This window comes from Saccopteryx bilineata, chromosome 1 (genome assembly GCF_036850765.1).
Source record: "Saccopteryx bilineata isolate mSacBil1 chromosome 1, mSacBil1_pri_phased_curated, whole genome shotgun sequence".
Taxonomy (NCBI): domain Eukaryota; kingdom Metazoa; phylum Chordata; class Mammalia; order Chiroptera; family Emballonuridae; genus Saccopteryx; species Saccopteryx bilineata.
Genome location: NC_089490.1, coordinates 128718813 through 128789198, shown reverse-complemented (window position 1 = coordinate 128789198; position 70386 = coordinate 128718813). Strand labels below are relative to the sequence as shown.

The 70386-nt window shown below is 45.8% G+C and overlaps 3 protein-coding genes across 3 annotated transcripts in view; all 3 read left to right on the top strand.

Moving 5' to 3' along the window:
• Positions 1-10828, top strand: part of KRT77 (keratin 77) — a 13551-nt gene extending 2723 nt beyond the window's left edge. The window contains 9 exon segments of the mRNA XM_066265769.1: positions 2879-3093; positions 4255-4315; positions 4817-4912; positions 5844-6008; positions 7884-8009; positions 8125-8345; positions 8784-8818; positions 9233-9359; positions 9361-10828. Of these exon segments, the coding sequence (XP_066121866.1) occupies positions 2879-3093; positions 4255-4315; positions 4817-4912; positions 5844-6008; positions 7884-8009; positions 8125-8345; positions 8784-8818; positions 9233-9359; positions 9361-9538 (1224 nt within the window). The 3' untranslated portion in view covers positions 9539-10828.
• Positions 10829-19861: 9033 nt separating this feature from the next.
• On the top strand, positions 19862-25254 carry KRT1 (keratin 1). Its single transcript, XM_066265780.1, has 9 exons — positions 19862-20451; positions 21558-21772; positions 22092-22152; positions 22560-22655; positions 22816-22980; positions 23115-23240; positions 23565-23785; positions 24260-24294; positions 24379-25254. The coding sequence occupies exons 1-9, from the start codon at positions 19924-19926 to the stop codon at positions 24762-24764; spliced, it is 1833 nt and encodes a 610-aa protein (XP_066121877.1). The 5' UTR covers positions 19862-19923; the 3' UTR covers positions 24765-25254.
• A 19891-nt stretch (positions 25255-45145) lies between these two features.
• KRT2 (keratin 2) lies at positions 45146-52260 on the top strand. Its single transcript, XM_066265591.1, has 9 exons — positions 45146-45760; positions 46716-46930; positions 47281-47341; positions 48159-48254; positions 48877-49041; positions 49343-49468; positions 50300-50520; positions 51648-51682; positions 51782-52260. Exons 1-9 carry the CDS (start codon positions 45146-45148, stop codon positions 52258-52260), a joined length of 2013 nt encoding a protein of 670 aa, XP_066121688.1.
• The last annotated feature ends 18126 nt before the right edge of the window (positions 52261-70386 follow it).

Sequence of the window (70386 nt, the reverse complement as noted above, 5' to 3'; positions counted from 1 at the left end):
GTGAGTTAGCCTCCTCCCTCAACTCCTTCAGGTCTTAGCTCAAATACCACTGTCTTAATGAGGCCTTCCCTGATCTTCCTACTTAAAGTAGCACGTTTATCCCAGCATTCAATCCACCATCTTTGTGTTACTTGCCTCCATGGCTCCTAAAGTCATTTAACACACTGTATATTTCACATTTCTTTTTTTATTTTCCGTGACAGAGACAGAGAGAGGGACAGATAGGGACAGAAAGATAGGAAGGGAGAGAGATGAGAAGCATCAATTCTTCGTTGCAGCATCTTAGTTGTTCATTGATTGCTTTCTCATATGTGCCTTGACCAGGGGTTACAGCAGACCGAGTGACCCCTTGCTTAAGTCAGTGACACTGGGCTCAAGTTGGTGAGCTTTGCTCAAACCAGATAAGCCTGCACTCAAGCTGGTGACCTCGGGGTTTTGAACCTGGGTCCTATGCATTCCAGTCCGATGGTCTATCCACTATGCCACCGCCTGGTCAGGCTCATATTTCTTTACAGTTGTCTCTCTGAATAGAATGTAAACTCCTGGGAAGCAGGGATTTTGTCTGTTACATTAATTATTGAATCTCCAGCATACAGAATAGTACCTGGCTTATGTTAATTGCACAATAAATCTGTGTTGAATGAAAAATTGAGTCAGCTATTCATTCCTGTGTCAAGCTTGACACTAAGTTGACACTAAGAGTGTAGGGATGGAGATAGTCTTTTTTTTTTTTTTTTTTTTTTAGAACCAATGACAAAGGAAAAGGACCTCAAGGAAAAAAGAAGAGGGTCCAGTTCTTCCCATAAGGACACTGGCCTGACTTTATTCTGCTGATTTTGAATCGCCTATGCCAGGCAATTCCAAAGCCCTTGGCATTTCACTAGTCTATGATACTTATAAACTCTCTTCTCTGTAGGCACCATGAGTCTCAGCAACTGTGTCCCCTGGAGAAAAAAGCAAGCATGGGCCTGCCTTCCTGGGGCTCACCTCTATCAGAGAGGGACCTGCTGAAACAACATTAAGAGACTGCAAATTATGATAAATGTCATAGGGGAAAAAATAGGGGCCGACACCAGAAAGGGTGTGACACTTTAGTTGAGATCTAAGGGTAAATAGGAGTTAGCCAGGCAAAGAGTTGGAGAGATCTGGGTTGCTAGAGGCTCTAGGATGTCTCTGTGGCATGAACCAGACGGAGGTAGAGGGGCACGAGAGTCAAGTGGGGTGTACTTTTTCCAGTAAGTAGGTTAGCTCAGCGTGGTGCTAAATTTTATTGGTGTTTTCTGAACTTCCCCTGAATATTGCTAGTGGGGGACATAGCCCAGGAGTGTCTGGGGGAGCACGGGAAAAATACGCAATGGCTTTCAATGATTTTTCTAGTTACAGTAAATCCCATTAAAATTGCCTGGCATTCCCTGAAGCCAGCCTCTGCCTCTGCAGTTTGGGTGGCCTAACAAGACCCAGGGGGAGGGTGTCTCTGGCTAAGCCCCAAGCAATCAGAGTTGTCCAACTGTTCCCTCATTGTTTGATGTGAAGATTCCCTGTAGGACTATAAGATTGTTCTTGTTGTTGTTGTCAGTCTCCACGACATGGAGCACAGGGCTGTGAACAGTGTTAAATAGATTTCTCCACTCCCTGGGAGTGCCGCTGAGTGAAAATAGGCCAGGTGGCAGAAATCTCCTACCAGCTGTGCTGATAAACCTGTGAGAGCTGGTTTGCCTTATCTTTTGCTTTGCTAAGTCAAACAAAAATGAGCCACAAAAAATAGTGTTCTCTGCGCACATTTTTCATCCTAGAGTCAGAACCCAAAGGGGGTTAACAAGGGCTGGACCCTCAGATAGGCATTCTCAAGTCCTGAGGATTCTAGGCACCCTCCTTAGTGCCCCATTGTAGGGCATGCCTTCAGGGTTCTGCTCTGACAGCACAAGCAATGGCTCTGCGCCCATTCATAGTTCCTGACAGAGTCTGGAGAGTGAGTATGCTCACCTAAGAAAAGCACAGCACCGCACATCCTCACTCTTCACCTATGACACGAGAGGGGAGCCTGCATCTGCAAGCACCCGGCACAGGTTAGGGGAGGGTTGATTATTATCACGCAGAGTCCATGCGCTTGGTCTGTACAGCCAGCCAGTTCTTTTGACCTTGAACCTGACCTTTGTGTCCGCAGTGTTGGGGAAGAGGTGCTGAGAATAAAAGATGATGTCCACTTTCGATTCTCTGTGTGAATGAAGGAAATAGCAGTCTGGGTGCTTCCCGAACGCTAGACAAAGTCTGCACTTTGGGGCACTGGAAGGTATTACACAAATGAGAACATTTACTTTTAAATTTCTGTCTGGGTTATAAAAAAACACTTAAATGAGGTGACTTCCCTGAAAAACAGACTGGCAGCCAGCGGAGGTGGTGGGGAGGTCCAGGCAAGTGGACCCAGAATCAGTTAAAACAAAGCTGAGCCGAATTGTTCCTGCTCTCCTCTTAGTTCCCTTTCTCCTCGATCACAGAAAGCATTTCACCACAGAGAGAAATGCGCCTGGGACGTGTCAGAGGCTCAGATGCCCCCTTACCTCTCCTCACGTGGCATGGATGAACTGAGCAGGAGAGGCTGTATGGTATAAGTTGCAGGCAGCTAAAGGACACAAGGGACTTGGAGGGATGTACCTTCAATGCCAGAGTTAGCTTAGTGTTAATTTTAGGCTAAATGGTTATAGCCATCACACTGTGCTCGTATGTCCTGATCCCAATGAAAGAGATGTTTTCTGACCCCTAAAAGGGCCATCCTGACTCTCTGAACTCTAAACATGCTATGGGGTTGCCTATCCTCCTCCCCATGGGGTGCTTCCTAGACCTACCACCTGGGGTGAACCTGCAGGTCTCTTGCTCTTAGGTGCGATTCCTGGAGCAGCAGAATCAGGTGCTACAAACAAAATGGGAGCTGCTGCAACAGATGAACACTTCGACTCGGACCAGAAACCTGGAGCCCGTCTTGGAGAACTACATCAGTGAGCTGCGGAGGCAGGTGGATTTCCTCAATACAGAGCAGATGCGCCAGAAGGCTGAGATCGTGAGCATGCAGGATGCCGTGGAGGACTACAAGAACAAGTGAGGCGCCAGGCGGGCAAAGCACTCAGGGGGACGCAGGACAGGGAATGGACTCAGGGTGCAAGACATTCTGCTTCCATGTTACTGTGTAAAGTGTGGGAGCAAGCCACTGAGCACAACCATGCAGGCTCTGCACTGTGCAACTGCAAGGGCTCCACTCTGCATATGGAAGCCCTGGTACTGCCAGTCAGCTCTTGATAGTATTGTGCAGGGACAGAGCAGACTAGCTACGTGGTGCTGGAGCCAGATAAGCCTCATTCCCGTTGTGGGCTTTGCCACTATCTGGCTGTCTGCAGGTCCATCTGTCTAAGGCTTTAGCTTTCACATTAGTAAACTGGGGATAGTAAGCACCCTCCTTGTTGGATTGTTGTGAGGTGTAGATCGTGACTCTTAAACTTTAATGTGCATCAGCTTGTTGAGATGAGATTGATCAGGGAGGTCTGGGATGGGGATGCAATGCTTGCACTTCTAATATTTTCAAGTGATGGTGGTGCTGGGAGGCTGGGGGTCACGCTTTGAGATCCACTGGTTTAGACAAAGCTATGTTTAATAAGTTCTTATACTGTCCACACCTACTAAATGCTCAGTAAGCACTAGTTATTGTCAATAATAATGGTAGGGCTGACAGGATTTGTCTAATTCTACATCAGCTGCTTCTGCATGATGCAGCAACTGACTGGCCTTTCCCTCCTCATGCTGAGGGTGGAGGGTGCTGCTCTTAACATCACTCTGACATGCTTACTGCATTGGGTCAGTAGGGAGACAAGTGTGTGTGAGATGAAAAGGGAGAAATGAAATTCACACTGAAGGTGTTGGGGGGTGCAGAACCATAGGTAAAGTTTTTTTTCTCTTTAAAAATATTTAGTAAAAGTGGTTATTTTAATTACGATTATAATATAATTGCACTTGACAAATTTACAAGTAAATAATGGAGCCACTGTTCTATGTGGGTCTGAATTTTCCACGTTGGGTAGTTGACCTGGAGAACCGGGAGCTAGCTCCAACTGCTTGCCAGTGAGAGTTGCAGGCCTTGGCAGGGGACAGTCAGAGTCCAGGACAATAAAGATTGAGGGACTTCTGAGCCTCCCCTGCAAGGAGAACTCTCAAGGAGCTAAGGTCAACCTCTGCAGCCTGTCTGTGTTTCTTACCTTCCTCCCACAGATATGAGGAAGAAATCAACCGGAGGACCAATAATGAGAATGACTTTGTCATCCTGAAGAAGGTGAGTCCCCGAGGGGACTGTGGGCCCAAGAGGTTAAACAGAGTGAGGAATTCCTGCGAGATGCTGTGTGACAGGGATGAACAGGGTGACCTTGGGGGCTGGCTTGTGGAGTGTGTTGTGCAAACGCTGAAGACCTTACACCAAGGGGCAATGCTAATGTGGATCTTTCGGAATCCTCAGGACTACCATCTCTTCAGAGTCCTGAAAGTGAATTAAATTAATTGACAGCTTTGAGTGTCAGTTATGTACAGCCTTGGGACCAGGGGAAGAACCTGGGGTGTTATGTGTGACTGACCAAGATGAAGAGCTCGGTGTCACATTTCCTTCTGGCCAGGAAAGCCAGGGTTTGCATGTCCCTTATTTGAGTCAGGTGAGGACATTTGCAGGCAAGGAAATAAACCCAGAGAAACTTTGCCACTTGCCCAGGCTATGCAACCAGCTGGTGGCAGGCAACACCCCGGCAAAAAGGTCAGACTATCTTTGTCTTTGCTTGTTGTTCAGGATGTGGATGCTGCTTATATAAACAAAGTGAACCTACAGTCCAAGGTGGACGTTCTGTTTGGGGAGGTCAATTTCCTGAAATATTTATTTGAGACGGTGAGTTCATGAGAAACCCTTGTCTTTTCCCACATCCCACAATGCATATGCGCTGTAAGAGGGGAAGGCCTGAAACAAAAACTGTACACTAGAGAGTCCTCGCTCCAGACACCTCATCCATCCTCTTAACCCCTCGTGCTCAGGATTCCTGGGTGGGTCGTTGGAGATGGGAGGCAGGGAGAGTCCTGAGGTAGGAGGAAGTAAAGCTGGCATGCTTCTGTTTGGGAAATGAGGTTAACACCTGGGACATTCAGGGGCAAAACCAACCAGAAATCTTCATCAGTACTAGGAAGTCCATGGGGACTGTTAAGGACTCCATAAGAGTGGACAGTGTGAATCTCAAAGGGAATGAAGATGAAGATAGTGGTGAGGGATAGCATGCTGTTACCATCCTTGGTCTCATAGTCACCTATGTCTTGGAGGCACCACTCAGGGCCAGATGCTGTGCTAGGATAGTTACTATGTCCTGGGTATTTCCATTATATGGATGAGACAACTGAGGCACTGAGAGATTAAATCACTTGCTCAGTTACCCAGCTAGTCACAGTCGAGTCTAGACTCAAAAGTTAGTGTGAAGGGCTACAAAGTGGAGTCCTTCCTACTGCCTCTGAGAGTCTCTGTGCCTTCAAGGAACAGGAGGGCCCAGCTCAAGGTGGCAGCCAAGCCCGAGTAAGGCGGAGACACAGGGCACCAGAACAGCAGGGTGGGCTGTGAGTTCAGGCTCTTTCTTCTCCCCGGAAGCTAGATCTGGGTGCCTTTACCTTTAGTTAAGGTCCCCTCTCAGTGCACAACAACAGTTCAAAGAACATTGCCCTGAGTGTCCCATCTGGCCCAGGCTTCTGGCTTTCCCAGAGTGCTTTGAGAGAGGAGAAGAGGGAAACTGAGGCCCCAGGCAGACAGTAAGAGTCAGCCTGTGGCTCATGCCTTGCAGGAGCTGTCCCAGATGCAGACTGACATCAGCGACACCAATGTCATCGTGTCCATGGACAATAACCGCTGCCTGGACCTGGACAGCATCATCGCGGCCGTGCAGACCCAGTATGAAATGATCGCACAGAAGAGCAAGGAGGAGGCTGAGGCCCTGTACCACAGCAAGGTGGGCCTGCTGCCCCACCGCCCACCTTGGTGTATAACACCAAACATGCCTTCAGATCTTGTCCTGTCTTTCTCTTAGTTCTTAAGTAATACAAGTTTGTAATAGAAAATATAGAAATTACCGATAAAGATTACTCATCTCCCTCTACCACTATTAATATATCAGCATATTTTCTACCAGTTCTTCATAGCTAGTATTTATTGAAAACTCATATGTGCTAGACTCTGCACTAAGCGCTTTATATATATATATATATTATTTTTATTTACTCCTTACAACAGCCCTATGAGATGAAGATGTCATTATCCTCATTTTACATATACATACTAGAATATGAGATTACCTAATTTCTCTGAGGTCTTGTGGCTGGTAAGTGACAGAGGCAGAATTTAATTAAACTCAGGTGTGCCATCTAGAAACCCATGCTTTCAACCATTATTATGTTTTTATTCTTATTTTTCCATAATGAGAGCTTTTACAATATAGTTTTGCACTTTTCTAAATCAGTTTGAATGCCTTTCTGTGATATTAAATATTCTACATATCTTTTTTTTTTTTAATTTTTGACAGAGACAGAGAGAGAGTCAAAGGGATGGACAGATAGGGATAGACAGACAGGAAGGGAGAGAGATGAGAATCATCAACTCTTTGTTGCAGCATCTTAGTTGTTTGTTGATTGCTTGTTCATTGATTGCTTTCTTATATGTGCCTTGACTGGGGGACTACAGCAGAACGAGTGACCCTTGCTTAAGCCAGTGACCTTGGGCTCAAGCCAGCGACCTTGGGCTTCAAGCCAGCAACTTTTGGGCTCAAGCTAGCGACCATGGGGTCACGTCTATGATCCCACACTCAAGCCAACGACCCTGCACTCAAGCTGGTGAGCCTGTGCTCAAGCGGTGACCTTGGGGTTTTGAACATGGGTCCTCCGTGTCCCATTCTGATGCTCTATCCACTGCACCACTGCCTGGTCAGGCTATTCAACATATCTTTAATAGCAGTGTGGTATCCATGTTAAGAATAAACCCTCACTTTCAGATAAATATCCCTGTAGTTAAGTCTTTGGGCACATCTTTGATTACTTCTTTAATATAAATTGACCTGGACCTTTTGGGAAGTTGAAGACTCTGTAGTTAAGGAGCAAAGGCCAGTCACGAAATTCTGAGCACCTGGCACATGAGATCTGCTTTGCAGATAAATGATCTATGGCAACCTTCATTCTTGCTGGCTTCTGTCCTGGTACCCTGCAGGCAGATATTCTGAATGGCATGGATTTCAGTGTCAGTCTAGGTAGACCAATGGCCAACAGTGGAAATATCAGAATGCAGAGATTTCCTTGAGCCAACCCTCCTCATTGCTTTCTTCTGAGTCATGGCCTATGGGCAGAGTTCCTGTTGCTGGGACCGTGTAGTCATGGAAAGGAGATAGAGAGGGAAATGCAAATAAACATGGGGCATGCTGAGGGCCCCAAGGGAGTGAGGTCCTGACTCTTAGGGAAGTCATTCTGGAAAAGGGTAGGAAAAAACTATGGTAGAGTAGAAAAAGTGAGGGGGGTCCCAGTGTGCGTAGGGACCCATTTGAAGGCTTAGATATGGGGAGGAGTAAAAAGGACAACCAGAAACAGCTTTGTCTGTCTGGGATGTAGGGATGGGCCTGACACTAGTGAAAACAAGGAAGGCTTGGTGTGTGCACGTGTATGTATGGTCAGAGCTTGGGAGAGGGGGGTTTAGTACAGGTGTGATTATGTGGGGGCAGTGATCTGGGAACTTTCTGAGGAAAGATCATTCTTGGGTAGGGTCTGGGAAGGCAGGTCTACCTCCTCCTGGAGAGGTTCTCTGTGGGCTTCAGGCTGACCATGATGCTGCTTTTGACCCTCAGTACCAGGAGCTCCAGATGACAGCGGGAAGACATGGAGATGATCTGAAGAACAGCAAGATGGAGATTGCAGAGCTCAACCGTACTATCCAGAGGCTGCAAGCCGAGATAAGCAACATCAAAAAGCAGGTGAGATGGGTGCTCAGGGTGGACTGAACAGACATACTCCCATGATGCCCTGCCAGATGGGGCTCCTGAGACTCAACCCTTGCGTGCTTCTTTTCCATGACTATTTCCTGAGCAGATTGACCAGATGAACACGGTCATTTTGGATGCAGAGGAGAAAGGACAGCGGGCCCTCCAGGATGCGGGGCAGAAGCTGCAAGGAATGGAGGAGGCCCTGCAGCAGTCAAAGGAGCATATGGCTCGACTGCTGCGTGACTACCAGTCACTGCTGGGAGCCAAGCTGGCCCTGGACGTGGAGATCGCCACCTACCGCAGGCTGCTGGAGGGCGAGGAGAGCAGGTGGGCCATGCTTGGGGGCCAGCACGCAGGTAGCTCTGCTGGAGCAGCGGGACTGACTATGTGGAGAGAAGATCTTCCCAGTCTTTCTGGAAAGATTGATAACCCAGGGTGAACAGAAACATTCAAGTCAGAAGCAGATTTGTATTATTTGGCAGGGTCATTGCCACCATACAGATACAGCAGAATGTTCCTGTATCTCAACCCAAGCCATTGCAGCCAAGTGGTGAACTACCCCACCCCACACCCATTAAAAGACTCCAAGGAAATGCTTAAAATCCCTTCTGGTGCCACTATCGCCCTGATCTCCCTGCCCAGGCACATGCTTTTCCCATACACAACCAGGCTCGGGACACCTCTGCTCCTGATGTTTTGAGCCTGCTGCCTGCCTTCCTTTGGACTTTTGCAGGTCTGGCTAATGTATGTGCTTTGGTTTTACAGGATGTCGGGAGAGCTGCAGAGCCACGTGAGCATCTGTAAGTAGCAGGGCCCCAGACCTGGGCTGGTTGGTGCCAAGGCGGGGGAGGGCTCGGCAGGATTGCTCAACAGGGAACCAGCAGTGGGCATTTGAGTTTCAAGTCCCACACAATGAGAACCAATGAGCAAACACAACCGGAGAAATTTGTTGAAATAAATTATGACTTTAGCTCTTCTTTATCTTAATTTTTATAATTCCCAATAATCAGCATGGCTTAGAACTCTTGAGGGTATATCAATAACGAAAATGTGCCCTCACATCCCTTTGTAGCATGAAGAATACTTTGGAAATGGGAATATTATCATCCAATGTGTCTTTCTGCAAGCCAGATGCTGCCAGTGATGAAGGATGTGGGAGGCTGCCCTGCCCCCCAGTCCTTCTGACCCCGTCTGGGCTGCCCTCTCCTCCACAGGTGTGCAGAGCAGCCAGGTGACTCTCGGTGGTGCAGGAGGCGGCGGTGGTCGAGGCTCTGGAGGTTATAGCAGCAGCGGCGGCAGCGGCGGGGGCTATGGCGGAGGTGGCAGCTCCCGTGGGGGGGGGTGGGGGCTACGGAGGGGGCTATGGGGGAGGAAGCGGAGGTGGTTATGGGAGTGGTGGAGGTGGAAACTACGGAGGGAGCAGCAAAGGCAGCACCAGTTATGGGGGTAAAGGCGGTTCCCCCAGACTGCAGATCATCCAAACTTCTACCAACACCTCCCACAGGCACATCTTGGAGTAGAAGTGAAAGTTTCTGTGACCCCTAGCTCCTGTCCCCTCCCCCATGCTCTTCTGATCCCCTCTCACTTACCTTTTCCTGATGGGTCTCAGCAGTTTTGCCAATAAAGTCCACTCTAGATGAGAAAGCAGGTGGATAACCCAAACAGCAGATCTATATATGAAAGGCTCTAGCTGGCAGTCAAAACACGGCCACTCACATTTTCAACTCAGACTCCACCTAGCTGGCCCTGCTCCTGTCCCTAGGGATGCCCAGGGCCCGGTCAGCCATGGAATGAAGAGCATCCACAAGGCCGATAATGGAGAGTCCATGTCAGTCACACAGGTTTTTCAGTCCCAGGTTCCTTTTTCTGTTCCTGGGCTGCCCTGGGAACAAAAAACCCATTCCTCAGGGACCCATGAAATGAAGCCTTTGGGTGAGTGGCTGACGGCATGGCAAGCTGGCTTGTAAGGGGCTCCTCTGTGCCAGGGACCAATTCCTGCTTTCTGGTCTGCAGCCCCACGCTATCATGTTGATGGAGAGTGTGGCTTGTTTGGGCCTGATTCTGAATCCCGGTCTCAAGAAGCATTGTCCCCTGGATTAACAGTCCCAAGCGGGAGTATTTCAGAGGGGCCGAGTTTCTGTCCACAGGGAGGACTGTAGTGAGCAACGAATGGAGCAGTTGATGGACAAGCAATCAAGTTCTGTTCTGTTCTGTCTGGCCTCTCCTGACAGCTTTATTCTTTGGAAGCTCAGGCCTTTCTGAAATGTACTCCATAACAGCTCTCCTGAGTACTGTTCCACAGGCTGGGCACGTGCAGCCCAGCTCTGCTCTGTCCAGGTGCCCAGGCCCTGAGCAGTGTGAAGATCAGACTCAGGTCTTAGGAAGTTCAGTCTGAACCAGGCTACAAGCTGCCATTTATTTGCAAACTTAACGCTCTTCTCCAGCCCTCTAAGTTCCTTCTGCCTCCTGCTCTCTGTGACTGAGCACTTGGTGAGACTTTGACTCTTCATGTAGGGTCCTATGAGGTGCTTGAGATGTGCTGAAGGGGACAAGAAAGGGAAAGTAGTGGCCAACTTCATGGGCCTTGAGAGAGAGAAGGTGGCTTTGCTTCTAAGGTCTGGAGCCTCCTTCACTTGCTTGCTGAGTCCTAACACAATGTCCAAGCTCATGATTCCCTTGGAGCATCTGATGTGTTCAGTGTGGGTACCTTGGGGAGTACTGTGACATCATCATTTCCTGGTTAAAAGCTGTACTTGAAGGACTTGACTTTTCTGGTGTTTCTACAATAAACTTTTCTGTGATCTCAAACAGCTCTTCAGTCAGAAGGTGAATTATTTCTTCTTTAATTTCTACAGACCTCTGGAATTATTCCTATTTAAGAAGTAAAGTGTATTATTTCTATTTTTTTTATTGTACAAACAATACATGATTTGAAAAACCTTGCAGACATAATCTTATTAATCCTTAAAGTGACCGATCAGTCAAAAGTCAATTAAACATTTGTTCAACAGGCATTTATTGTGACAGGCAGTGGCCTAAACACTGAGAACACATTATTATTTATTTATTTTTTTAAATAATTTTATTTTTTTAATGGGGCGACATCAATAAATCAGGATACATATATTCAAAGATAACATGTCCAGGTTATCTTGTCGTTCAATTATGTTGCATACCCATCACCCAAAGTCAGATTGTCCTCTGTCACCTTCTATCTAGTTTTCTTTGTGCCCCTCCCCCTCCCCCTTTCCTTCTCCCTCTCCCCCCTCCCCCCATAACCACCACACTCTTATCAATGTCTCTTAGTCTCACTTTTATGTCCCACCTACGTATGGAATAATGCAGTTCCTGTTTTTTTCTGATTTACTTATTTCACTTCGTATAATGTTATCAAGATCCCACGATTTTGTTGTAAATGATCCGATGTCATCATTTCTTATGGCTGAGTAGTATTCCATAGTGTATATGTGCCACATCTTCTTTATCCAGTCATCTACTGACGGGCTTTTTGGTTGTTTCCATGTCCTGGCCATGTGAACAATGCTGCAATAAACATGGGGCTGCATGTGTCTTTATGTATCAATGTTTCTGAGTTTTGGGGGTATATACCCAGTAGAGGGATTGCTGGGTCATAAGGTAGTTCTATTTTCAGTTTTTGGAGGAACCACCATACTTTCTTCCATAATGGTTGTACTACTTTACATTCCCACCAACAGTGTATGAGGGTTCCTTTTTCTCCACAGCCTCTCCAACATTTGCTATTACCTGTCTTGTTAATAATAGCTAATCTAACAGGTGTGAGGTGGTATCTCATTGCAGGTTTTTTTTTTTTTTTGTATTTTTCTGAAGCTGGAAATGGGGAGAGACAGTCAGACAGACTCCCGCATGCGCCCGACCGGGATCCACCCGGCACGCCCACCAGGGGCGAGGCTCTGCCCACCAGGGGGCGATGCTCTGCCCCTTCGGGGTGTCGCTCTGCCGCAACCAGAGCCACTCTAGCGCCTGGGGCAGAGGCCAAGGAGCCATCCCCAGCGCCCGGGCCATCTTTGCTCCAATGGAGCCTTGGCTGCGGGAGGGGAAGAGAGAGACAGAGAGGAAGGAGGGGGCGGAGGTGGAGAAGCAAATGGGTGCTTCTCCTATGTGCTCTGGCCGGGAATCAAACCCAGGTCCCTCGCACGCCAGGCCGACGCTCTACCGCTGAGCCAACCGGCCAGGGCCTCATTGCAGTTTTGATTTGCATGAGAACACATTATTGAATGAACATATTTCTAAATCTGAAGAATGCTTACAACCAAAGTGATATGGGAGAGAAAAAAGTTTAGAGGGAGGACAAATCAGAGCATGTGCCCAACACAACTGGAGCAGTGGGACCTGCAGTAGGTGACAATGCTGAGAAAGAGAGGTCCCAACAGGTTCTTGGAGGGCTAGAAAGTGAAACAGGACTAAAGAACAGAGTCAGGGAGGATGTGGGTAGGAAATCTTGGAGGGACAACCTGCTCAGAGACTCAGAGAAGAGAAGGTACATGTATGTGAGTCACAGGGGGCAGTCTCACAGGAGAAACTGAGCTAGGGAGACAAGAGGCTGAGCCCATTAACCCAGTGGGGAAGCGTAGATGTAGAAATTCAAGAATGAGGCAGGCTAAGTTATCTTCGCATCCTCTGTGATATTTCTGAATCCATGTAAACACGTCACATAAAAGATGTGACCTATTTTCTCATTCCCCAAAGGAACACAACTGGAACTTGGATTATGAGATTCACTCAACTCATATTGATAAGACAGCGTGTTCTCAGGCACACCCCTACATTCTTTCTGAAATGTTTCTTTCCATCTCACCTGTCTTGGGAATAGGCCTGTGGGGAGCGAGGCTGCAAAAGGGAAAGGTGAGCAGGGGGCCACCTGAAGGGAAGGAGAGGGAGCAGAGTGATGCAATTTCTACACTCGAAGTCAAAGACTAAGGAAGTAAGGTCAAGGGCAGAAAGACAGGGATACATACTAGTGGGTGTAAACATGATTTAGAGAGTTTAGCTAACAATGGCAACCAATAGGCTGTGGTGGTTTGCTGGGGACAGGGATGAGGACCAAGCAGAGGGTACTGTGCACAGCTTGCTTTGTTTCCTCTGTAGTCAGACCACTCAGAAACATTCAGAGGACAGTGGCCAGGACTGACGGGGAATCAGAAACCTGGCCACAATAGGATGATGGCAGGCCCTGGAGAAGAGAAGTCTTTAGGGGGAGATGTGGTGGCTAACTGCAAAGATTTGAAGAGCTTCCCTAGCAAAGAAGGGTTGAGCCCAGCTGATGGCCCAGATGGACAGGTGGGGAGTACAGCAGATTTGGCTCAATATAAGAAGTACAATACTATTATATTAATCCTGAGATGGGAATGGGAGAGGCCACATGGAGAATTAGTACATTTCCAGCAGAGGTTGGCTAACTATCTCATAGGAGGTGGAGGGAGAAAGTGAAGGATGGGTAGGGATAGGTGTATGGCAGCATTTCACATCTTTGTTGCCCCAAGAATTTGTGTGATGAAGTCTGAGAAAAAAAGGAATTCTACTCTCTATTTTATATTTTGGAAAATTAAGATCAGATGCTTGGGGAGGATCAAGTAATGGAGAGGTCAAGGGTTCTAGCCAGGACTGTAAAACAAAAACAATTTTTTCTGGCACAACCAGAACTATTACAGGGTGTGGACTTTATTATCCCTGGATCATACCTGTGTGTTTGAAATGATTAGGGAATCCACATTGGCTCCGGGGTAAAACACAAAGTCAAGGTCAACCCAAGGTCATTTTTCCCATCCTTCTCTTTCTGTGCACGATTTGGGATTGTCTCAGAAAACACAAACCTATCTTTTCTCTTTAGAAGCCTTGACCATCTCAATCATGGTCAAGAAGGAGGGAACTATGTAACTGAATTCTAGGGATATTGGAACAGAGATTCCAAAGAGCAAGGGAGTGAGAAATGAAACCCAAGGAAAGAGCAGTTCGTCAAGGAAGATCTTGGAGTCTAAATGAGAAGTCTCGATGTGATATTCTGGGCCTGAGCAGTAGTGACTAGCACTAAAAGACACTGAAGAGGTTTCTTGGAATCACCATTATTTCTGTTACAGACAACGGCAATCTCATAGGTGCAATGAACAATTCCCTAGCTTTTTACAGTATACAAAGTGTTCCCACATGCATTATCTCACATGATTCTCCTTGTCCTGGAGAGGGTGGGGGAGACCTCGTGTGGGGTTTCTGTGGTCCTTCTACAAACCATGGAGCACTCCATCCCTGTTTCTGGTCAATGCTATTCCTACTGGCAGACACTCAGAGGGAGAAGCAAGCAGGTCCATCCACTTATCAACAAAGGGGTAGCAGGATGGGAATGTGGCACTCAGGGTAGCAAAACTTCTAGGGAAAGTTTGCCAGCTGCTCCTCCCTTTGAAAGGCCATGGCAGGGTGGGGCACTTTGGGAATCTAAATTTAATTCTACCAACTTCTCATCTACATAGATTTTGATCTGGGGACATGGTGAACAGGTGGAGCAACCATTAGCTTAATAAAATTCCAACTCTGACCTAACACAAGGTGTGCCTTTCAGGGCTGGGAAAATCCTCGGTTTAAGGAAGTCTCTTAAGAATGTCGCCTCACCCTCAATTACCGGCCAGTTGGCCCAGGATGTGTCTTCAGATTATGAGCCATGTGCTTTGACAGTCCCTTTACAAGCACTGTGTAACCCCTATGATTTGGATGGATCTGCTGCCCTGGTTTTTTTCAGCTCTCTGATCAGTACAGGGACTGTATGTCTTTGATTGATCAACACTGTTACAAGGCTGGGCTGGGAACTTGGGATGTTGGAAGGTACTTGATCATGAAGAGCTGGTTCTGAATGTCTTAGTGTCAGAACCAAAGGACTTGTGGGGGGCTCTGAGTGTGTGGCCTGGCTTCCACACCTATCCTAATGTGCCTGGCCCAGGGGATTGTCCTCACTCTGCAGAGCAAGCATTCCACAGCGGGAGTAATTCCCAGTCTAGGCTCACTTCCTTGCACTTCCAGTGGGCTCAGCAATCCTTCCTGTATGTGATGGGTGCCAAGTTTCCCTGATACAGATTTACAGACCCCCACCCCCAAGGGTTTCTCCCACAAGATGGCTTCCTTTTAAGAGCCTAAACTTCCTTTCCAGTTCTCTCCAGTGTTTCCAGTGAAACAAGGACTTGTTCTAAAGCTTTTCTTGATCTTTATGTAATCTTCTGGGTCTTTCCACATGCAAGGATGAGAGAGAATTCCTCCTCCTCCCTCTATCTGTCACCTACCACACTTCGGTTTCCCTGTAAGGTAGATAAAGGTCCTTATTTTACAAATGAGGAAATTTAGGAGGCTCAGAGAGGGTAAATGACCTACCTACTGTTACACAGCTATAAATTTGCAGATAGGAGTGTCCCTAGTTTGGGTGACTCCATGCCTCAAGTAAGACAACCTGTACCTTCCTCTCCTACAAGCTCATCTGTGGCTTCCTCCTTTCATACCTCTACTCTGCTCCAGCACTGTTGGGTAACACCCAGGGGCCTCCTTCTTTGCTGTCTCTCCTGAACAGACTGCCCCTGGTCTGGACCTCTCCCTCCTGTATAAGAAGCCTAAGCCCCTCCTCTGCCGGCTGCCAGCTTTCAACATCTCACTCCACCTCTCCATTGTTTGTGATTCTTCTTTAAGCCTCTCAGGCTTCATTCAGCTTTCCCCACTCCCCTGAAATTTCCTTCTCCCACATTCTTGGTGTAGTCCTGCAGGGCTGGGCGGCCTGTCACTGCATGTTTCTCTTTAACTCTTTTCTCAGTCCCATCCCTCAAAAAGCTCTAAAACATCACCACACCTGTCACTGCCCCTGCCATGGCCTGCCTGAGGTATCCTTGTCTCCACGATTAGTTCTGGGGGGGGTGTGGGTCCTTGGGTAAGAGCTCTGGCGCTCTGTTTTCCAGCAGTAATGGTAGTACTCCTCAGGTGCAGGGGATCATGTGGGAGGCTAGGAGGGCACCTGAACACATGGAAACTTGGTCTTGCTTTTCTAAGGCTTATAGAACAATTGAGGGACCAGCAAACACATACATACACACACAGAGACACACACACGCATGCACATGTGAAAACAAGCCAATCTATGTATTAATACACACTTGTATCTGGCAGCAACTAAGCTTAGGGAAAAAAAACCCCAACCAAATGGAACAGTTGAGTGGTGTTAATAAAGAAAAATTTGCTGGAGGACCAGCCTGTCTGCTGACTGGTAGAGGAGATGTAGGCATTTGCCCTTCAGGCCTGATGGACCAAACACAGATCAGACCCAAATGCTCATAAATTGAGACCTTAGGTGTTCCAGAGCCAGACTATGGTAGGAGTTTGAAGAGAATTTCCAAGGCAGCTAGAAGGTTTTTCAGAGAAGAGATGAGAAGAAGTGGGTTTGGAAAATGAAGAATAGAGAAAAAGGGGAGGGGATTAAGAGGTCTGTGCAAAGCATCAGAGTAGAAAACTTAAAGTGGGATGGTGATCAGGAAATCTGTAGGTGATGCTGGTGATGGAGAAGGCCAATGAGAAGAGGAGGTCCGTGGGATGCAAGCAGGCATGTACTCAGAGTTGGCAAGCTTGGCTTGTCAGTTACCACCTGTGGGAACTTGAGCACATATTTAAGAACATAAGATTTCTTTTCTTTAATATGGGGCTAATAACTACCACTTTGTGGACTTTGTGTGATGTTTAAATGAAATATGGCTCCTTGTACATAGCTGGTGTCTGTAGATATTAATGCCTCCTTTCTCTTTCATTTTTATCTTTATTTTCATTTTGCTTTTATTTGATAAATTAGTAGTACACAAATAAGCCAGGAATAAGAATGTGCAATAAACCTTCATATCCCACTTTAATGTCACCACACACCCTTAACAGTCCTGGGGACATCACAGGAAATAATGAGGTTGGTTTGCTAGCAGCCAGGTAGTTTTCAGCCCTCTTGGGTTGCCTCGAAAGTAAGCAATGGAATGAGAGCAGACGTTCCATTCAGAAACTAGAGGATTTCCCGGCATTGATTGTATGACATGAGACATCTTTTACTTCCTTGGGTCTGCCTTCTCACTCCTTTGATAGGCAAGTTAGACGGTGGGGACTTGAGTTCTTGCAGATGGGAATATTCTGCGATTCTTTGTTCACTCATTTATAGGGACCAATTCCACTTGCTTGTCCTTGAACCTTTCTCCAGTTTAGCAGGAAGAACTCTTGAGCTGAAACCAGATAACTCAAGTGCTAGTCCCAGATGTGTTTTTTTCCTAGCTGGAGTGTCTAAACAAGTCTTTTATTCTCTCGGATTCTCAATTTTCTCTTTTGTAAGAACAGCTTGACTGCCTAGCCCTCAGAGATCTTGTCAGGATAGTGTTTGAGAATGTTTTTATTCAGGTGGGCTATATGCAAATGTAAGCTGATGGTGATTTTTATTTCTTCTTGTTCTTTCTAGTCCCATGTCTCTCCCTCCTCGTGATAACAGTGAGAATACATTTTTCAGCCCTATAAGTTGTCTTTTAATTATCTGACCACTCACCACTTTGATTTTTCTCTGTGTTAGTTTCTTAGATTGAGGATGGAAGCACAAATAATTGCAAAGATCTGTTGTTGGCTGGCAGAGGTGAGAGAGTGAATACCCACATGCACACACACTGCATGCAAACACATATGCACACCCACCCAAAGCACTAGAAGAAATCAGTTGCGCAGTGATATGTCTCATGAGGGAGTATGCCAAGCTAAAAGAATTTCAATTGCTTGTCAGATTGTTAAGCAACAGTCATTACTATGCCAAGACCATCCCAGGTTTCATTGTTCCTAGTCAGGAGCGAGATCTGAATTACTCATTCCCTATAGAGATGGTTGGTTTAGCAGCCCAAGGATGTTAGTGTTAAGACACTTTCAGACAACAGTATCATGGAGATGGTGGGGAAGGAGGGAGAGCAGTGGAGAGGTGAGGGACACTTTCTGGAAGAGGATGTAGGACAAAAACTTTGGGAGAAGAGGAGGGACAAGGCTCAGTGGCTGGAGAGGGCTGACACTTGGTTGTCCTGCTTTAGAACCACAGGGTGACAAGAACAGATGGTCTTCACAGACTTCCCTTCTCCTGTATATCTTTTATTCCACCTATACATGTCTATGATCTACCACTTAGAGTTGCTTAGAACCAGCTGAAGTTAATTCTGGCTTCTTCTCGCTGAGTCTCCAATCCTGTGTTTACATACAAGTGTGGGGAGCATGCCAGTCTTCTAAGAAGTCTTAGAAGGAAAGTTTGCATGGGGTTTGGGTCTTTCTAGATCTCAATGCCACTACTACCCACTAAAATTGATCAAGTACTGCTGACCCTAGGGTTTCCTGACCCATTGCAATGCATGCTGGGCACCCTTGCACCTGGACAGAAACAAAATCTCCACATAAACTCTGGACATCCAATCTCATCTTCTCAGAGTGAATTAATGAACATCTTCCAAACATGAGCATGTGTCTGGAGCCAAGGATTCAGAGGGATAAAATGGGCCTCCTGACATCGGAGCTCTCTATGCAGGACAGCTTCCTGTGCTGTTTGGCTTTACACAAAGTGTGAGGAGCTGTACTGTCATATAACATGCTGGTTGAATCTTGCACACTATAGCTCATCATTCTCAGTTTAAATAATAGTCATACCACTTACTGTCTAGATAAACTCGGGCAGGCTAGTCAACCCCTGTGCCTCAGTTTCCTCATTTTAAAAAATGGGTAACATAATTGCATCTATCTCAAGGTTATGAAAATTAAGTAAGTTAATAGATATAATATATGTAGAGCAAGTGCCTAGTCATGGTCAGTTTTTGACACTTTAACTATTACTATTATTACTGTTGCCATTACTCTGGTCCAGAAACAATTTTAGCTTCTGAGATCAGGCTTTCCAGACTCCCTTTCAAATCTACATCCACGTGTCCATATAGTCTAGTGTGAGACTTGGCCCACCCATCAAGTCCTACCTCCACCACTTTCCTTTACAAAACATATGGAACAGCTTCTATCTACTCAGCTCACTGCTTTACATGCTTTTCAACTGGCATGTGCACGCAATCCGTTTGCATCTGTTTTATGTTATTGTTGTCTCTGTCTCCTGCTCCTGTCTACCTTTCAGGAACTGGAACAACTGGAAAACTTAGAAAGAATGTGGATATCCCTTTTGATCTTTCCCGATCACCTACCCATCCATCCTGTCCTGTGACAGCTTCTTTTTCTCTAATAGTAATGCAGTGCATTTATCAAGTTAACAGTTAATAAAAATAACTTCTTTTGATTGCTCACTTATTAAAGCTCTGACTTTATGTCAGGAGATAAAACCTGGTGAGCTCTGAGGTCTTGAGGGTGGATCTCAGAAACGGGCTGAAGAGCTCTTTCCGAGATCCAGCACAGGGAACTGCACCTGCCATGCCTGAGGAGAGTGTCTCAGCAGCTCACAAGGGTAAGGCAAGAATGGAAACTTGTGTGCTTTGTGACAGGAGGTTATGAAATCCTATCAAAGAGCACCAGGTGGCAGATGTAAGGTCCTCTTTTCCCAAAGTCGCAAGCACATGAAGAGAGATTTTGTCTGATAAAAAGCGATTACCACATGAGCAATCTTGCATGCACAGCGATTTTGAGAATCATCCTGGGAGCGGGTTGTAGTGTTTATTGTATTGTTGAGGCTCGTAAAAATCTTGTATGGCTGCAGGCAAGCCAAACCCTTGAGTAGCATTGCATCCCGCTGGCTTATGGACCAAGCCCAATCACTCCCTGTATATAAAGAGAGGTCTGTGTTTGGGGTAGAGGAGTGTTAGCTCCTTCTTCTTCTTCTTCTTCTTCTCCACTTTGCTCTTACTCTCTTTAAGTCAACATGAGTCGACACTTTAGTTCCAGGTCTGGGTACCAGAGCAGAGGAGGCTTCAGCTCTGGTTCTGCTGGGGTAGTCAGCTTACAACGCAGGAGCACTAGCTGCTCCGTGCGCCGTAGTGGAGGAGGTGGCGGGAGATTTTCAAGTGGAGGATGTGGTGGTGGTGGTGGTAGCTTCGGAAGCCGAAGTCTTGTTAACCTGGGTGGCAGTAAAAGTATCTCCATCAATGTGGCTGGAGGGGGTGGACGTGGTTGTACCAGTGGTGGCTTTGGAGGGGGTGGTTTCGGTGGTGGATTTGGGGGTGGCTTTGGCAGTGGAAGTGGTTTTGGTGGAGGTATTTTTGGTGGAAGTGGTTTTGGCGGTGGTTTTGGGAATGTTTGCCCCCCTGGTGGCATACAGGAAGTCACCATCAACCAGAGTCTTCTGCAACCCCTCCATTTGGAGATCGACCCTGAGATCCAACGAGTCAAGTCTCAAGAAAGGGAGCAAATCAAGTCACTCAACAACCAATTTGCCTCCTTCATTGACAAAGTGAGTTTACTGGCTCAGGGCACTGGCACTGGGACAGCTGCTCCTGGTCCATTTGAGATGGGTGCAGTCAAGACATGTTTGGGTTTGAGCCTCAATTTTCTGTGTTTAGATAATTAAAAGGGTATTTCGTAGAATTGTCTTCTAAGAGGCATGTTAGAATATCTTCTAGAAGTTTTGAATAGGGATGTGTGATTGATGACTAAACTCTCTCTTGGACAAAGGGGCTTGAGGTCTACATTAAATGTGGGTCAATTTGACATCATCTTGAAGTGTTTTAATTTAGCTCTTGGGCCGAGTTGGAATTCACATATGTTGAATGAAGATAACAGAAATGGGGCTAACTCAACCTTCTAGAGTGCAAATGAGAACCGTGTATTAGTGTAATAGTCTTCCTAACCATAAAAAGTGAGTTGAGTGTAAACACAGTGCATTGGATATTGTAGCAGAAGGTAGTCAGTGCCAAACATCTCTTACTGTTGAAAGAGGAGGTCTAGCCTCTGAGAATTTTACATTGGTACCATATCAGGGTGGAGATTTTTTGTACTTGCATTTCTAAGTATCTGCTCTGGAAAAACATGTAAACCATTTTTAGCTTTTTGTTCAATCATCAGTAATAATGTGAACCTAAGTCACCCACACAAAGTTGGAATTCAATTTTGGATGTGCCCAATACGCTTTTGAATCGTATATCTGTTCGGGGACTGCAAACCAAGTTTTATGGTTTAATTGACCTAAAAAAATTGGAAGGCAAGTCTCTTAAGTGTCGTGTATCTCTTTCAAAGTGCAGTTGCAGTAGTTTTCTATGTGCTTTGCTCTTTGGTTTTTGTGTAACTACTCTCTTCTAAAGTACAACTGAAATAGTACTGTCATTGCCAATCTCAGAGAAACTAGAGTTTCACTGAATTAACAGTGAGTTGGTTTTGTTTTGAAGATGATACAGATTCAATCATCTTCTTTCTACTTTTCTGTTTGTCATGGCCAGGAAGACAAGAATTTAAGTTCTTTTCTAAGGGACATAGGGGCCTTGCTGTGTGGTAGCCCCTGGCGCTCAGTGGCCATAGGGGTCCACTTCTGTATTATCGGGTAACGGGGTCTTTTGTTTTCAGGTGCGGTTCCTGGAGCAGCAGAACCAGGTGCTGGAGACCAAGTGGGAGCTGCTGCAGCAGGTAGATACCTCCACCAGGACTCAGAACCTAGACCTCTACTTTGAGTCATACATCAACAGTCTTAGAAAGAACTTGGACCAACTGAAGGGTGATCAGTCTCGAATGGATTCAGAATTGAAGAACATGCAAGACCTGGTGGAAGATTACAGGAACAAGTAAGAGAGCCATGCTGGGAAATTCTTTACTTTTGTTCTAAAATATTTCCAGAAAGTGGCAAGCAAAGACTATAAATAATATGTAACAGTATCTTTTCTTAGGTTAGAGGCAAATCAATTTGGCGTTTTCAGATATGTTCCACCTCTTAGAAGCTGAAAATTGTTTAATGGATTTATTGCTCAGAAGAAAGGTGTGAACCAAAGTGTCCTAGGCTAATAATAAAAAAACAATGAGAAGCAGTGCTAATTTTAGTCTAGGGAGCTAAACTTAAGGCCTTACCTTTTTTGAACCTCCTATTCTCTTCTGATTTCCTTGCAGGTATGAGGAAGAGATCAACAAACGGACAAATGCAGAGAATGAATTTGTGACCATCAAGAAGGTGAGCAAATCTGTAGGCAGGACCTCACAACAACAATAAACAATAGAACAGGGTCTCTAATTACATAAAGCAGAAAGAAGTCATAATGGTGTGGTCCTGATGAATAGGTGAAGTAGAGTTTTCCTTCCACATTATCATGGACCTGGACTTATCCAGGCTCTCAGGGCTTTTCCAGAGTTTCAGCATGTCATGTAGTAAGTGGGGAGGAAAGTTCTCAGAAAATCAGGCAAGCCCCTTTGTGGTTGCAATCCCAGCGGTGGGGTAATTTAGGGATTCTGATCCTCCTGTGATATAAAGGTGTGGGGTAGACCCCAAATACCTTTTCTGTTTGGGATATTCTCTCACAGCTGGTGAGAGGGATGTGTCCTGGAAAGACTATGACTTCATGCTGTCTATTGCTCCTCTAGGATGTAGATGGTGCTTATATGACTAAGGTGGACCTTCAGGCCAGAGCTGATAACTTGCGTCAGGAGATTGATTTCTTCACAGCACTCTACCAAATGGTAAGTCTTTAAATTTCAACCACGTTTACGAAATGGAAAACTTTTAAGCCTGAACCCACCACCATCCAAAAGAATAGAGATATATCTTCCATCTCCTGATCCCTCCAAGTTCTTTTCTGTTTTAACACTATAAGAGTCACTGAACTATTATATCTTGCAGGAGCTTTCTCAGATGCAGACTCATATCAATGACACCAATGTCGTCCTCTCTATGGACAATAATCGCAGCCTGGACCTGAACAGCATCATTGCTGAGGTCAAGGCCCAGTATGAGGCGATCACCCAGAGGAGCAAGGCTGAGGCTGAGGCCCTGTACCAGACCAAGGTGAATGGGATGAATGTCTTGTCAGCTTTCCTGAAATGTCTTGTTTTGCCATCCTGTATATCATCTTATATTTGTGTGCCTGAGCCAGGGTATATGCTCTGTCACATCTAATTGACTTGATCCACCATCTCTAGTATGAAGAGCTCCAGGTTACTGCTGGCCAACATGGAGACAACTTAAAAAATTCAAAGATGGAGATTTCTGAGCTGAATAGGATGATCCAGAGACTTAGATCTGAAATCGACAGTGTGAAAAAGCAGGTACTTGCTTATTCCTTTTACATATGAGGTGGTGAGTGAGAGAAAAGGCCGCCAAGATGTTTTAGAGCAGGCATTTAGAAGAATGTCAAGGGGCAGAGAAGCCTCAACTTAGGGCCAAGAGAGGCTGCTGCATTACCTTTAAGGCTTTTAAAGAAAGCAACACAGTGATACGTTATCCAGAGGCAGGTGAGTGCATGAGGTGACTTAAGCTCTTGTGGTTCTTTTGGACCCAGAGTATTGGCCTCACTGGGGAGGAGAGATCAGTGTGAGGTAAGAAGGCCGAGGTGGGATTAGGTATTATTATGCTGGCTTCTCCTTTCTCAGATCTCTGCGCTGCAGCAGTCCATCAGCGATGCTGAGCAGCGTGGTGAGAATGCCCTCAAAGATGCCCAGGGCAAGCTCAATGAGCTGGAGAACGCCCTGCAGAAGGCCAAGGAGGAGATGGCCCGGCTGCTGCGTGACTACCAGGAGCTCATGAACACCAAGCTGGCCCTGGACGTGGAGATTGCCACCTACAGGACCCTCTTGGAAGGAGAGGAAAGCAGGTAAGAAAGGGACTCTGAGCAGTTTGGTTTCTTCTTAGGTGCTTCCTCCCGTGTAAGCTGACTGCGGTTGAAGATGCAGCTGTGTGACTGCAGCTGGTCCTGGGCGTGGGGAAAGGAGAGCTCCGTCGTGCAGGAGGAAAGACTTGGTTTCATTTTGGAAGCCAGAGTTTCCCACTCTTCTTTTCTGAGGGTTGTATTGTCTCTATGAAGTGCTTTGAGATGGAACAATTTGTTCTTTATCCAGGCTGGCTCAGATGTCATCTGGCCTAAAGTCAATATAGTGCCTTTAGAGGTAACTTGCATTAGCTGTAATATTCTTGTCTAATTTATGTGTGAGGAAAATGACAGCTTTGGGAGGCCAGAGGGGACCAGGTTGGGTGTCAGATTCAAGAGGGGCTCTGGGATAACTGAGAGGACAGGGAAATCGCTTGTGAAAGGACAGAGATGAGGGATTCGCTCTTCTTTCTCCTGCAGGATGTCGGGAGAGTGTGCCCCGAACGTGAGCGTGTGTAAGTACAACACAGGGGCCTGTGCAGGTTTGGCTGAGTTGGAAAGGAGGCTGGGGTTGAAGGTAACTGAGTGTCTCCCTGCAGCTGTGAGCACCAGCCACACCAGCATCAGTGCGGGAGGAGGCGGAGGAAGCAGGGGGTTCAGATCTGGCGGCGGCGGCAGCTACAGCTCCGGAGGCGGCAGCTATGGCTCTGGCGGCGGCGGCGGCGGCCGCGGTGGCGGCAGCTACAACTCCGGAGGTAGCAGCTACGGCTCTGGCGGTGCTGGCGGTGGCAGCTACGGAGGCGCCGGAGGCAGCAGCGGGGGACCCAGAGGCGGATCTGGAGTGGGCGGCGGCAGCAGCGGGAGCGCCACAGCCAGCTTCAGCTCCCCTGGAGGCCGCGGATCCAGCTCTGGGGGCACGAAGACCTCCAGCGGCAGTTCCAATGTGAAGTTTATTTCTACCAGTTATTCTCGAGGGACCAGATAAAGAGGCGTTCTCTATCCTGTTAGCTCTCCGTCCCCATTACTACCAAGTTGGCAAGACCAAGGTCGGTTGTCCCGCCTTGTTGAAGATAAAAGCTATTGGTTAGTTACATTGATTCATCTCATCCCCTCAGCTCTTTCCTTTCTGCTCTGCTTCCCAAAGTCTTCATTCAAATCAGTGGCAGGTTTAGTCCTTGGCTCTGACCCTGCTTTGTGCTTTGACACAGAAACAGTTCAGCCATCACCACTACACACGTTACATTTCAAAACAACTCATAAGTCAGCCAGAGGCGGGCTGGTTAGACCCCTGGCTTCTTTGTCATGCGTGGAGCCCCTATGCTCAGTGCAGCTCCTTACTACCCTATGGTCTTGCAGCAAACTCTGTGCGGCTTTGGTTTTATACAGGTGGTGTAATCAAGTTGACTGTCTTTTGTGGAGAGGCCTTAAACTCCCATTTCCTGGTGTTGCTGCAATAAACTGCATTTGAAATTCTCTCTGAGTCTCAAACTCCTTTGTTCATGGCACAGTCTATTCCGGATGGGTAGGGTATGGGAGGGAAAGGAGACCCTAGAGCTGCGCAGGCACATGGGAAACTTGGGACACAAGAACATGAGCAATGTGAGGAGGCTGACCAGGCAACATTTTATTTTAACATTGAACCAGACAAGCTCCTTTCCAGAGAAATGTCACAGAGTCATAGAAAGGCTGGAGTAGCAGGTTTTATTCCTCTGAGAAGGCTTCCTTGAAAAGGGCAGTGAGCAAGCAGGTTGGGAAGGATGAGTTTAGCATTGCAAAGAGGGGAAAGTATTGCATGTAAAAGCAATTGTTCATGTGGAACAGCCAGTGGTAGGAAGGGTGTGGGGATGCTGGGTCAGCAGCAGCTACAGCCAGAATACAGACTTTGGCCTGGGGAGTTCAGGAACCAAGAGTGGTAACGGAGAGCTGGATATCCATTTCCCTCTCTTTCAGGCCACTACCCACAGTTCTGTTCAATCTAAGTTTATTTTGGGGCATATGGCCCTTGTTTGTGAAGTAGTACAATGGGATAGCATAGTGGCCAGAAGCATGGATGTTTAGATTCAGATATGCTTGGGTTTGGGTTTTATCATCATCATTTATTAGCTCAGTGATAATGTATAAGTTACAGACTTTTCTGAACCTCAGTTTTATTATCTCTAAAATGAGAATAATAAGCATCCCTTGTTGTAATTATTGTGTGAATTGAATAAGATGATTAGCCCACGGAAAGCACTCAGTGAGTGCCAATTTTAATCATAGTGGTGATGATAACAATGATGATTTGGCTGTTATAACATTACTGAATCTCCAGGTCAGTCGGTAGATACTCGTTCTAAGGAACAAAAGAATATTAATTTCCCAGTGGTTCTATGACCATAAAAAGTTAGTCAACTTCTTTTAGCTTCTAATTAAAAATAAATAAATAAATTTTAGCTTTGGGTTAACCCAAGAAGAATAGAGAGTATAGATCAGCAAAAGTATTGTACAAGTACAACTTGGTGAGCTCTTCCTTCTTCTCTAGTTAGTCCCCCTTCACCAGAGATGCTTCCTGTCTGGACTAATATGAGAAATTGGGCAACATGATGGTAGAAAGAAAGAATAAGAAACTTTGGCTCAGAGTTTCATCTACTGTGAAGGCAAAGGAAAATAATGCACAGCTTATAGAATGTATAGATCCTTGGAGAAGTCACTTGACCATTTTGAGCCTCAATTTTCTTGTGGGTTAAATGGGATGAGAATATTTGCCCCTAGACATCATGAGGATAAAATACATACTGTGAAAAAGCTTTGTGAACTGTGACTGTGTCATACAGAAGTAGTTAAGTAAAAATTAAAAGGAGACAAAGAAGTAGAAGGCAGTGGCTGGCTGTCAGGGCCACCAAGAAGGCAGGTAACTTGATCTGGTCACTGTGGCCCAGTGACAGCCTGTAGGGGCATAAAACTTAATGCTGTGGAGGGCAGATATGGTGAATCAAACACATAAGAGAGGGGTGTGTGAACAAGAATGTCCATGTATTAGCTGGTGGGGGAAGTTACGGTTTTAGTAACTGAAACACCAGGGCGTCCCTATCCCAATATCAAGATGCCTGGGAAACTGAATTAGTCACAAAAGGAAGATTAGAATAATGGGAGTTGGGTGACCTTGAGGAAGAAAAATGGTTTACCTTTTCCATTGGAGGGTGGACATCTGGGGCCACCAGATACAGTACCTGGGATACTGTTAAATGAACAGTGATGCATTCTAATACTCTGACATATATATTTTCTAAATTCTTTCTGAGGCTACAACTTTCTTTTCTCACATTTCAGTATTGGGACTACTCCTGCTCATCTTGTTTGGACTTGGGTTCTCTTGAAAAGATCAGACATGAAACAGAGACCACTATAATTTAGAGTGAAACTTTTCAAAACTTGTAAGGTTACAAAGACCAAATGAAAACCTTGTGTAAGTCAGTAGACCTTTATTGAGTAAGATCAAATGCCCAAATACATTAGTTTAGAAAGCAGAAAAGAAAAATTGGGCATTCCTTTTAGTTCAATAAACAGTTTCTTTATATACACCATGTGTCAGGGATGAGGCCATCACTGGGGTACTGTGATGAGTGTGACAGTTTTGTCTCAAAGACTTCACAGACTTGGATGATGGAGAGTATGTAAACATGTTATTACAATGCATATAACCCATGCAACGATAGAACCACATACAAAGCATAGAAATAGTACATATGGATGAAAGGGTGGTTAAAAGTGATGTCTAGCAGGGTTTGAGAGGATGAATAGGAGTTTGTCAGGCAGACAAGACATTTAAGGCAGAAAAGGACACTTCAGGCAGAAGGAATTATATGGGTAAAGACAAGAACAAATAAAATTGCATAAAGTATTTGATTACCTGAAGGAGCATAAAATGAGTGATAAAAAATTAGGGTGAAGAGTTAGTCAGATCCAATCAAAAAGGCCTCGTGGGCATTCAGTGGAGTCTGGACTAGAGTTTGTGGGTGAGAAGTTCTCAAATGGGGTTTTAGGACTTACTGACTTATTATAAACTACTATGTACTGGTCCAAACAGAGGGAAAGGGGTTGCTTTACTGCTAGTAGAATAAGAATTGATCATGAACCACAGTTCGGTTTATATTTGAGTATCTGGTCTGCCTATGGGAGATCTGCCCAGGGAAATATCATTTTTTGGCAATTTTCCTTTCTTTCTTTCTTTCTTTCTTTCTTTCTTTCTTTCTTTCTTTCTTTCTGTGAGAAAAGGGGCAGCAGACTCTCAACATGCACCCCAACCTGGAAACACCTGACAAGCCCACTAGAGCAATGTTCTTCCCAGCTTGGGTGATGCTCCATTGCTCAGCAACTGAGCTCTTCTTAGCACCTGAGGCAGAGGCCATGGAGCTATCCTCTGCCAGAGCCTACTCACTCTAATTGAGCTGTGGCTGCAAGAAGGGAAGAGGGTGAGAGAGAGAGAGAGAAGCAAGAGGGGGAGTGGTGGAGAAGCAGATAGGCACTTCTCCTGTGTTCCCTGACCAGGAATCGAAACCAGGACATCTAAATGCAAGGTCGGTGCTATACCACCAAGACAACCAGCCAGGGCCTTTTCTGGCATTTTATGGCTGAAATTGCTGTGATAGATGAGAAAGAGCCAGTAAAGGAATTTAATAGGAAAGCAATGTGGTCAGACTGGTTTTTTAGAAGGATCACTCATGTCAGATTGGAGGGGCCCATATTAGAGGTAGGAAGACTTGTTAAGAGATTATTGCAAAGGTGCAGACAAAAGACAATCAAAGTTTGCACTTTAGTTTAAGTACTTAGAGGTGGTAGAGTGACTAGAAATGAAGATAAATATATGCATTCTAGAGATAGTTAGGAGTCAAATCATTAGGACTTGGTGATGGATTGAATGCTGGGTGGGTGGAGTAGGCAAAAGGACATGTAAACCGTAGCTCCATGCTCCTGTCTTGGGTAATAACAGAATATAGCATGAGGGTTAGTGGGGAGAAATGATGAATTAATTGTTTTGAAGTGCCTCTGATCTATTGGGTAATTATTTGGAATAGTCATCAAAATTTAAAAGTTAGAATAAACCATCAGAGAACTCAGAAAGAAAAGTTAGAGGAAGAATGGCAGAGATCTCTCAGTAAGTCAGCCAGAAATATATGGGAGAAACTTGATCAAGTGGAGAAAATTTAAAGGACATAAGATCAGTGATAATTCTTCTAAGGCTATCCAGCCAAGATGCTGAGTTCCCCAAACAGGAGGAAGACCTCTCAGAACCTAAGATTCCAGTGTTTTATCCTGGGCTGCCCAGTGTAGATTTGAAGCTTGGTGCTTATCTAAATAATAATATTCAGAAGGAGGGAAATCCACAAGTACAAGTTCAGTTAAAATTCTCCTACCACCACCACTGAGTTCCTTTTTTCTGTGCCAATCATAATTTTTGGGGATCTTTCCAAGGCTATCTATACATGTGTGAGCAAAAATGTACATATGTATTTATTCTCCTTTGTCAAATGTCCTGTCATCCTGTCCTCACTGCAGCAAACATAGGTTGACCTCACTTCAGTATACTCCATTGGGATTTGAATTGCATGTTCTTCTGCAGATAAATCTTTGGAATCTGGCTGTGGCTTCTGCCCATATGGCACAGCTTATGATCCAATCTCAGCACTTTCCCCTAACTTCTCCTCTTCTCCATACATGCCTTTTCTCCTTGGGTCTAGACCCATGTGTCTCCCTCCTAAAGTCTTAGCTGGGAGGAGAGAATTCTTCCCTCCATTCATTAGCCAACAGAGTCTCAGGGTTCCCTGTGGGCCATTTTTTCCCCCTTGAATGACCACAATGTTGCAGCCATCAGTTTGGTGGCCAGTCTTCCTTCCACATCTTACCAAAATTTCTTTCCATAACTGTGTGGCTTCTACACAGCCACCTCTTTAATAGAGCTCTTGGATACATCTCACTCTATAGAAGAACAAACTTCCCACCTTCTTCCCTCCCCATGTCTGTTTCCTCTCCCAAAATTCCAAGCCCAAGACAACCATCTAGTACCCCTAGGAAAACAGCAGAATCCAACACCTCCTCCTGCAGTCCTTGCTTTTCAGATCCTAGTTCAGTTTAGCTCAATTCCACTGTCTCACTCATTCTTTAAGGGGAGGGTCTTCACTAGGCTTAAAGGCTGTTTACTAGTTCATTAGAGAGAAAATTCAAGAAGATCATCTTGAACCAGAGCCTGTGGTTTCACATGGAATTTTAGGAACCAGCTACCCATGGCAGACCTCACTGGCATGAGAACCTTTCATCAGTTTCTGGAGGAACTATGAGGAAGCTTCTTCATACAACTGCCCAGTTCTATCAAAAACATGTATGGAAATTTTAACAAGAGACTTAGATGAACATTTCTTTTGAAAAAGAATATTCTTTTTTAGGTCAGTAATCCTAAAGCTATCAGTCTCATTTATCTGTTTTATTAAAAAAAATTAAAGTAACACCTTTTACTTTCAAGAAAAGAACACCATAGTATACCTTACAATCATACATAATTTAAAAACATTAACTCAATGCCTTAACTGCAATATAAAGGAGACACAAAAGAGAAAAATACTGGTAATTATATCATACATATTTCACTTGTAAGTTTTCAGGCAAGACTGTATTAGAAGATAGAGTGAAGAATCAGATGTTTGAACTGACAGGTAGAATTACCATGTATTCAATTAGCTACAAATGCAGGCTGATGAAAGGATGCTATACTGGTGACTTAAATACATCATTATCATTGATGACACAATTTTCTTAAAAGGTGAAAAATTGTAAACTTTCTAATAAAAAGAAAATACAAATATATCTTTGTCTTGATGTACACTGTAGTTTCCTTTCTCAGCAAATCAGTGTATCTGAAAACTGAGCAAAAATACTTTGTATGTATACGTGGCATGGAGTTGGGTTTTAGACTAAACCATTATAAAGGTGGGATTTTCAAAAGTTGTTCAGGGGGTCAAGAATAATCTGGATCCTGCTCACCAAATGTCAGTAACAAGAGCCTCTCCTCTACCACATCACAGAGACAAGCAAGGAATGTCTTCACAGAATTCCAGAAGTTTCCCTTTGGCCATATTGTTATTTTGGGACATTTTGTGGCTGGGAACATTTCTAGAACATTAAAGTGAAAATATGAGGCACACGTTTTCAATTGTACTTCTTTCTGGGTGTGTGTGTGTGTGTGTGTGTGTGTGTATGAGTGAGAGTGTCTGTGTGTATGTATGAGAGAGTGTCTGTGTGTGTTTGTGTGTGCATGCGCGCACATGGAGGGGACTAGGTTGTGGAAAGGCCATCTCTGCCTCTGAGAGTATATTATATGGACCCCTAAATTGGTGGCTATTTCCATTAGTTTCTTTTTTAATTTTTCATTAAAAAAAACTTATTCTCTTGAGTGACAGAGAAAGGGGGGAGAGACTTAAGAACAAAGTCCCAAGACCACTCTGCCTAGAAACAAGATGAAGACAGAGGAATCAGTAAGAGTGTAAAGGAGCAGCCATGGAGGTGAGAGAACATGGTGTCATGGAAACCAAGAGGGAAACACATTTCAAAAACAACCAGGAAAAGAAGTCAAATGTGAGTGAAAGTTTCCTGGGAGAGTTACACATTGAGAAGAGCCTAGAAATATTGTCAGGATTTGGGCAGATGGAAAGGATGAAGCGGGCACTACAGGCTTGCTTCCTTTTTTGTGAACAGGGCATGGTGAATAGACTGATTACAGTTGGAGGCCAGAGATGTGGTCTATAAAGTTGTATCCTAGAGTTGCAGTTGGATAGAATCTTGTGCCAAAAGAAAAGGAGGTTAAAGAAGCCATGAAACATTTGGGTGGTGCCAGCAATTTTTGGTTTTCTATTAGAAGTATACCCAAGGTGCCTTGGATGTTCTGTGTCACTGTTCTTGCCCTCCCATATCTCCTGGAAGGAATATGTGCTGCCTGCCAACCCATTATCAGGAAAATGGCACAGTCTTAGTCAACTTGTGACCTTCCCAGGTTCACATAAGGTTATTCTCACCCTTCCCTGGTGCTCACGCCCAGTTTCCAATCTGTCAATGGGCCCTGTTAGTTCTGTCTAGACAGGATAGAGTGTCCTCTGCTGGTACAAAGGCTCCTTTACACACAACAATGGGACTTGTATTGGTCACAGCAAGGCAGCAACTCCCAAGGGCAGTGAGAGTGAAGATATAATATGGATATTTCAGAAAATTTTTTGGGAGTAACTTTTTTAAAATACTTTTTCATGAATCTGTTCATAAAGACATAAGGAAGCAGCCTGACCTGTGGTGGCACAGTGGATAAAGCGTCAACCTGGAAACGCTGAGGTTGCTGGTTCAAAACCCTGGGCTTGCCTGGTCAAGGCACATATGGGAGTTGATGCTTCCTGCCCCCCCCTTCTCTCTCTCTCTCCCCTCTCTATAATGAATAAATAAAATCTAAAAAAAAAAAAAAAGACATAAGGAAGCAGCTAAGTATCCCTTGATACAGGTTAAACCCCACCCCACCCCAGGGTTGAATTCAGTCCTGAGCATTTCTAAAGTTCTGAGCAACCCATTGAAAAACTACTCAGGGGCAATCAGTGGGGCAGAGAAGGGACTTGGAAGAAGATCATAGATAACTGAGGGTGAGTATGACAGTCACATTCACTGAAGAGGGACCACACCATTGTTGTACAGAAGAAGGTCAGGACTGTTTTTGCTTGGAAGTGACAGAAGTCACCCTAAAGAGAAGCTTTCACCCTGGTCCAGTGTCTGACATTGGCAGAGGTTGCTTTGTAAGATGATGAGTGAGTCTCCACTGGAGGCACACAGTAGGCTGGCCTTCTCCAAGAAGGTATGCTTCAGAAGAGAGTTAAACCCTGGTTGCTGGATGCAACCACTTCCAACTTCAGACTTCATCATGGTTGCCTCCTTTCCCTATAATCTTCCCAAATACTCCATTATCTTTTTTTTTTACCTGCCTCAAGTCTCAGATTCAACATCCAGAATATTTTGATCAGTTATTTAAAAAAGTATGAATGTTTTATCTTGGTTTGAGCTGATCTGATAGGTGATTTGGAGAACATTTTTGTTTGTTCAGTTAAGAAAATGCCAGAATTCAGTCCTTGAGCTTGGGTTGTTCGTGGCAAGGTATGCGTGAGATGAAGACTAAGGATAGGCCATCTTGCCCCGCCTCCAGCTCTAGGTCCTTAATTAACCTCAATTATTTAGAAGATGAGAAGGGTTGTGGGGAGAGGCAGTTCCTGGATCAGCTTCCTAGAGCCAACAACCCATACATTCTTACTCTCCACATCCTTACTCTTTTCAAATGGGTTTTTGTTTACTCATCTCTTCTGTTATCAGCCTCAAGTTTCTCCTGTTGTCAGCACAGTCGATTTCCTTTTGTTCTACACTTGGTGGATTTGGAAGAACATTCTAGGTAAACGGAAAACATAGTGCAATCTCTCTGAGATCCTGAAGGACACATGAGATGGTACTTCAATTTAAACCATTTCTTATCAATATTCACAAGTTAACATTTAAAATCCATGGGAAGTGCCCTGGTTTTGGCTACCTTCTCTTCAGTAATTTTCTCTCTTGTTTTGATGATATATAAACAAGGTTTCCATAGTGAAGACATCAGGTTATGAGGCAAGGTGATGTGGCAGGAGCCTCATGTCACCTCATTGGCACTTGAGACCTGCTGCGTGCCACCATAAAGAGGTATGCATCTGGCAGGACCAGGGGAAAAAAATGATGTCCATCCCATGGCAAGACAATCATCATCAACATGTGGCTATTAAAGGTCTGACAGAGCAAGGATTGGATTATCTTGCTTCTGGACCCCACCTGTTAGTCCCTTCCTTGGCCACCCACAAGTGTATGAATAGGAAGGAGCAGTCAGTCTGACACCTGAACATCCCAGGGGGAGTGATGCGGTGAAGAGATGCAGAAGCTGGAAGAGACACAGCTCCTGTTTACGTTCTGTCTTCCATTATCATTGTGGGCAAGTGGGTGTTGACTGCAGTATTTACTAAGCTCCAGTTGTTAGTCTACCTGAAGCATTTTCTGGCACTGAATTCCATGCTGCGGGGGGCAGTGTGGTTTGGTGGCAGAGCTGCTGGGCTGGGTTTCTGTTCTCTCACCCTTAAGTCACAAGAATTTGATGAGTCACTGAACTCACTCGAGTCTCTTTATCTTAGACATGAAGCTATCAGCTGGAGTGGTCTTTAACATGTATCTGAGATATTAGTACAGATGTTAGATGGGGATAGAAAGCCTTTCAGAAGGGCAGATCATTCTCATTAAAACTCTGTGCTGAGAGCGGAGGTTGGGCAGACGAGGGTAGAGTGGGTAGAAGTGGGGCTCACAAAGGAGTGTAGACCCAAAGATGCTGATCCTAGGTCTGCCATGTACTCATCTGTTGCCCTCAGGAAGGTCTCTTCATTCTTTTAGAAACTCAGTTTACTCAGGTGTGAAATGGACATAATGATATTTGCCCACCTTATTTCAGAAGACTATCAAAATGAGATGGCATTTGTGTGAGTGATCTGAAGTGTGACAGGAAGGCAGCTGTCATTACCACTGTTGTTCCTCCTTAAGAATGTACTGGAGTGTGGGCTGGGCCAATAAGCTGAGGAACAGTTGGGGTACCCAGGAGGGGCTGTTTCCTTGGGGACCAAGATGGAGTCCTGTCTCTCATTCTTCGCTATGGCTTTATTCTTGTGGGTCTTGAAACATTTAACAGTCTTCCTCTTTAAAAAATACTCATTCAGGTGAGAAGGCTTATATCCTAGATACACTGCCATGAGCTTTGTAATGATGGCAGGTTAATACCTGAGCAGGACTGAGCTGACTGTCTACTGGGACCTAGGCTGGCGAAGGGACCAGAGCTTGGGTACATGGTCAGGGTGAGCAGATGCCGTTTTTATTTTATTGCCACAATGATGGGATTTTGTGACATTATATGCAACTGGGATAATGGGAAAGTAGAAACCTTGGCCTTCTGCTAGAAGTTGTGTTAATGTTACATGCGTGGTTTCATTTATTTTTCTACTAGCTCTCTGAAGTGGATATTACTGTTCTGCCCACTTTATCCATAAGAAAATAGAGGTCACAAAAAGGTAAGTAACACTTCTACGGTCAAGAAGCTAATAAATGCGTGAGGCCAGGATTCAACCCAGGTTGACATGAATCCACCATATCCGTAACCAGCATAACACATGGCCTTTGTGTATTACAAGGCACCACACAAGGGTAATTTTTCATTATAGCTTTTTCTCTCCCTAAACAGAGAATCCCTCAGAATCTTTCTCTTGGGATACTGTCGTCACTTTTTTACTCTGGGACAGAGGGCAAGGGAAAGACCTAAGGGACAGGAAGAAACCCCAAAGGCCCAGGGTTTCACCCTGCGGCTTCCGTCACCCAGGCAGTACCAGAAACTTTCTTCTCCTTGCTTTTGCCCACCAGGGTCCTCCTCAAAATGGTTGAGGACCCATGTCCTCTCAGTCCTTGGAAGGACCCCTGTCTGCCCTGGCACAGGGCGGGCCACTGTTCCCAACTGCTAAGATGTCAGGGAGGAAACTTGACCTGGCATCGCCAAGTCTCATCATAGAATCACCGATGTCCTTCCCCTCTAATGGCGGCAGTGTTCTATCCGGCTCTCCGGGAGCAGGGGGAGACTGCTCACACCTTGGCCTTGGCGGGTGGTTGTCTGAGTTTTAGGGCAAAGGCAAAATGTGCTTTTCCAAGATCATCTAAGTAGCCAGCCTGTGCAGGTATGATGTCCCCAATTTGCTGTCTGGGAAGCAGCTGTCCCTAGAAGGGCTAGGACACCAGACTCTCACCAGGGCCTGGGAGGGGGGCTGGGCATGCAGGACCTTCTACAGGAACATGGCTTAGAAAGAGGCCAAGGAATCCTGGGGATTCAGCTGAGCTCAACCTCCCCGCTGCTAATAGAGGTAGAAGGTAACAGGAGGGTGGTTGGTGAGTAAGAGATCAGTCCTCAGGATGTGGGAGCTATGAAAATACTGGCACTTCTTTCAACAGCACTGACATTAGCAACAGCATGAGCTCCTCACTCCCTGCTTTCTCTCCACTCTGCCCTGCCCCCCCCCCCAGGAGCATTCACCCAGCCCAGTGTGTGCCCCTGGGTGGCCTTCCAGCCCCCAAGACCCTCTCCAGCTCCCAGCCTTCCCACCACTGCTGAGGCCCCTCCCCCCAGGGAGGTTGGTGTTCCTGTGCAGTGCGAGTGCAAGGGGCTGCTGCCGCACAGGCATCCTTGATTCACTCCTCACTTCCCGCTGTGCTGCCCTGGGAGCAGGGTTCTTGGTGGGCAGGGTGAATACCCCTGTTACTACTCTCCTTGTCACAACACACCTGGGCTCAGTCCTGAGGACTGCTGTGCCAGTGCTTCGTACCCAGAGAAAACAGGAGGGGGGCCTCTAAAACTGGCTCCTGCTGAGGCCCTTGGCAACTCCGTGTTGTCTCCCACAATGCCATACCAAAGGGTCTGTGAGCAGAGTTCACATTTTACATGGAGGGGAAGGATGCCAAGATTCAGCTGTCTTTCCTAGTTTGTGACATAGTCTAGGACGAGAGGTGGGAGGGGACCACCCCTCTTTCTCACATGCAATCTGATAATCTATGACACTCTTTCTCCTCCCAGCCCTTCTAGGCCCACACCCACAGTAGCCTCTCCGCCTACCATCTCCACCCTCTTGGGTGTGAGCAGAAACCCAGAGCATCCTGTTCCTGTGGCTGCCGTGTGTGGCCAAAAAGCAGTGGCCCAAGAGATCAGCCAGCAAATTTGTGGCAATGTGGCAAGGCATTCTGGTAGTCAGGGCACCTGGGGCAGGTGGCAAGAAACCCAGAGAGATCAATTCAGGACAGTGCTGCATAAACCTATTGGTCGTAGGCCTCTGTGAGAATCTGCAACAGTTTACTCCCTTTCCTCAGTGAAACAGTGCACTCCCGAGTAGCATCTCACTTTTCAAGAACTGCCCAGGGCCCAGCCAGCAACTCTCCATGGACTCCTGTTTAAGAAGCTACTTAGGAATGTGTGAGACAACACCCACAAACATAGTTTGGCCACTGGAGGAAGAGGAGTAATAAATTAGCTAAATAAGGGGAAACAAAGGCACGGCGTGATCGTGTAAAGGAGCACAGAGTTAAGGGGAAACAGGCATCCCATGTGCTTGATCAGCAAGAGCTTTCTAGAAAAGGGTCTTCTGAAGGAAGGGTTTGGGGAGATGAAAAAGAGGGAGGGTATATGGAGACAAGCTGGGGAGGGCAGCGGTTCCAAACCATTGGCCCTCTGGTGTTTGGGGAGATGCTGGCAATCCCTGTGACCAACAGAAGAGCAGATGTCCTGAACAAACCCCTGGATGTCTTTGTTTTCCCATCTGCATTAATTCTCACCCCACAGGATTGCCAGCAGAGTAGAAATGAGTGCGAGAATGTGAAAACCAGCACTGGTGAAGGGCAAAGTCCTGCGCAAATGGAAGATCCTGCTGAGGAGGCCGAATGAGTTGACTGTCCCTTCCCAGGGTCAGAAACTCCAGATCAGGGGTCCCCAAACTTTTTACACAGGGGGCCAGTTCACTGTCCCTCAGACCATTGGAGGGCCGGACTATAAAAAAAAAACTATGAACAAATCCCTATGCACACTGCACATATCTTATTTTAAAGTAAAAAAACAAAACAGGAACAAATCCAATATTTAAAATAAAGAACAAGTAAATTTAAATCAACAAACTGACCAGTATTTCAATGAGAACTATGCTCCTCTCACTGACCACCAATGAAAGAGGTGCCCCTTCCGGAAGTGCGGCGGGGGCCGGATAAATGGTCTCAGGGGGCCTCATGCGGCCTGCCGTAGTTTGGGGACCCCTGCTCCAGATGCTGTGCCACTGTCCAAGTGAGCAACATGCGGGAGATGTCCCAAGGGTGGCCTGCCAGGTCAACCTTTCTGCTGGCTGTGGAGGACAGGGCTTGTGCTTGGTTAGTGTCTACCCAGGAAAATGTCAACCACGATCCGATGCCATGGACCTGCCTTCACAATCCCACTGCATATTCTCATCATAAAATTCTCTCACCATCATCTCTCTTTCTGACCAGAGGAGCCTTATTCCTGCTTGATAGTGAACGTCATGTAGTTAAACCTACAGAAAGAAGTGTAGACACCATCCTCGCTCTCTGGGGACTTGCAAAGTGCAGATGTGAGCCAACTCAATGGATGTACTAGTGGGTCTCCAGGGAGCAGGTCCTGACCAGATGGTGTGAGTGTGTGGGATCTGACCTTAAGTATGGGGGTACGGGAAGCCATAAGAATATATGCTCTAGTGTTTAGGTGTCAGCTTCAGTGATGATTTTGGGGGGCTGGAAGGGAAGGTGGAGTGTACTCAGACTCTGTATGTCCACCTCCACCCCCAAGGATTTTCTAGAAAGGATCCACAACATTCTCACCTTTGGATCTTGCTCTCTGTGGGAGAGACAGAGCTTTGAAGCACGCAACACTAAACAAGGCAGGGTGTTCAGACAGATGCCAGAAAAACCAAGGGTGCTTCTGTCCAAGTGAGGAGAGAGAGCCTAAGATTTTACATCCCAAACACCCCAAAACCCAAACAAACTTTTGTTAAAATTTTTCTCAGTAGGGCCCTGGCCGGTTGGCTCAGTGGTAGAGTGTCGGCCTGGCATTCAGGAGTCCCAGGTTCGATTTCCAGCCAGGGCACACAGGAGAAGCGCCCATCTGCTTCTCCCCCCCCTCCCCCTCTCCTTCCTCTCTGTCTCTCTCTTCCCCTCCTGCAGCCGAGGCTCCATTGGAGCAAAGATGGCCCGGGCGCTGAGGATGGCTCTGTGGCCTCTGCCTCAGGTGCTAGAATGGCTCTGGATGCAACAAAGCGACGCCCCAGATGGGCAGAGCATCGCCCCCTGGTGGGCATGCCGGGTGGATCCCGGTCGGGCGCATGCGGGAGTCTGTCTGACTGCCTCCCCGTTTCCAGCTTCGGAAAAATGCAAAAAAAAAAAAAAAAAATTTCTTAGTGGCTAACATGGAGCCCAAGAAGAAAAGGTGAAGTTATCTACCTGTCCTCAGGTCTGCTGGTGAACTCTGATAACAAGGAAAGGAATAGAATAAAAGGAGAAGCAGCAGACCTGGGTCCTCTTGTGGCTGCCATTTCTTCCTTTGTCCTTCAGTGAGGAAATAAATGAAAGCAGGGTCAGAGTGTGATCTGTAGTGCATTGCCTTCATTTTGCAAATGAGAAAAACCCAGGCTCAGGAAGGCTGCAAGCTGTCCCTAAGCTGTGGGGTCAATTGGTCACAGTGCTGCAAATACAATAGAACGTAGGTTCTCTGATCACTCATCTAATGCTGTTCTTATTCCTCTTGGTTTCCAAACCCCTCAGTCTACAGGTCAGAAAGGTAGGCCTGGCGAGAGGGGTGACATGCCATGGTCATATGGTTAGTTCTGGCAGAGGGACTCAACCTTTACAACTCAATACATTTTTCCCAGTGTGTCACACAACTTCTGTTATTAAAAAAAATGTATGCCAAAGAGAAACACATACACTGCTCTGAACACCTGATAGGCTAGGAAAGTGTACCTATGCTTCATAAAAATGATTGTCATAAATTTGATACATTCTAAATGAATGACTGTAGTAGCTCTATATAACATTCACTGCTTAATTAACAATGATTTCACTTGCTTATTTTTATTTTTTTTTTAGAATTTAAAAGGCTTTTAAAGAAGAGTTTGGAAGACTCATGATTTTTTATGTTAAAAAACCGCTGTCAAAAGAGTTTTGAAGTTTCCTTCCTTCCTTCCTTCCTTCCTTCCTTCCTTCCTTCCTTCCTTCCTCCCTCCCTCCCTCCCTCCCTCCCTCCCTCCCTCTCTCCTTTCCTTCCTTCCTTCCTTCCTTCCTTCCTTCCTTCCTTCCTTCCTTCCTTCCTTTTTCTCTTTCTTTCTTTCTTTCTTTCTTTCTTTCTTTCTTTCTCTCATTCTTTCTTTCTTTCCTTTCTTTATTTTGAGAGGAAGGTGGATAAAAATTTCTGTAACAAGCAATTCATCCAGAATGAAGCTTGTTGGCCATTCATTCCAAAACAAAATACTCGCAGGTTCAAAAGCATCTTGAAGAGCTTTGCTGCTAGACTGAAGAATGTGAATCTCTTGAAATAAAAAAAACTATTTGGTCTTTAAAAATTCCATTTATTTTCATACTTTTCTCTCTCTTTCTCATTTTTTGTAGGGCAATATTTCTCCACTAGCTTCTTCCTACCATTATCCCAGCCAACCCAACATAGGAAGCCATGAGAGCAGAAACAGAGGTCACATGAGGAGGTGCTTTACGTGATGGGGCAGAGTGAGTTGGAGGCTGCTGGTGGGAGGAAAGTGTAGACTGCCAGCATCTGATCAGACTTCCAGTGGCCACCTTGTTTGGGGCTGCTGCTGAAGAAATGACAGGTCTCCAGATGGAGGCACTGACTGTGAAGTACAGCTCTGAATGTGGAGGTGCCATCTAGGATTAGCAGGAAGGCTCCGCAGGAGTGCAGGGCTGGGTAAGAAGGGGGCAGCAGTAAGTCTGGGGAAACCTGGAAATCTCTGAACTGTGGGGAAGGCATAGTGGTATAATTATGATGACCCCATCTTTCTGAAATCACCAGGATGCGATGGACTATTTGATGGTTGTCTTGTCTTTCCATGTTGGGGTGGCTATATAGTAATGGGGAAGGGTAAGAATATCGGTGTCTGGAACAAGGGTTGGGCTGGGAATGGCAGGAACTTTTCATGGCACACCCCTTTTGGCTCTCTCTGTGTGTATGCAGACATGTAGGTGAGAACACACATGCACAGCATTAGAGTGGTTTCAGTAGCGACAGAGCATTTTAGCAAACAAGGAACATGCTCCAGGGCCTGTCAGTAGCCATGACAGGAACTGTGCGTTAATCCCTTGGAGAACCAAGCTAGGATGTGTAACTTCCCATTGCCTGGGTCAGTGCTGCTGGGGCCCCACTGGAAAATTAAGAGTGCATTGGACTTTTTGAGTCCCACAGAGCTAAAGAGTGACATTTGCTGAGCACCTAATGTGTATGCTAAGCATGAAGCTGGAGGTTTCCTTTGTTGGTTGCTTGATTACTTTATTCTTCTTTAGGTCAACCAACATGAGATGATCCCCTGCTGAGCCCTGGGCAGTATCCCTGCCCTCATTCCTCCTCTGTTTCTGGAGCCTGCCTTGTTCCCAAGCAGTGGCCACATCCTGCTTTCCTGACGAGTCTGGGAGTCTGCATTCCAAAATGAACTTCTACACAGTGGGGTGCTGGGTATCTCCTATGGTGGGTGGGCCTGGTTGCTCATAAGCCTGGTTTCTTAGTTAAAACCAGTTTACCCAAGGCACTGTAAAATTGATAGCCACTGGATTGTTGGTAATAAAAGGGATTGATTGAAATAAATAACTAAAAAGTTTATGTCAGGTAAGAATGGAAGGGAGGCCCAGGGCTTTAATGGGGAACTGGGTCAGGGGCTGGGACTATGGATGAGTGAACAGTTTTACCATATTACTTATAAAAAAAAAATGCTCCGGCCTGACCAGGCAGTGGCGCAGTGGATAGAGCGTCTGACTGGGATGCGGAGGACCCAGGTTTGAGACCCTGAGGTTGCCAGCTAGAGCGCGGGCTCATCTGGTTTGAGCAAAGCTCACTAGCTTGGATCCAAGGTCACTGGCTTGAGCAAAGGGTTACTCCGTCTGCTGTAGCCCCACAGTCAAGGTACATATGAGAAAGCAATTAATGAACAACTAAGCTGTCACAACGAAAAACTAATGATTGATGCTTCTCATCTTTCTTCATTCCTATTGTCCGTCCCTATCTATCACTCTCTCTGACTCTCTCTCTGTTTAAAAAAAAAAAAGCCCCGGGGAAGATATTGAGCAAGTGATTCCTATTGGGAGCCTGAAAGTCTCCTGTCTCGCCTTCCCTTAGAGCACTGGAGCAGTTCCGATGGAATGAGCCGTGCTTAGCAGGCAGTGTGGGGACTAGGCACAGCTGCCTCCAGAGGTTTCTGCTGCAGGCCAGCCTGTGGGCAGCTTGATTCCAACTTGTTGCTGGCCATCCTCTCTGCTTTCTGAACTTCTTTCTTGGTGTTATTAGATGCTGTGGGCGTTGGTCCCTTGAGCAGCTTGAACTCAGCAGCAGGAGCTGGAGGCGAAGGGTTTGTTGTTTGTTTTGCTTTATATTCGAAATCTAAACACTTGGTTTCCATTCTGGAGCCATATGATCAGATAGCTTGAGGGCGTAGCAGCTCTGTTAGGCTGGTGTTTTAAACCTTTGGAAAGGAGAGACTACCTTATTGGCCTGTGGAAGGAATCCCCGATACAGGTGGAGAGAGGTGGGAAACTGAGAAAAGTCCAGGAAAAATCTTTAGAAAACAGGTACATGGCAGACTGTGAAGACTCAAACATGCTAACATTACATTCCCACATCAGGGAAAGCTGGCATTCCAAACCCCAAAGTGATTTTTGAATTGTAGGCTTGTTCCCTGAGTGGTGGCTCTGCACTGAGGGGACAGAGGCTCAGGGTAAAGATAAATATGCAGACCTTGGCTCTGCATGGCAGGAATTTGGGGACAAATCCGGAGACCTGGCTTATTGTAACACAAGGAGGACCCTGAGGAGGCGGTAAGGGCGGTGTCACGCTGCTGAGGAGGTAGATGGGAGGAGAAACTAATTCTTACCTGGAGAATCTGGTGTCAGCATCCATATTTATTTCTCACTCGCTAAGCACTTCATCTCTCTCTGCTTAACATTGGGATCTTGCTTTTCTCTCCTCTGGCCAAAGAATGTGCCTTTGAAAACCTGTGAGGAAAAGTATCCAGGGATCTAGGTTTTCTGGCAGCTTGTTGAAAGAAGAATTTTGTCCTGCTGGAGCGCTGTTCTGTTCTGAGACAGCAAAGCTAAAACTCATTACACCAACAGGTCAATATGGTCAATATCCTTGTTGGGACAGTGGGGATTTAGAATAAATATTTCTATTTTATAGATGAAGAAATTGAGGACCATAGTGGAAGTCAGCTGCAAAATCACAGCCCAAACAAAGCATCTTTACTTCCATTTCACTCCCTTAAGGAATACAGAGTATGTTATCTAGACAAGCACAATAAATACGTAAAAGGTAAAGCTAAAATAAATAAATATTAATAAATAAAGGGAATAAAATGTTATATAATATTCACATTGCATTCTTCCACCCTACACATTTCAAGAGAAGAGGGAGTTTCTCCCTCTTCACCTCAACTTTTAAAAACTGACGAATAGGTCTAGAAAGGGGAGTTGCTCTGCGGAGAGACCAGAAAGGGAGACCTCGTGTGAAAGCAGAATTATAAAGTGCTGAAACACACAGTAGATGCTCAATAAATGTTCATTCCTTTTTTTGAGGGACTACCTCCCCCCACAGCCCAGAGCTGGCATGGCCTCGGCACAGTCATGATGGAGTAATGGACAATTAGGGCGTAGTTAGATATCTATAGATAATGACACATTTGACTTTGGATTGAGACTCTCTCCAAAGCTTGCAGCTTTATGATTTATTTGCATACTTAAGATTATATAAGCTCAATTGGGGAAAATAAAGAAGGGAGACACATGGATTTACTTCCTTCAGCATTCTCTTAATTGCAAATCAAACCTCTCGAATAACTAGCTCTCTGTTATTTACACTTATTGTTACCTCACCACTGAGTTAACAAATGGGATTGAAGACTCTGGGGAAGTGGTACGAGAAGGTAGAGAACACTAAGTTTCTGCTGTTAACTAAGAACTGTGCTTAGCATATGTGTTTATTACCTTGTTCTGTTTTTACAACAGCCAATTCTTATGCATACTATTCACTTTTCATCAGTGAGGACACTAAAGTTCAGAAGATTGTGAATTATCATCCAAAGTCATTTAACTAAAATACAATGAAACTGGGACTTAAAATAGAAGCTTATGTCTTTTACACGATTGTGTGCTAACTCTGTCCTAGGATCTGAGAAATCCTGGTTCTGTAACTTAGGTGACTATATGGAGTTCACAGCACATGAAAAGAAAAGGAGACATCTTGGCTTCATCCAAAATAACAACGATACCGAACATTTGGGTTGTGCATCATGGGTTTCAAAAACACTTCAGATGAATTTCTCATTTTATTGCTAAGAAAATAGGACTAAGTTTAATTCAATGTAATAGAGACTGTTTTACAATTAAAAGGCAAAACTGGGACTCAAACCCAGAATTTCTGACTTTACATTTAATTCTAGTACTCCATAGTGCCTCTCTCACATTTGGCCACATGGACAGAGGAAGAACTGTAATTGAGTTCAGGTGTGGGTGCTCTGTGCATTTGAGGACTTGATGGATCTCCTAGTATTCATTCCAACCCTGGGTATCACTGAAGAGCCCAAGTTCCTAATTGTTTAGCAGAATCACTGGGCAAACCATGCCGACTGACTGACTAAATCAAAGAACACTTTGATGTTAGAATTGTGAAAAGCTTTTGATTGTAACCTTTTATTGGGTACCCAGAGTCAGATAGACCCAGAAGAAGAACTTTCCTTAATCCTCTCATCTTCTGGTTTTCATGTAGAAAATTGACAAAATTGATGGTTATAAAAAATTCTGGTTACAGGGAAAAAAATTCTCCTCTCATCAATGCCTGGCTTTTGTGCATTCCTGCTGCAGCATGGGGATGAAAAAGTCAAGATATTTTGAAGAATGACAACTCTTTTTCAGTGTCCTAGGTCAACTTCTTTCTGTAAGAGGATACCTATTTCCCCACAGCACACGCAAAGGCACTTGTTAAGGACAGATTCCTGGGGCAGAGGAAAACTCAAGGAGAACTCTAAGGCTGGTACTGAGGGGCTTCCACAGTCTCTAAAGCTGCTATCTCCCTCATCAGCTGAACTGGGGTGGCAAGCTTGCTCAGGCTCAAGTCAGCAGGCCTCCCTTGGGTTGGACCAGGGCAGGGAGCAGCATTCTGCAGAAGGTCCTTTTCCAGATTGAGAAACCCACATACTGATCTTCTCTTTTGATGATTTTACAAAAATCAAATTGCATGACAGATGCCCAGATAAACAAGAGAAGTTTGCAATCAAAGCAAGTTCTGGGATGGAGCTGATTGTAGATTTTTAATGGCTATTAGCTTGATAATCACACACCAGGAATAGCTTCCAGGCAGACCAAACCCATGCATAAGTGGGCCCACACCCATGTACACCAACACCTCATTGGCAGTATAAAAATCGACCCTGATAGACTTCCAATAGCAGAGTTGAGTCTCCAGCCTTAACTCTTCTCGGAAACGTCCAACTTTCCTTGCTGGGCAAAGCCATCATGAGTTGTCAAATCACGTGCAAATCTCGAAGAGGAGGAGGTGGAGGAGGATTCCGGGGCTTCAGCAGTGGCTCCGCTGTGGTCACTGGGGGGAGCCGGAGATCAGGTGCCAGCTTTTCCTGCTTGAGTCGCCATGGCGGTGGCGGAGGGGGCTTTGGTGGAGGCGGCTTTGGCAGTCGGAGTCTTGTTGGCCTTGGAGGGACCAAGAGCATCTCCATTAGTGTGGCCGGAGGAGGAGGCGGAGGCGGAGGCTTTGGCTCCGGTGGCTTTGGATTTGGTGGCAGAGGAGGTGGCTTCGGAGGCGGCAGTGGCTTTGGAGGCGGCGCTGGCTTCGGAGGCGGCGCTGGCTTCGGAGGCGGCAGTGGCTTCGGAGGCGGCGGTTTTGGAGGAGGCGGCTTTGGTGGAGGCCGCATGGGAGGTGGTGGTGGCTTTGGGGGTCCTGGTGGCTTTGGGCCTGGAGGATTCCCTGGAGGTGGCATCCATGAAGTCTCCATCAACCAGAGCCTCCTGCAGCCTCTCAATGTGAAAGTGGACCCAGAGATCCAGAATGTGAAGTCCCAGGAGCGGGAGCAGATCAAAACTCTCAACAACAAATTTGCTACCTTCATTGATAAGGTGAGTCATGAGAAGCTGGCTGCATTTGATGCTTAAGATGCCCTACTCCCCATACTGATTGAAAAGCAAACCACAGAGATTTGTTTCTGTTAGGAGCCATCCGTGTAGTCATATAATCCTAGGCTGTTAGCAATATCCAAATTGGAAAGGTGCTGGCTTTGTGGGCTACTTCTTCCATAACAATCTGTAGTTAGGAATTATTTGTGCTCTTAGTTTTATTATTTTTGTCTAAATAAATAATGTTTATGGAAAATTCTGAAAATTGTAGAAAAAGTGATATAGATAAATAATAGACTGACTGGTTCAGACCATGTGACAGCAGGTTCTGGAAGGTATTGGTAGGACATCTTCTGAGATTGTCTTTCCTTCTCTAGAAGTTACTACTTTCTTAAATTCTGCAAAGCTGAATCTGAAATAGCTGCACAGGGATGAATGAAATTCCTGACTTGAAGAGAAACATTCTCAGTTTTGTGACCCATAAAGTCTTCATTGGTGCCACTTGGGAATGTTATAGGGTTTTCTTATATTTCAAAGCAGTTGAACCTGTCTGTGGAATTTACAAGGCTCTTAAAAACCAGACTGAGGAGCCCTGCCTTCCAGTGCTCTCACATTCATCACTCTTAGGAACAGTGCCAGTGGCTGCCTGCTTCTGGTTTTCCCCCAGAATTTATGGGACCTTTGCCGAGAATTCAACTAGGATGAGGAGAGAAATGACCTGCAGTCTTGGGAGCAGCTGCAAATAAATTCTGAAGTAGGAAAAAGATTTCTGTGCACGGAGAATGCTGGGTGTAATATCAGGAGTCTGTAAACCTTGCCCATTGTGGAGGCAGGGAGCGCCTAAGCTCTGTCTAATGTGATCCGGCGTCCAGCTCCAGAACACAAAGCCATGTAGACTTCTCTAGGTCCTGATGTGGGGCAACCCAGAGTTCACGTCCTCTCCATCTGGTTACGGCAGGTGCGGTTCCTGGAGCAGCAGAACCAGGTGTTGCAGACCAAATGGGAGCTGCTGCAGCAGATGAATGTCAGCACCCGTTCCACCAACCTGGACCCCATCTTTCAGGCGTACATTGGTCAGCTGAAGAAATATGTGGATTCACTCTCTGCAGAAAGGACATCCCAAGATTCGGAGCTGAACAACATGCAGGACCTTGTTGAGGAATATAAGAAGAAGTATGTGGCAGAGTAAACACTGAATGGAGATAAATATTGATCTGATCCATCTGATCATTCCCCCAGCAAGCCACTCATCTCCCAACTGCATTTGTGATGATAAAGAGGAGAGGGGTCTTTGTCAATTATTTGTGAGGGAACCATTCAGGGCTTTAGAAATGATCTCTTTTACATGTTTGAGAGTTAATTTATAGGGAACCATCCTCATTTAGGATATCATAGTTTCAGTTTAGACAATTAAAGAGTGCTTAATAGAATAGGATGTTTTTGGTGAACCCACTAGAAAAAGGAAAAGAAAAAAGTAAACAAGTAGAATTAATTTAACAGTTATCTCTTCTGGGTCCCAACAGATATGAGGATGAAATCAACAAGCGCACAGCTGCTGAGAATGATTTTGTGACACTTAAAAAGGTGAGCAGGAGCACGGCATGGCTGGTGTGGGAATGAAGGTGCTTCTGAGGTCTGTTGTCTTCAGCCAGACAGGCTGGGGGAACAACTCTGCATGAGAAGAGCAGGGCCAGGCAATGCAGGGAGGCGTGTTTATCTCAGGTTCTCTTGGAAATAAAAGTCTCTCTGTAGTTAAAGTTCCTGGAGACAATTTTCAACGATGTTGTGCAATTTTCTAGAAACTTTTCCATCAACAACCTACTTAAAACCTACATTGGATCATGAATGATGCAAACGCAAAGAGCACTTAATTCTTCTAAAGAGCTGAGGAAGGAATGGGACTTCCCTTAGAATGCCTGCTTGAAGAGGCTGTTGAGTGTGCTGACAAAGGTTAAAACTAAAAGGCAAAAGACTAGGTTTTCAGCCTGGTTCTTACAAAGGCTTTGGTATAAAATCCAGAGGAATTCAGGAGGGGTTAGAATGGACAGACTGGATGGAATTGTTGAGGACCATTAAAAACCACAGAGGCTATTATGTCTCAAGCAAGAATGAGAGAATAGTTGACAAAGTTTGGTCTCATTAGAGCTCTGATGGTGTCAGGGACGTGAGCAATGAACTTGGGCATGGAGCCCTCAGGAGAGGCACATAGTGGACTCCATGCTCAATGAGGTCCCGTGGGGGCATGGCTCATCTGCAGGTGACTGAGATGTTGGAGAACAGCTAAGAAGAATGGGTGGAGTAGAGTATAGAGAGAGGGTGGGTTCCATACCCAGAAAGCTGAAAGGTTGGAGAGTGAATGGGGAACATCTGTTTCACCAGAGGCTCCTTACCTTTCTTCCAGGATGTGGACAATACCTATATGGCCAAGGTGGAGCTGCAGTCCAAGGTAGACGTGCTAAACCAGGAACTTGAGTTCATGAAAGTCCTCTTTGATGCGGTAAGGAGACTGCTAGAACCTTTCTTCCCACTCTTCCCACCAAAGGATACCCTTTCCCAACTGGTGAAAAGATGGTATAGGTGGGGTTTACAGACTGGTTGACTTCAACTTGCCATCATTCCAGGCCACTATGGGGCTTCTATGGTGTAGGTCTTGGAGGAGAGAAACGTTCTCATCTGAAGTCAGAGAACACAAGGCTCACAAAACACTAGGACAACTTTCCCTTACTCCAGACCCCAAATGTCCGGCTCCCATTAGGAAGAGGGCTGTCCTGTTCCCATTTTTATGTCCAATATGCTTCGGAGGTCAAATATATCATAATATCCTTCTCTGCTCCCTACCTGAGTGCATATATATGACTTCTGAAACAGGAAGTAAAATTTGAGGCACTAAGGAAAACTGCGTGAACGGTGAAGGCTGTTATCTAGGAGGCTCGCAAATACAGACCCCTCTCCCACAATTCTCAGGACAACCTTGGCAGGGGTTTGAGGATGGTGGTTACAACACTTCAAACCCCATGAATTGGATGCTGAGTCTGAGACTGTGTGTTTCCCAAACACCAGGGAAGGGGTTCCTCCTCACTGGGTAGGGAAGCTATGGCCAGACATCCCATATGTTGCAGGAGCTGTCCCAGGCACACCAGACTATCACGGACACCAATGTCATCCTGTCCATGGACAACAACCGCAACCTGGACCTGGAGAGCATCATTGCTGAGGTCCAGAGCCAGTATGAAGAGATTGCCCATAAAAGCAAGGCTGAAGCCGAAGCCCTGTACCAGAGCAAGGCAAGTACTAGGAGTTCAGGTAGAGCCACAGCTTCTTCTAACCAGCCAGAAACTGTACAATAAGATTGCAGTGTTTTATCTAATGGAAGTCAGGCATCATTCCCCAGAGTGTCCACAGTACCCTAAATGCCCTGAATCGAGATTGGCACTGAGACCCTTTGGGGTTGTAAGATGGTCCCCCCACCTCCCACGAACACGGCCATGACATGCAGCTTGGTTGACCCTCCCTGGACCAGCATCAGACTTTCCCTGGCTCAAACCAACCTTTCTCCTAGTGGCAACTGTCCTCCTCTTCCCATAGTATGAGGAGCTCCAGGTCACTGCTGGGAAACACGGAGACAGCATGAAAGAGATCAAGATGGAGATCAGTGAGCTGAATCGCATGATTCAGAGACTGAAAGGGGAGATCGACCACGTGAAGAAGCAGGTGGGCATGGCCCTGAGGACTGGTGCAGCCCCACTGGTTGAGTGGGGCTTGGGTTGGGGTGGGAGGCTGTATATAGGTATGTGCAAGTGTGTGTGTGTGTGTATGTGTGTGTGTGTGTGTGTGTGTGAGAGAGAGACAGAGAGAGAGAGAAGAAAGAAAAAAAGAAAGAAACTGAAGTGTTCTAATCTAGTTTATGTTGATCCCAAATGCCTTGAGCTTAACATAATTTAAGGATTACAACAATTTTTAGAGCAGCCTGAGACATTCTAAAGCAAGGAGTAGTGCGGGGGTGGGGGGGGATGTATCCACTTTTTGATTGCTTAGGCCAGTGAAAGGCAATAATAACAAATAAAGCAAGAGGTCACTGGACTTGCTGTGGATTGCAGCCATATCTTCCTACTGTGGCACAGCCCTGAACCCAGCCAGCTGCGTGGTGGAGGGGCAGTGAGTATTTCAGGGAGTAGGCATAGGGCTGGACATTAGCTTTGGAAGAGATGATGTGAGGCAGAGAATCTATTCCAGAAACAACAGAATTTGTGGAGCAGTCCACATCAGATATTTCCACTTGCAACTATAAAATGGGATAATGATTCTGAGCCTGGGTTGTGGAGATCAAAGGGGAAGAATGAGGGTCCAGTCAAAGGTGACAGGGGAGGACGATGTCCCAGAGACAACAGGAAGTCTCAGTACAGTTGTCTGCAGCTTGCATTAAGTCCACGGGAACCCAGCACTTCCAGGGCCAGTGAGTCAGCTTCTCACATCCTAAACACCTCTGTCTGTCAGGCAGACTCCATTCTGTATAAACAAAAATCTTTTCTTTTTCTCTCCTAGTGTAAGAACGTGCAAGACTCCATTGCAGATGCTGAGCAGAGAGGAGAGCATGCCATCAAAGATGCCAAGAACAAGCTCATTGACCTGGAGGAGGCCCTGCAGCAGGCCCGGGAAGATCTGGCCCGGCTGCTGCGCGACTACCAGGAGCTCATGAACACCAAGCTGGCCCTGGACGTGGAGATCGCCACCTACCGCAAGCTGCTGGAGGGCGAGGAGTACCGGTGAGGGGCACTGCGAAGGCAAAGGGGACCCTGGCTCATCCTCCTTTGTCTCTTTGAATGGGGGCTGGAGGCAAAGGCAGGGAAAGCAGGGATGGAGCAGGGCCTTCTGAGGACTGAGAGCTGAATGCACTGTGTCCCCAAAGCAGAGATTCAGGACATAAAGCATTATTGTACAGCGGCAGATTTGTCAATATGGAATGACTAACAAGGCAGAGTAAGTTAAATTTAGCTAAGCAAGAAGTTAATTGTGGTTTTTTTCTGAAAGAAAAAACAAAATGCTGTGAAAAAAGGTTAGTCCTAGACCGTTTGAAACTTTGCTTTCTGGATCTGTGAGTTGCACAGTCCCTTTTCCTTCCACATTGTGACCTAGAATGGGAGATGGTGGTCTGGACCCTGCAGACTGGCTGGGGGGGGGGGGCTCTCCCAGAGCAGGCACCAGACCTAATATTTTGCAGGTTTCCAGAGGGATAAACAGAACCATTTGCTAACCCCTCAAAATGGAACCTTGCTCTCCAATGTGGTCTGAAAACTTTGTCAAGGTTATTAACACCCCAGCGATTTAATCTGGCTATGTGCATCTGGAGGGGGGAAGCTGCTCTGGGCCACCAGAGAGCCAGCATGACAGAGAGGGAGCTGCCTGGCGCAGGCGCTGCTCTGTTCCTGTCTGCCAGGACCGGCCTGCTATCCGCAGCTCAAAGAGGCAGTGAGTGGGAAAGGGTCCAGATGAAGCGGAGGAGGGCGGGGCAGGGAGGCTGAGCAGAGTTGCAGTTCCTTCTGCACCAAGTGTTCATACGTACAGTGCAGCTCCATTTCAAAATTTCTCGTGTGGCTTGGATTCTGAATATCAGACTTCCTAAGACAGATTTAAATACAAACACGGAGCGCAAAGTCAAAAGTGAATTTGCCTTTTAATCATTTTTATCAGAGCAAAAAATTTAGGTGGGGTGGGATGCCAGGCAGTGTGGACACGTGGGGCTAGCCCCTCTCTGTGGTCTGGCAGCGGTTCTCAGGCTTCGGTGGCTGACGTTGGAGCCTAACCTGCACATTTGTAGGTGGCAGTTGTAAAACAACACGTATGACAAACCTAAGTCCTCTGCCTTGAGTTATTTTCTTTCTCTCCCTTACAGGATGTCTGGAGACCTCAGCAGCAACGTGACTGTGTGTAAGTGGGGGGTATGGTCCTATCCTGTGGGTAGTATGTTGGGTAGAGGCAGGTGGAGGCAGTCATAACTTTTTATGGTAACACCATCTCTCTCTGCAGCTGTGACAAGCAGCACTGTTTCTTCAAGTGTGGCATCCAAGGCTGGCTTTGGCTCTGGAGGGAGAGGATCTGGTTCTGGAGGAGGAGGAGGAGGAGGAGGAGGAGGAGGATACAGCTCTGGAAGCAGAGGGTCGAGCTCCAGAAGTGGTGGTGGAGGAGGATATGGCTCTGGCGGAGGATACGGCTCTGGCGGAGGCTCCAGAGGCGGCTCTGGCTCTGGAGGAGGATACGGCTCTGGCGGGGGCTCCAGAGGTGGCTCTGGCTCTGGAGGAGGATACGGCTCTGGCGGGGGCTCCAGAGGCAGCTCTGGCTCTGGAGGAGGCTACGGCTCTGGTGGTGGTTCCAGAGGCGGCTCTGGCTCTAGAGGAGAATATGGCTCAGGAGGTGGCTCTAAATCAGGAGGGGGAGGTTCTAGATCTCAGAAGGTTGGTTCTGGCTCTGGTGAAGGTTACGGTTCCAACGTGACCTCTTTTAGATAAAGATGAGTCCTGCTCTTGACCCTTCCACTCCAGAATATAGAAGCTTGTCTCTGTACATATAATGGACAGCAAATCAAACCTTGTCATCCACCTCTGATAGCATTTTTGGGGAAAGGGATGCTTAAATAGAGTTTTTGAAATATCTCCTCCCCAAATAAATTTGTTGAAGCCAGTGACACTTTCTGTCCCTGGGGAAGAATCCACATTGCCTAGGTTTGTGCTTCTAGCGGAGCCCCCATTCTCGCCCCCTCCTTGCACTGCCCATTTGATGCTCCTTACCCCTACCCCCACAAGTATTCTGTTGAGAACTCCATTTCAAAGCCTATGCCTTTCCCCTGGCAGTGCCCCCAGGGAAACATGTTTCTGTGTACATAGCCTGTTTCGCTGGCTCTGCATCTAAAGTGCTGTGGTCTTGGTGTCTGCACAATAAACTTCATTTGCAATTCATAGCATGTGATATGTGTTTCATGTTAAGCCTTGGCAGAAGTGGTAGTCAAGAGCTATTACTCATTGCTTCTAACTTAAGACACCAGAAAATGGAGAGATTTCGAAAGGGTAAAGAGAGGCCACCTGGAGGAAGACCATGTTGCCCTGAGGCAGTGCGGCTGGGAGAAGCCAAGGGCTTTCTCTCCTGAAGACTTTAAGAAGAGTAAAGAAAAAGGGCTAGCCCTGGAGTCAAGGTATGAGTGTGATGTTCTCACTCATACAGTCTCCAGACATGAGGACTGCAATATTGTCCCAGTAGAGTCCAAGCTCTACGTGCATCAGGCATCCTTGATTCGACTTCCTTGTGCAGTGGGACACTCCTGCTTAATGGCAGGGCTGGGGGCCTCTTCGAGACTACTCTTGAGGTGGCTATGAGGATTCTACTTATCGGTAGTAAAATCAATCACCCCCAGAAGAAAGACATGACCAACACACAAGTTATTTGCAAGAATCACACAATCAGTTTATTACTCACTGATCCTATGGTGTGCCTGGGTACAGCTGAATAGGGCCCTGTCAGCGTGCTCCTCTTGGCTGTCCTTGGTCAGAGCAGTGTGGAGACAGTCCACGTTCAACACTGGAGTGTGGATGACTGGCTGCAGCTGGGGTCCCCTCCGCTTTAGTACCCTTTCTGGCATATGCCTTCTAACAGGTGTCAATCTACAGGATTATCACATCAATCCGCTTTTAGGGAGTTCCTCCCAGGGAGTTCTTTTTATCTACATATTATTTCGCATACACAATAACTGGGCCCTGTGTAGAGGGCATGGTCTTGCCTATCATATCTCTACACACTAGATTAGCTCTCACCCAGAGGGCATAGCCTTCTTCACTTGCCTTAATGGCTTTTAATATTATATCCTAACTTATTTCTATATACTTTCTATATTTTTCTATATTCCTATATACTTATTTACTATAGCATTATATTACTGTAATAAATATCACCAGGGAGTCAACAGGGGTATTTGTGGAAAATTATCTTTTCCAGGAGAGGTTACTATTCTTAACAAGCATTTCCTTAGACTGCCCCCTACTCCTGTCCATTCTGACAGAAGCTCTGATCTGAGGCCCCTTCTCCTCAGACGAACCAGCTGAGCCCCTCAGCTTCCATCTAGGCTGTCTGCAGCTCTGACCTTCCAGGACAGAATTTCCTCAGCCTGACCTAGGTCATGGGTTCTCTTTGTCCCTGCCGTCCAATGCTCCCGTGGGGGGGTCTCAACAAGGCTGAAGGAGAATAGTTGGGGAAGCCTCTGAGACTATAAAGTGACCTCCAAAATAAGAGATTGCTATTTTCATAGAACACTCCCCACTCCCATCAGAGAACTCTCCCAAAGCATTCAGCAGATAATGAACCCATCTTTCCCCTCTCATCCAGCAACCCTCTGGGAGCCCCTTCCCCAGCATATCTCAAGCAGGGCAGCCTTCTCCTGTAAGTGTGAAGATGATTTTAATCCCTTTCCCCCAGATGGCCTTGTCACCTGACCAGAACCTCTTGGGAGCTCAGGAATGGCCAGGCAGGTGGGATGAGCTCTTGGGGTTGGTATTTGACTGGCTAGAGTTACACAAATGGGAGTTGGAAGCTCCAGTTGGATCAGACAGAGCTTCATATATGTAGTGTTCAGATGCAGCAGAAGTGGCTGAAAACAACTGAGAAACAAAATACTAAGGGATTCTTTTCTCTTTCATTCTACTCTAGCTTTAAAACTTTGGTGAGGTTTTTAGAGTCTGAGAGTCTCTCTCTGTTCCTAGAGTCTGTAGAGATAGTTGTGAGAAATGAAAGAGGAAGCCCTGGCCGGTTGACTCATTGGTAGAGTCTTGGCCCAGAGTGTCAGGCATCCAGGGTTCAATTCCCCATCAAGGCACACAAGAGAAGTGATCATCTACTTCTCCACCCTTCTCCCGCCACTTTCTTTCTCTCTCTCTCTCACTCTTTCTCCCTCTTTCCCTCCCACAGCCATGGCTTGATTGGTTTGAGCTTATCAGTCCTGGGAGCTGAGGATGGCTCTGTGGAGCCTGTGCCTCAGGCACTAAAAATAGCTCAGTGGTGAGCATGGCACTAGATGAGAAGAACATCAGCCCCGGATGGGAGTTGCCGGGTATATCCTTGTCAGGGTGCATGCGGGAGTCTGTCTCACTTAGAAAAGAAGAAGAAGAAAATAAAAAAGAAATATAAGAGAAGACAATAAGTGGCTTCATTTGTCCCCAGACTGGCTGGCCCCAGATTTGAGGGTGCTGGACAGGAAAAGCTTGAAGCCTACAGGCGACAATACTTGAAGTTGATTATTCCAGGATGATCTGGTGCTCAGAGAAGGGTCCTTGGTCAAGTGGGAGAGGTCTGGGGAGGAGAGGGCTTAGACTGGGAAGGAGAAATGCGAGGCGCCCAGCTGTCTTAGGGTGTGTATACCATGCAAACATAAACATGACCCTAAACAGGGACTAGTGCCCTAGACACTTGGGGCTGGAAGGAAGCTTTTGCAGTCAATAAATTTGAACCTCTGATTTAAGTCAGAAAACAGATAAGGCCCAGGGTGGGCATAGAACCAGGCCTCCGCCCTTGATGCGTGCACTGCTGGAATGCTTCAGGAATGGTGAGCCATTTGATAACTTTCTGAGGGGAGAGATAGTGAAGCAGCTAAGGGGGCAGCTTATATTCCTGAGACTGTTGGTGGTGTGAGACTCCTACGGCTCATAGCTCCTCATTCCTATCCCACCTGGAACACAACCATTCTTTTCAAATCTACTCAGACATTTGCTACTTTCAGGTTGGATTCTAAATAAAATTAGCCTTGTAGGGTAACTCAGGGATACAGGCCTGAAGCCTGAGAGAAATCTGATTGTAAGTAGGTAATGGAGTGAGGGACCGGCTCCAGGAAGATATTCTTCTTTCCCTCGTAAGAGTCCCAAGAGACTAAGTCAGAATATGAGTCACACTCTGCCCTGCAGAGCCTCTGCCCATCTTCTCCCAAATCTGGAAATTGATTTGTCAGATCCTGGGCTTCAAAAAAAGATGACACAAGTAGAAGGGTTTTACGAGCTCTATTTCCATAAGAAACTGGGCTAAATATTTCTCTTGTGATGGTGTTGCAGATTTTTGGGACACACTCCCTTTCGTGGTTCCCTCCCTTTCTCTGTCTGGGAGTCCTATTATGAATTCAAATGAGCCTCTTTCTTCACCTTCACCAAACTCTTTCTTTCCTGTCAACTTAAATGAGAGTCCTTGGACAGCTCACCTCTTCCAGGAAGCCCTATTGAATGGAGCGCTCATGCTTCTCTACTTGCTGTGAAGTGGGGAAGGCCTTGCACTGGGATTTGAAAGATTTAAATACTGATCTTCATCTTGGGGGTATTATTTTGTGGGTCATTCATTAATCCTGCCAACCTACTGAGGGATTTGGGACAGAGAGTCAGGAAGGAGGCTTAGAGACACAGCCTGTGGGTGGTCAGGAGCACCTAAAGCTCTGTGTTGTTTTCATACCATTTCATTTCATTTTATTTATTTAGTTAGTTTTAAATTTGAAGATCTCAATGACTTTATTAAACAATTCGTGAATTGGGCAGCATCCCATCTAGCAAGTAGAGAAAGCCCCTCATCCTACTTCATTTTAGTTTAGTGACTATTTTTTAGACAATGACTGGACAAAGTACTGCACTTGGCTATTTTGAGGGTACCAGTACTCACAAGAGACTGCATTCTGCAGGAGCTTATACTCCATTTAAGGGATGGATGAGAAATTCACAAATAGCTGTTAATACAAGAGCTGCTCTGGGAGTAGAAGTGGTGCATTAAAAATCAACTGGGGACTTCATTCAAAATTCACATTCCTAGTTTCAACGTCCTTAATGCTTTGCCCTTAACATTGGGAATAGGTTACAAGGTATAGGGCAGAGTAAATCCCCTCAACAAAGTTCTAGTTTTCTACATTGGGAAGATTAAGAAGGTCATTCTGGATTTTTTTAAGCCTTATGTGCTTCCTGGATGGCCAGTTAATTTGTGGGGTAGAGATGTTTTGAAAAATATGGGAGCATTGCTTGTCAGTCCTAATGGTTTAGTCAGTACTCAGATGTTTGATCAGGGATTTGCCCACCAAGGGACTAGGGAAAGAACAGTGAGGAATTCTCACCCCCATAGAAGTGGCACCCAATACCAGAAGGTGTGGATTAGGATATCAAAATTTAGCATAGGGGCCTTGGTAGCTCCTGCTACCTCAATAATGCATTGTGCAGACTCAATTACTTGGAAATCAGATAATCCTATATGGGTAGACCAACGGCCCCTTTCTCAGGAGAAAGTTAGGGCAGCTGCTCAATTGGTACAAGAGCAGCTACACCTTGGGCACATTGAACCATCTAATTGCCCATGGAATACACTTCCATATTTTGATCTTGTTGTCTCCTGGATTATCAAGGGGCATAGGCAACCCTTACAGCTTATAGGTTTTGAGCCTCAAAATTATTGTTGTTCCTTTTTTCAAAGGATCAACAACAGTGGCTCTGGGAAACTTCCACTAAATGGCAAATCGCTCTTGCAAATCAATGGACAACTTTATACTGAAACTGTCAACTTAAAATCAGCTCAAAGTCTAGAGTTATATGCCATTATCATGGCTTTTCAGCATTTGCCATATTCCTCTTTTAATCTATATACAGACAGCAAATATTTACTTATGGTGTTTCCACTATAAAGACTGCTGTCTTAGGGACAAATGCTGATGAACTATTTCAGCAGTTCCTCCTTCTTCAAAGACTTGTATGTCAACATAGAGCTCCACGTTTTATAGGACATATTCAAGCTCACTCCATGCTCCCTGGAGCTTTAGCACAAGGGAATGCCCCCCCCCTTTTTTTTGGTATTTTTCTGAAATTGGAAATGGGGAGGCAGTCAGACAGAATCCCTCATGCGCCCGACCGGGATCCACCTGGCACGCCTACCAGGGAGGATGCTCTGCCCATCTGGGGTGTTGCTCTGTTGCAACCAGAGCCATTCTAGCGCCTGAGGCAGAGGCCACTGGGCCATCCTTAGTGCCCGGGCTGGCTTTGCTCTGGGGGAGCCTTGGCTGTGGGAGGGAAAGAGAGAGACAGAGAGGAAGGGGAGGGGGAGGGCTGGAGATGCAGATGGGCACTGCTTCTGTGTGCTCTGGCCAGGAATCGAACCCGAGAATCCTGCACTCCAGGCCAACGCTCTACCACTGAGCCAACTGGACAGGGCCTAGTAATGCCCTTGTTGATCAAGCTACCCAAAAGAAAATTATATGGAGCAACCATGACAGACCGAGCAAGTCAGTCTCATACTATTCATCACCAGAACGCTGCAGCCCGGTGTAAACAGTTTCAACTTTCCCAGGAAGCAGCACGGCAGATTGGGAAATCCTGTCCAAGGGGTCCTATACTGCCCCTTCATTTGGAGTTAAACTTCAAGGACCCCTACCAGGACAACTTTGGCAGATGGATGTTACTCATATACCTTCATTTGGCAAACAGTCGTATGTCCATGTTACAGTGGATACATATTCCGATCTACAGTAACCTCTGTCAGAACAGGAAAGGCTGTAAGCATGTTATAGCTCATTGTCTGTATGCATTATTCTATTATCGGATTTCCTAAACTGGTTAAACTGAAAATGCTCCTGCATATGGAGCAAAAGCATTCACTGTATTTTGTCATTCTTACAATCCTTAAAGTTAAGGTATTATTAGAGTGTACCCAGCAAATATTTTAAGGTCAATTTAAAAAAATTTAAAAGAGGGTAGTCATATCCTGGAACTCCTATGGGTCTACCATATCATGCTTTTTACTTAAAAATTTTTTAAATTTCTTTTGAATGCTGATGAACAGGAGATGCCAAATCTTTTTTGCCTGCAAACTACTACCTTCTTTATTTGATCCAGCTAATTACACTGTTTTTTTCTTTTTCCAAATAGCTCCAGATATATGGAAAATATTTATATAGGTGGATGGGGATCCTCAAACCCCTCAGTGAGATCTTCTGAGCATGGCTTTTAAGATACCTAGAGGCAGAAAAAACCCAATAGAGATCAGGGGAACTACCAGCTTTTAGGATATGCCCTTAAAGGCTCCAATGCCCCAAAGGGGTCTCATAGGATGCCATCTGGGTCCTGCTTCAATAGTGGAAAGGAAGGTCATTGAGCTAAAGCCTGCCAGGCTTACATGCCTCTGCTGTGAGGAAACAGGGACAATGGAAGGTAGGCTTCCCCCTCACTCCTCTAAGGGAGGGTTCAGTCTCTTTCAGCCCTGCTCCAGCCACCTATGACCTAACCTTGCCCAGAATGCTGGGGTTTGCCATAGAAGGGTGAAGGTGCCCAGGGCTGTCGGCCCCATCTACAACACTGTGGACAAGCCTAGGGTATTTCTTCCAAGAAGCAGGTAAACTGATCTCATTTGCACAAGGGCCACTTAACTATGTCTTGCCTGAATAGTCAGGTTTTTTATTCTTCCCTCAAAGATCTCTGTTGTGGGTGTTGATAGTCCTAATTTCTGCTGCTTTGTTTAATATATAGTGTTTCCTTTATTCCTCCTACCTCAATGCCCCACTCATATTTCAGTCTGGGACCTACTCCTAATTTAGAGCTCTCTTTCCCCCTTTTGCCAACTTCTATTATGAATCTACCTTTGCCACCCAGCTTAGTGTATCCCAAGGTTCTCTTTACCAAGCCACAGTCACGGAGCTCCAGGGAAAAGCAACCTGGTCTCATCTCTCCAGGCAGAGGAGAACAGAAGCTCCATATTCACACATGCTGCAGATGGCATTTCCAGTCTACCTGAATCATTACCAGCTAGAAGCAGTGGTCATTGGGACTTGGATGTAAGCTGCAAAGTGTAGAATTGTGACAACAATTCCAGTGCCATGCGGACTTTTCCTGGATGTGGACTTTTCCTGGACTCCTGTTCCTTGTGACAGCTCCTAACAGACTGAACTGGGGTTGGGTTGCATTCTTCAGGGATTTGGCATGGTGTTGGGGCCAACTTGGACTTGGTGAGCATGTTAAGGACACTACTCTTTTATGGATCCTTGCTATATTGGGCAAGAGTTTGCTTAAAGGCTTTAATCACTGTAAAAAAAAATAGAAGACTAGATGAAGAAGATGTGGCACATATACACCATGGTATATTATTCAGCCATAAGAAATGATGACATCGGATCATGTACAGCAAAATGGTGGGATCTTGATAACATTATATGGAGTGAAATAAGTAAATCAGAGAAAAACAAGAACTACAGGATTCCATACATTGGTGAGACATAAAAACGAGACTAAGAGACATGGACAAGAGCGTGGTGGTTACAGGGGGCAGGGGGAGAGAAGGAGGAAGGGAGGAGGGGGAGGGGGAGGGGCACAAAGAAAACTAGATGGAAGGTGATGGAGGACAATCTGACTTTGGATGACGGGTATGCAACAGAATTGAAGGACAAGATAGCCTGGACATGTTTTCTTTGAATATATGTACACTGATTTATTGATTTGACCCCATTAAAATAAAAATTTATTTATAAAAAAAAGATTGGGAATAGGCAAGGACACCTGCTGTTACTATTTCTATTTGGCATCATGCCATAATTCTTAAACAGAACAATAACGCAAGAAAAAGAAATAAAACCATACAAATTGGAAAGAAAAAATAAAACTGACTTGATTCACATAAGATGTGATTGTCTATGTAAAAGATCCCAAAGATTCTGCACAAAAGCTACTAGAACTAAAATGTGAATTTAGCAAGGTTACAGGCTACAAATAGAAATAAACAGTTGGAAATTAAAATCAATTAGGCAGTATTATACTTTAGGCATGCATAATATTTAGACATAGATAATAAGGCATAACATGCTTAGATATACAGTTAAAATTTATGTATTATCTTTGTGCTCAAAAATATAAAAAACAGTGATAAAAGAAATAAAAATACCTTAAGCAGATAAAGAGATACACTATGTTCATGGATTGAAAGACTCATGTTGTAAGATGTGAATTCTTCCAAAATTAATCCATATATTTGATGAAATCTCAATCAAAATTACAGCAAGATTTTTTATAGACATTGGTAAGAGAGAACCAAGATGGCAGCAGAGTAGGCATCTTGGATTACAAATTAATTTAGGAACAATCAGCGTGAAAAACCAACTTGGGATTAAAAGAACAGGTTTCAAAACTAAGGAGCAAAAAAGAAGCCACACCGAGCTTGGTAGGGAGCGCCGAGGCATGGTGGGTCTCCCCTGCTTCCAGAATGAAAGTGGGGTGAGACTAAGAGCCCAGAAGGGCTCTCATTACAAGGAGAAGAGCAGAGAATATTGCTCACAGCCACTTGCCTGGGGAACTGGGAATGAGTTGAGCTGAGAGGGCTGGCTTGTCTTCCAAAAGGAAAGTGGGAGAGAAAGACAGACAGTGACAGGCAGAGGAGTGAATGGGATGACCTGAGAAGCTGACTCATCCAGTGAGGAGGCAGCCATAGCTGGGGAAGGGGTTGAATCCTCAACAAAGCACAAACCTAAAGTGTTTCTGGGTGACCCCCCTCCAGAAAACTCTCCAGCTCCAATTAGAGCAACAAGACAAAGCTGAAAACAGGAAGTGGGGAAGAGGGGCAGTAACTCAGGTCTCCATGGAGATCTGAGATACATCTCCCCCTACTGAAACAGAAAAAGCACCCCGCTCAGAGAGAAGCTGGCAGATCTGCCCTTCAGAGTCTCAGGTTACATCCACTGCATTCCTGGATACAGCTCCAAATAAGCCCCCTGTTTAGATTAGTAAACAAGACTACAACTGAGTTAAGAAAACTGAGAAGAAAACAAACAAATCAAGACTTCAAAGAGGCTCTACTAGATAAGGAGATCACAGCTGGAAGAAGCCTACAAGTCATAGAGAATAATGGGTAGGCAGAGAAGCATAAGTCATATGCTTCAACAAGATAAATCCTCTGATAAAGTCTTGAACGCATTGGAAGTAATCAAATTACTAGATGCAGAGTATAAAATAATGATGCTTAAAGATCTCAGAGCTACAATGGATGGACTTAATGAACAATTCAGTAAAGAAATTGAAAGCATCAAAAAAGACACGGAAATCATAAAGAAGAACCAGACAGAAATGACAAATACAATATCAGAAATGAAGACTACACAGGAAGGAATTAAAAGCAGTCTGGATGAAGCTGAGGATCAAATCAGCGACTTAGGACAAGATAAGTGAAAGCATGGAAGTGAAGCAGCAAAAAAAAAAAAGAGAGAGACTAAAAAAAGTTGAGGAAACTCTAAGAGAGCTCTGTGACAGCCTAAAGAGAAACAACATCCACATCAGAGAGTTCCTGATGAAGAGAAAGAACAAGGGTAAGAGACCTTGTTCAATGAAATCATAGCTGAAAACTTCCCTAAATTGATGTAGGAAAAAGTCACACAAGTTCAAGAAGCACAGAGATTCTATTAAAAGAAACCAAAAAAATCTACACCAAGACACATCATAATTAAAATACCAAAGCTAAGAGATAAAGAGAAAATATTAAAAGCTGCTAGAGAAAAAAAGGCTATCACCTACAAAGGAGCCCCCATAAAGATGGCATCCAACTTTTCAACAGAAACACTTGAGGCCAGAAGGGAATGGCAAGAAATATTCAAAGTAATGCAGAACAAGAGCCTATGACCAAGACTTTGTTATTCAGCAAGGCTATCATTTAAAATTGAAGGAGAAATAAAAAGCTTCCCAGACAAAAAAAAAAAAAAAAGAAAACTCAAGAAATTCATTACAGCCAAACCAATGCTGCAAGAAATGTTAAGGGGCCTGTTGTAAACAGAACAAAGGGGGAAAAGAATATAGTAAAAGAGGAATACATCTTTAAAGAATAAAATGGCAATAAACAACTACATATCAATAATAAATTTAAATGTAAATGGAGGCCCTGGTCAGTTGGCTCAGTGGTAGAGCATCGGCCTGGCATGCAGGAATCCTGGGTTCGATTCTCAGCCAGGGCACACAAGAGAAGTGATTTTTGAAAGATTACATTTTTCAAGGAATTTGTCCATTTTACCTAGGTTGTCTAGTTTTTTGGCATACACTTCTTCATAGTATTTTCTTACAATCCTTTGTATTTGTGCTGTGTCCATTGTTACTTCTCCACTCTCATTTCTAATTTTATTTATTTGAGTCCTTTCTCTTTTTTTCTTGGTAAGTCTGGCTAAGGGTTCATCGATCTTGTTTAGTTTTCAAAGAACCAGCTCTTGGTTCCATTGATCCTCTCTATTGTTTTTTTAATCTCTATGTAATTTATTTCCACTTTGAGCTTTATTATTTCCTTCCTTCTACTAGTTCTGGGCTTTACTTGCTGTTTTTTTTTTCTAGTTCTTTTAGTTGCATGATTGTTTATTTGACCTTTTGCTAGCTTTTTAACATATGCCTGTAATGCTATAAACTTCTCTCTCAGGACTGTTTTTGCTGTGTCCCACAGATTTTGAGTTGTTGTATGCTCATTTTCATTAGTTTCAAGGAAATTTTTTATTTCTTCCTTGATCTCATTTTTGAGCCAGTCATTGTTTAATACATGCTGTTTAGTCGTCAAGTGTTTGAGAGTTTTTTAGTTTTCCTATTATAGTTGATTTCTAGTTTCATGTCACTGTGGTCAGAGAAGATGCTTGATATGGTTTCAATCTTCTTAAATTTGTTGAGTCTCATTTTATGCCCTAATACGTGGTTTATCCTAGAGAATGTACCATGAACACTTGAAAAGAATGTATATCCTGCTACTTTAGGGTGGAAGGTTCTGAAAATATCTATTAAATTCAGTTTATCTTGTGTATCCCTTAATTCTGTTGTTTCTTTGTTAATTTTCTTTCTTGAGGTTCTATCCATTGATGTTAGTGGGGTATTGAAATCCTCTAATATTATAGTATTGCTGTTGATCTCTCCCTTATGTCCATCAAAATCTGCTTTATATATTTAGGTGCTCCTATATTAGGTGCATATATATAATATTTATAATGGTTATTTCTTCCTCTTGGATTTCTCCCTTTATCATTATGTAGTGACCTTCTTTATCCCTTACTATAGTCTCTGTTTTAAAGTCTATTTTGTCAGATATAAGTGCTACCCCAGCTTTTTTCATTTTCATTTGCATAACAATTTTTTTCCATCCTTTTACTTTATGTCAATGTGTATCTTTTGTTTTGAGGTGCATCTTTTGTAGACAGCATATGTACAGGTCCTCTTTTTTTATCCATTCAGCTACCCTATGTCTTTGGATTGGAGCAGTTAATCCATTTACATTTATTTATTTATTTATTTATTTATTTATTGTATTTTTCTGAAGTTGGAAATGGGGAGGCAGTCAGACAGACTCCCACATGCGCCCAACCGGGATCCACCTGGCACCCCCACCAGGGAGCAATGCTCTGCCCATCTGGGGCATCGCTCTGTTGCAACCAAAGCCATTTTAGTGCCTGAGGCAGAGGCCACAGAGCCATCCTCATCACCCAGGCCAACTTTTGCTCCAGTGGAGCCTTGGCTGGGGAAGGGGAAGAGAGAGACAGAGAGGAAGGTTAGCTGATAGTTGATAGATAAATAACAAGCAAACCCTGCTAACTAGCAATATAATTATTTGATATACTGTTCCCAAGTAGATGGTGTTATTTATTTTCTTGTCACTCTCAGCTTCAAGAAGCCAAACCCATATCCTTAACCCACCAGCAACTCCAGGAAACACGTAAAGAAACCTTCCATATTCCAGCAGGGAAACACTGAGACACATCTTTCCATCTTCTCAGTGTCACTCTCCCATCTCGAGTCACCACAAGCAGGAAGGTCTATGCCTTGAAGAACCAAAGTGGAAGTTTCAGCAGTGGCCCTGCCATCCTGCGAAGGAGGTGCTGGAAGTAGACAGGAAGCTTGCTGTTAGTCCAAAAGAGTAGCGACCTCTGCCAAGTTTATGCTGGGCGGGGAAGATCTTCAGTCTTGGTGAGAGCAACAGCATCTCCTCCAGTGGAGCTGGAGGTCTGGCCCATGGCAGCAGCTGGGGAGACAGAGGGGTGGACATTTTGGGGCGGTCAAACTTGGCAGGATGGGTTTTGGTTTTGGCGGGGTCAGTAGGCTCAGCAGTCTGGCCTCGGGGCATCCAAGAAGTTGTAATCAATTCCCAGCTTATTGGAGCATAACACTGGGCTTTCTTTCCAGGAATCCTTGTTTGTTTTCTTCTTAGGAATCTGTTTGTTGGATGTACCTTCAGGGTGTAGGAGAGCAAAGAAAAGGGAATATCTTAGACTTAACAGTCTTCTTTTCTACTGAATCCCATCAGATATTAAAGCAGAAATCAACAGTAGGACCAATGCTGAGAATGACTTTGCAGTGCCGAAGAAGGTGAGAGGAAGCTGGCCATCTCCACCGGGTCTTAGTGCCAGCACTCTTCACCCCGCAGTGTGCTGGGCTCAGTTTCCTAGGCTGTGAATAGCCCCTGGCTCCGTTAACACCCCAGCCAGCACTGTGCTGAGTGCAAGACTAGAGAAGTAGAAAGAATGAAGGCAACTCTAACTCTTGGTTCAAAAGTCCTGTTTTTAACTTAAGGATATGACCACTAGGTTATAGTGCACTGAGCATTGCTCTCACCCTGTCAGTATTTTAGATGTTTTTAGAGTAGCACTATTAATGGCATCCTGACAATTCAGGTAAAGCTCTTTGAGCCTACAGCGGAGCCTGCCTCCTTTCTTTCAGGATGTTGACAGTGCCTACTTAGTCACAGTGGACCTCAGGGCCCGAGTGGACACCCTGCAGCAGGAAACTGAATTCCTCCAAGTCTTCTACATGGCTGTGCGTTTGGGGTATGAGCTCCCTGGGAGCCCCTGCTTAGAAAACCAGGGAAGAGGAAGAAGGCTCCCTGGGCTGCCCTCAAGCTTCTGTGTGACTGGTGGTGAGTTGGCACTGGGAAGCCCACACGGTGGGTGCTTTTCCCCAAGGCCTGAGCCTGTCCTGCTGCACAGGAGCTGGCCCAAGGACAGCAGACAGTCAAGGAGACCAGTGTGGTCCTCTCCACGGAAAACAACTGGTACCTGGACCTTAATAGTATCTTCTTTGAGGTCAAGGTCCAGTATGAAGAGATTGCCCAGAGGAAAAGGCTGAGGCCGAGGCCCTGTACCAGACCAAGGTGCCTACCTGGAGAAGTGTCCTACGCTGAATTATGCTCAGAAGACATATAAAGGTCCCGCTCCTGCCAACAGGGATTGACCCCCTCCATTGGCCTTGTGGTTGGGAGGGTCCCCTGACCTCATGTGTCCCATCCTAAAGTTTAACGGGTAGGGTACCTGTGAAAGTCTCTGGCTCAGCCACCACTGGCTATGGCTCTGGCTTCCTGGGGACTTGCCACTCCTGTACGACGGGTGGCAACCTGACTCTGCAGACCCAGGCACATTCAGAGACACCAAGGTGGTTCTCTAATCAGTGTAGTCAGCTCTTAATTCTTAGTATCATGGCAGCCAGGCCAGCTTCCTTCTACCTCTGTCTGTCCACCCCAGTTCTGTGGAAGCACATTTTCTGGAGGCCTGACCTTGTTTTCTGATTTTTTTTGGTTCCTCAGCTAGACCATACATTCCTCGCAGACAGGAATGTCTCCTCTATGGGTTTGTTTCGACCACAGAGACCAAACTGGGCAGACAGCTAGAGGTCTCAGTGAGGAGTCCGGGGGCTGGCTCTCCCTATGCTATTCTTGCCTTTCCCAGGCCGCAGTACCAGAAGCTCCAGGTCACTGCCAAGAGAAAGAGTGATGATCTCAAAGTGACCAAGATGAAGGTCAGTGACCTAAAATGAGCCATCCAGAGACTTTGAGCAGAGATTGCCGACTTTGAAAACCAGGTGGGGGCACCCATTTGGTAGTCATAGCCTATTGTGGGGGCGAGCTGGTGATGGATTCCTCTGCCCTACTTTTCTGTATTCTTACGCCTTCCACAAAAAATTATGAAAGCGGACAAGAGAGAAGCCCAGCCAGGTACAGGCAGGTACTTGGTCTCCTGTGCCGCACTTACTGCCTGCTGCTGGCCCTTGACAGAGTACTGCCCCACAAGACATCACCCTGGAGGCAGAGCAGACGGGCAAGGCTGCCCTCAGAGAGATCCAGGCCTGTGGGCTGAGGTGGAGGCGCCCCTGCAGCAGTGGAAGGAGCACCTGGCTGGGTTCTTCTGTGACTACCAGGCGCTGCTGGGAGCCAGGCTGGCCCTGGACATGAAGATCATCACCTTCCGCAGGCTTCTGGAGGGCAAGGAAGGCAGACGGGGACCCAGAGGACCCAGAGAGAATGGGCAAGTGTCCATCAGTAGTGACGCTGTGCCAGGATTCCTATCTGTAGCATGGGACAATTATTTAATGCACTGATTATTTCTGCAACATTACCTGAGGTTTTGACAAACCTCAAACCAGATGCCGGTTGTTCATGGAGAGGACCACATTGATATCCTTGACTGTTTGTCACCCTTGGAGTTTTGTCAGTGGGGCTGGGGTGTGTGTCTAGTCAGGGCCTTTGTCCAGAGTATATGTAATTAGCATAGATCCTGGGCCCATATGCGTGAATCCTTCACTCCTCCAATTTATCTTTCTAGACCTCTGGACCAAGGGGGGAAGTGGAAGAATTCCCTCTTTTGAGAAAGACAGAGAAAAAAGACATAGCTTTCCTTAGCTTTGCCCTGTCTAGCACTGGACTAAGCCCGGGCTGGGGAAAAGGTGAAGAAGCATTTGAAGGTCATGAGGAACAGGGGAGCCAGGAGTAGTGTGGGAGTCTGGGAACAGTGGTGTCAAGCTTGCTATAGTGGAAGCACAGGCCCTTGTTACTCCAGGTGGGAACTGATCGAATTCTGGGACCCAGGTATTTTCCAGAGTGAAACTGAATTACAAATTATGGATCAGACCTAGGGTCTCTTTCTTCTGGAAATTGTCCTCCTCTGAGCCTTGGTCAGAGGATTGATTGATTATTCTGAATGTGTTCGTGCCAACAGGCTATCTGGAGAAGTCACCAATAATGTGAGCTACTATGAGTAACGGTGGTTCCCCTTCACTGGCCAGTTAAGAGTCACCCTTTCCCTGGCTTGAGACGAGGAGGGAGGAGAGGCTCAAGGTGCCCTTTGCTTCTAGGATTCCATGCTCGCCTCCAGGCTGTCAGGCCACCCAGAGCCCCATGGTGGAGAGATGACCCAGATCAGTGAATGGTGCGGGAGCCACAGCCCCTTTATGGGACACTTCAGGAAGATGACCCTCAGTGCTGTGTGTGAGATGCATTTCTGGGAACCTAGAAGGCATGCAGGGATTCCTGCAGCTGCTCTGACTCCCTTTTCTGTCTTCCCAGAGTGGTGGGGTCAAGTGGAGTCTCCACTTCTGGTGCAGCAATGTCTGGCTTCAGCTAAGTAGACAGTCTCCATGAGGAGAGGAAGCCCCCTCAGAAAATCCAGTCTATCATCTGGGTCAGCATCTTGGGCTGTGGGATCTTCAGGGGCCAGCAGAAGCTCCCAAGGATCCAGACCTCAGGTTGGAATTCTGGAGACGCTGGTTCTGGTGAGGATAATGAAGAGTCAAGTTTAACAAGAAAGCAGAGCTTCAGCTAAGGTTTCCCTCCGAGAGGCCAAGTTGAATCTCTGACCTTGATCTTGTGGCATCTATTAACCTGATCATTTCAGCATATGATCACTATCAGTTCTCCATTATCTACCTTCATGGGTGTCAGTCATTATACCGGCCATCTGCAGCCATGATTTATCAAAAAATTTTCCAAATTTAATTTTCTTAAGCCCCAAGAATCCATGTAAGGCATCAGGATTCTGCCTTCCATGGGTTCACAGAATAGGGGTGAAGGTATCTCTCTACTCTGGGACTCAGGGGGTCTTGACAGCCTGGAGGCGAGGATAGGATCTTAGATGCAAAGGGAACCTTAGAACTTTCTACTCAAATCCCCTCCATGGGGCATAGACAAGAAGCATGTCCTAGACCACACAGCCAGTGCCTTTAGATTGAGGCCAAAGTCCCAGGCCCCACCCAAAGGAGGAGAGGTAGGTAGGGGAAGACTTATGCGAACCTGGAGGGTGCCGGAGTGGCAGCCTGGCCTCACCTTTCCCTGAGAAAACCAGTGTGGGTTATTCGCCTGAAGACAACATGGTGGGGAGGGGTAGGGGGGCTGAGTTCATGTGTCTCCCCTTCTCCAGGGGTTAGGATAAAAATAGAAGAGAAGCAAATATGTGTTAGAGCCACACCCCAGATGGAGTCCAGTCTAAATAAGTGGGCACTGTGAACTGCTGGGTTGTAAGGGACATGAAGAGAGCCCTGGGCACCTCTCTCCATGGAGAAGATCTTGCGCCTCGTGTTTCTTTTCTTTTCTTTTTTTCTTTTTTTGTTTTAGTGAGAGGAGGGGAGGAAGAGAAACAGACTCCCATGTGTGCCCCAATCAGGATCCACCCAACAAGCCCACTAGGCGGTAATTCTTCGTCCATCTGGGGAAGCTGCTCCGTTGCAACAGGAGCCATTTTCTAGCACCTGAGGTGGAGGCCACAGAGCCATCCTTAGAGCTAGGGGCCAAATCGCTCCAGCCAGTCAAGCCTCACTTCTCCTGTGTGCTCCAACCGGGAATCAAACCTGGGACATCCACACACTGGGCCAGTACTCTACCACTGAGCCAACTATCCAGGGCTGTGTTTCTTTTTAAAGAGTTGCCTACTTCTGCCTCCAGCCTGCCTCAGCCCTCTCCATTCCCCACCATTCTTTCCAATAAACTTCATGGGAAATTCATCTATTTAGGAACTTTTATGAACAGGCCAGGTGGGCCCTGAGTGTTGTTCACTACCATTGGCCTTCAACACACACACATGCTCACTTGCTGTTCTCCCTTCAGTTGTCTCTGCTGATAGAATGGCACATCATTTCTGTTTAGCTTCAGAAGGTGGGCAAAAATGACTCTTACTTACCGTTTTTATTGGGAAAGCTTCATTTTTCAAATAATTTTTTTTTGATGTAGTCTTTTTTTAAATTTATTTATTTATTTATTTATTTATTCATTTTAGAGAGGAGAGGGAGAGACAGAGAGAGAGGAGAGACAGAGAGAGAGAGAAGGGGGGGGAGGAGTAGGAAGCATCAACTCCCATATGTGCCTTGACCAGGCAAACCCAGGGTTTCGAACCGGCGACCTCAGCACTTCCAGGTCGACGCTTTATCCCACTGCGCCACCACAGGTCAGGCTTAACTTCAGGTCTTGAGCCCTTAGTGGCAACCAAGTTGGTTATCATTACTGCCTAATTAAAGGGTAATATTGTTGCTATAGTTGTTATGAGGAGTGCCATCAGGTAAACGGCCAGAGGGTGTTTAGCGAGAAGCAGCAGGTGGGAGCTCAGGGCTGGCAGACCCCAGGAAGGAGCCCCAGCCCAGCATGCCATGGAGGCCTGCGGTGTTGGACTGGGCGGGGGGGTCTCATCAGTTCCCTGTCATGAGCACCTGGATGAGGGAAGGTGGCCAGAGAAAGATGGGGCATAGCTCTTTGTCTGAGCAAGCCCTAGGCTCCCAGAGTGGCACCATTCACTCAGTAATCATTCACAGAACACCTTCTATGTGCCAGACTCTGTCCTCGACATGGGTACAAAAAGGTGACCAAGACCTTAGTCTACTGGGAAGGAAGACCAGTGAGTGTGC

What these genes read in the sequence shown, in the direction of transcription:
- KRT1 (XM_066265780.1), top strand. Translation starts at nt 19,924, where the DNA reads ATGAGTCGACACTTTAGTTCCAGGTCTGGGTACCAGAGCAGAGGAGGC. An exon ending in GTGGAAGATTACAGGAACAA is followed by an intron (nt 21,773 to 22,091) that starts GTAAGAGAGCCA and finishes ATTTCCTTGCAG; the next exon opens with GTATGAGGAAGAGATCAACA. An exon ending in TCGACAGTGTGAAAAAGCAG is followed by an intron (nt 23,241 to 23,564) that starts GTACTTGCTTAT and finishes CTCCTTTCTCAG; the next exon opens with ATCTCTGCGCTGCAGCAGTC.
- KRT2 (XM_066265591.1), top strand. Translation starts at nt 45,146, where the DNA reads ATGAGTTGTCAAATCACGTGCAAATCTCGAAGAGGAGGAGGTGGAGGA. An exon ending in AAGCCCTGTACCAGAGCAAG is followed by an intron (nt 49,042 to 49,342) that starts GCAAGTACTAGG and finishes CTCTTCCCATAG; the next exon opens with TATGAGGAGCTCCAGGTCAC. An exon ending in CAGCAGCAACGTGACTGTGT is followed by an intron (nt 51,683 to 51,781) that starts GTAAGTGGGGGG and finishes CTCTCTCTGCAG; the next exon opens with CTGTGACAAGCAGCACTGTT.